We start from the raw sequence: 69952 nt of genomic DNA, 5'->3' as shown, positions 1-69952 counted from the left end.
AATCATTTCATTCTTGTCCCAGATACAGGTCTGTGGTCCCAGTGGAGTGGACCACCTCTTCCGTGATTTCGCTGGAGCTCTCCTGCAGTGCCACCGTGACATTCATGCTGTGTGCTTTCATAACCTGCTTTTTAGAGCCAGTCCTCCCCTTCCTGTTCACACGGGCATCCTGTGTGGGCGTCAGAGCTGCCAACCTGGAGCAGCTCTCCCGCCCAGCATGGGCAGACAGAAGGTCTTCTCCACTTGCTCCTCTCACCTCACCAGTGCCACTGTTTCCTATGACACACTCGTCATTGTCTGTGTGATGCCCAGAAGAGCCCTCCTGAGATCATTTGACAAACCCCTTTTTCTACACCATCCTCAGGCCCCTGCTCAATACGTTCATCTTCAGCCTGTGGACCAGAAAGGTTTGGGGGGAGGGGGACACTAAGGAAAATGCTCAGAAAAGCTGTCAGCTGCACGTTGGAGTTGTGGGCCTGCAGGAAGGACCCGGGCATTCCTCTGGAAGTGGATACAGAGAGGGCTTTGGGTGTGGGAAGGGGCAGAGAGGTGCTGGTGGAGCTGGCCGGCATTATCATGATACCTCTCTCAAACATCTTGGAAAGGCTAGAGCAATCAGGGAGGTTTCAAGGTCCTCAGAAAAGGCAAATATCAAACCCATCTTCAAGGAGGTCTGGGAGAATCACAGGCTGGTCAGCTTCACCTCAGTCCCTGGGAAGGTGATGGGGCAAGTCCTCCTGCAGCCATCTCCAGGTACTTGAAGGCAAAGAAAAAGATTGCAGAACATGTATGGGAGGGGAAAGTTGGCAATGTTGCGTACCTGGACTTTAACAAGGCCTTAGACATGGTCTGCCGTGATCTCTTTATAGCCAGACTGGTCGTACCTGGACTGAAGAAGTAGGTGATGATGTGAGTGGGAGCTATGCAGGACGATTAGGCCCCGATGTCATCAGTGGTACGGAGTCCTCCTGGCAGCCCGTCACTTTTGGCATTCCTCTGTGACCAGCACTTGGGCCAACACTGCTGAATTATCTTTATTATCTCCCTGTGTGGTGGGATGGAGCGCACCTTCAGCTCCTTTGTAGATGAGGGCAAGCGGAAGGAGAGCCTTTGAAATGCTTCATCTAGGTCACCCTGTATCCAGCAGAAGAGCTGGATAAGACAATGTTCAGGTCTCTTCCAACATGAGTTATTCTATGGTGCAAGGAATCGTTCCGTTGAAGAGCTCATTGAAGACAGAATAGGCAGAGGAAGGAGAAACGACAGAGGGGCAGAATTAGAGAGACAAGATATCCCAATATAAATATAGTTCTTCTGAGCAATGTTTGAACCATCGATAAGAACATTTATTTTGATAAAGGGCTGCAGAAGACTATTCACGTAGTGAAAGAGAGCATCATCAGTTTGCTAGTACATACCCTTGGTGCTGTTTAAAAAAAAAAAAAGAAAAATTGAAAAAAATAAAGAAAATTAATTTAAAAACCTAGCAATGCTGGAAATGGAGACATTTTCAGCTCTTCCAAAGAGTTCTTTTCTGCAGAGGTTTCAAGTTTGTCCTAAAATCTACATTCAGGCCTTGCTTCAGTTATCCACACAGAGGTGGTCACTGCCTCCAGCATGCCCTGGGGAAGATGAAGCAGCCGTGTGGGAAATGCATCCCAGGAGATATGGGAGCCCTTCTGGAGCATGAGCTGGGATGCAGGCAGAGTACCTCAGGGGTGGGGGAGGGCATCACCTGCCACCAGCACTGCTGGGGTGGCTGAGCAGGGACCTCTCCAGCACAGCAGCACACTGTGTCCCCTTGGCTGCTGGCTCTGAGGGCACTTCTGACTGGCCAGCAGTGGGCACACAGACATGTGGAGGTCTTGAAAGCCCTTACATTACTGTCCCCAACAAGATGAAAGATTTGGGGAGGTCAGGGGTAGCTGGGACTGGAAGATGGTAGATTTGGGGGAGGGAAGAGGGGCTTGGCCAAAAGAAATGAAAGATTTTGAAGAGGTAAGATGAGTTCGGGTAATGTTGATGCCTCTGCAACACTGACTGTGAAAACATTCATGTTAGGCCTTTACCCTATTTCTAACCAGCAACCTTAAGTCCTAACCCTGCCCCTAAATGCTACCCCTCATCCTGCAAGGAATCCACTACTCCAATCCCTCATCTCAAAGTTTACCTCTAAACCAAAGTCCGAACACAGAACCCCTTACCCCTACTCTTACCCTATTGATCACCCTAATCCCTTGCCCATACCTCCAGCATTAAAATGTTGGCCTTAACCCTAGCCCTCACCCCAGGCCCAAACAAAACCCTCATCCACAAAAGTAGGCCATACTCTAAACACTAACCAGACACGCTCAGCAGAACACCAAACCTACCCCATAAACCTTTGCCTAATCCCTAACCATGCAAGGTGAGCTGTTGTCCCTAAACCCTAACCTCAACACCTAAGCTCCAAAGCCGTTATTTCCCGTGCTCTAATCCCCTCACCTTCAACCCTTTCCTAACCCTAACTTAAGCAGTTTGGCCCCTTGGGGCAGGAGGGGGATCGTGAGGTCCCAGAACAGTCGCATGGCACTGGAAGAGGAATGTGAGGTGACCTGTATCTGATCAGCTCATAGGCCACAAGGAAGGAGATGGGTGGGAATGCTATGGTGAGGTCAGCTGTGCCTCAGGATCTCCTGGGCCAGCAGGAGGCACAAGGCCTTGAAGGTGGCTGTGAGGTCACTTCTGTCTCTGGAGTTGATAGGCCAGTAGCAGGAACATGGCTGGGAAAGGGACTGTCACCCCTGACTCATGGCTGGGATATGTGCTTTTAGGCTCACATCTGCCAGTGTCTCTGACAGAGCAGCAGAAGGCACGGGGTTGGCAAGTTGATTGTGGGAATCCCTAAGTACCTGGTAGGCCCATGCAGGAAGAGGGCTTGGATAGGGGCTGTCATGTCCTTTCCACCTGAGTACCCGATGAGACAGCAGCGCGCACATGATTTGGTTGTGTCTACTGCACAAGCTGAAAGGCCAGCAGCAGGCACGTGGCTTGGACGATCACGGTGAGGTTACTTCTGTCCAGTCAGCTGGTGCAGCAAGTCTTGCAGATCCCATCTGTAGAAGGGTTATCCCATTTTGCTTCTGTCATCACTTTCAGTGTTTTCTTAGAAGAAAAAAAAATCAAGTCATCCTTTCAGTAGAAAGCCCCAAAAGAGGGGGTTCACATGTGAATTCCTTGTTGCAGTGTCAGATAAAAGGAAGGACAAGCAGGTGGCCTAATCACCGGTACCAGGTGGGAGCTTCCTGCAGACTTCTCATTACAGTCAAGTTTATCCTGCAACCCAGCAATATGCTCAGCACAACATGGCCTGAAGGCCAAGCTGTACGCGGAGCACAGCACAGGCCTGGGTCTCCTCAGATTTACCGTTACATGGAAGACTAACTGCTTTATGTACAGTGGTCTTCTAGTCAGGATCCCTGAACTGCCTGAGGAAGGTCAGGAAGAGGATGAGGTGTCCTCTAGGCAGCTGGAGGAAGGGACACATTCTTAGGCCCTAGTAATCACTGGGGATTTTGAAGACCATGGACCTCTGCTAGAAGGCCTTGTTTAGAGGGAAGGTGGAAGGTGATCCCTGACGTGACATGGGGGGATGCTCTCCTGGACTTGTTTTTCACAAGAACACAAGGCAGGACTGGTGGAAGATGTGGAGGGCAGCTTTGGCTGAATGGTGAGTGAGGTGGTAGGGTAGAAAACCCTGAGGGAAGTCAGCAAGACACATTGTAGCAGTGCTGAGCAGAGAGGAAGGATCACCTCCACCAACCCTTTGGCAGTGGTCTTCCTAACGCAGCCCAGGATGCCTGTGTCCTACAAAGGTGCAAAGCCAGGAGAAGAGAAGAGAAAGCTTTGGGGAGACCTAATAACAGCCTTCCCACATCTTCTTGGGTACCAGCAAGAAAATGGAGCCAGGCTCTTCACTGTTGTGCATGATGGGAGGATGAGGGACACTGGGCATCAGCTGAAACAAGAGAGGAAAATCCTTCTCCCCATCAAGACACTCAAGCACTGAAGCAGATTGCCCAGAGAGCTTGTGCCATCTCCATCCTTGCAGCTTTTCAAGCCCCAAATGAATAAGCTCCTGAGCAACCTGCTCTGAGCCCATCGCTGACCCTGCTGAGAGCAGGAGGTTGGCCTAGAGATCTCTTGAGGTCCCTTCCAGCATGAATGATTCTGTGCTTCCATCCACAACAGATCTTTCCTTTAAGATGGGAGGGAAAGCACTCAGGTTCCCAGTGACCATTGAAGTCAGAGAGAGAGGCTTGGTCAGATGATCTGTGGCTTTCTTGTCCCACTCCAGGCATTGTTGCCCAGATGCGGGGCTGCTTGGCAGGTACCCCTCAAAGACCCTCATTATTTCCTTTGCTTCAACTTTTCTTTCCTTTTTCCCTCTTTTCCCGCTCACAATTTCTTCCCCTTCACCATCCCAGTACCCTCCCATGTAAACAGCACATCTCTGTTTTCCCTTTCCGCCCTGGCCCTGCTTTGGCTTCCTGTGTACCCTCGTTTGGTGATTCTGAGCTTGTCATCATGGGAATTCCTGCCTTGGTCAGCAATTCCATTAAACCAGTACCTCCTTCTATTAGCTGCAGTGTCCTGCAGTTCCTCATGCTGTTTTCTTGTCAGAGGCACCACTAAGCTGGTGGGCCATCTGTACGTACACAGCAACAGCTGTGCCAACAGAGCTTCACTCCAGAGGCACCTTGAGAAACTCTGGGATCTGGCAACAGAAACCTCAGGAAGTTTTACAAGGAGAAGATGCCAGGGCTTTTTTCGGGGTAGAATAAGCCCAAACATGAGGTCAGGCTGGGACCTGAACAGCTCCGGAGTGACCCTGAGAAGAAGGGCCTGGGCACTAAGAGGAACGCCATAAGAGCCAGTGGTACCTGCTCACCATGAAGAAAGCCAGCTGCATAGAGGGCTGCCTTGGTTGGAGCATGGGCACCCAGAGAAGGGAGTTATCATCGCCCTTGTCTCAGCACTGGTGTGGCCACATCTGGACTAGTGTGTCTGGGTGTGGGGCTTCCCAGTCTGGAGGAATGGGGAAGGACTGGAGGGGTTCTCAAGGAGATGTGGCAGGATGGGGTTTGGGACCTGTGTGGAGAGGCTGAGGGACCTGGGTTTCTTTAGCGTGGTGAAGTGGAGGCTCAGGGCACTATAGTAGTAGCCTGTAACTGCTTGAAGGGTGGCCTCAGAGATGATGGAGCTTTTCTTGGTAGTGGGAAGAGAAGGAATCCTCCACAAAGAGCAGCTTGGAAGGTTCAGAGTGGATGTGAGAAAAAAGAAATCTCACTGAAAGGGTAGCCTTGTGGTGCAAGAGGTGACCCAGAGGGAGTCTGGATCAGCCCATGGCTTTGTGTTTCAAGAAAAAGCCAGGGATAGGTGGAGAGGTATCAGCAAAGGTATAGAAATGCCAGGCTGAGCACTAGGTGGAAAGCAAGAAGGATGTCAGCAGCCTGAAGGGAAAGAGGTGCAGGCATGGGACAGTGTAGGACAGCCTGCAGCAGAGATGGCTGAAAGGCCCAACAGGACTGGGGTCTTTGTTGTCTTGCCTATAGCAGTTGCCTCTGCCACCAAGGCTGGTGAGATGGAACTTTAATTTGAGGGTCTCGGGATCTGCCTTCCCAGGGCCTGGGGGTCAGGGCTTGGCCTTTCTGCTTCATGAAACAAACCAAAGGGTTGGCTCAGTGTTACAGGCACCTGCACAGTGCCTTTGCCTACCTGCAATCATGGCCTTCAATTATCTGCTCTAACAAGTCCATGGGGAGGCTTTGTCAGTAATGGTCCTCAGTGGGACCCATTAATACTTCAGGGTAATTTAGGTTTTGCTTCTGACTTTGACTTCTTGAGCGGTTTGTTCAGTCTTCTCTCAGTATTTGAGGTTCATGGAATGAGCCCCAAATGCCCTAATGAGCTCTTTATCTTTCTGTAATTTTCTTCAAGTCTTCAAGACTTGTACCGCTAATTGGAGCTGTTTCATAGTGTAGTTAAGGAGGAAGATTTCAAAGTGCACCTAATACAAATTATTTTCTATTTTAAAAGGAATGCTTTATTACTTTTTTAGTTTAGAGAAGAGGTTATAGCAGCATTCTCCAGATGATAATGATCCAGAGTGTCCACTCGGGAGGTCTGGACAGGTAGGAGAATGAGTTCCTTGAGGTCTGACACTGTATGGACAACCTTGCTCCTTCCCTCCCAAAGCTCGACATTTCTGACATTGGCCCCCTGGGACTTGCATCACTGTTCCTTACATCAGACTTCTGCCCTGAAGTCAGCAGCTGGATGTTACAGGTCCTCTGCACCATCTCCCACCTGCTCTCCTTCGAGAACTGGCTGCCCACAGGCACAGAAGAATTTTTCCTATTTGCAAGCAAAGAAATGTAAAGCAGGATAATGTTTCATAAACAGTAAAACACACTCCTCCACCATATGCTAAGTACAAAGTGCCTTTAATGAGGCTGCCTTTCTACAAGGGATAATCTTATGAGCAATATTTTCTCTAGGTAGATACAAAAAGATAGACATAAACACAGTTAACGTGTTGGCTGAGGAGACAATTAGACTGTTGAAAGAGAAGTAAGCTTTTACTCCCTGAAGCTCAAAGCAGCTGCAGAGGTGAGAGGTATCTGAATGAACAAAGAACAAGGGGAGGAGAAAACGGGAGAAAAATGGGAAGGGCCTTTGCCCAGGCAGACTGCATCTGCAAAGGTGACTTTAGTCATTGTATCCTGGACAGGTGCAAATATATGAAAGATTAGAGAAATTACGCATGGGGTATACCAGGCAGAAGAGTGGCAATGGAGTTACAGGGGAAGATCAGTATTTCTTTGGATTATCTCTTTTGAAAGGTCATGGGATTGGCAGAGGGCTCATGTAAGAAAAAACAAGCCAATGTTGCACCCATCTTTGCAAAAGGCCAAAAGTGCAACCCAGGGAACCCCAGGCTGCACAAGCTCACATCGGTGAGGAGTGTGCCAGCAGTTGGAGTCCTCTTGGGTGACATTTCTGGGCACCCCAAAGAGAGTAACTGTCAACACGGACTTCCCAAGGGTAAATCATGCCTCGCCAAACTGACAGCCTGCAGTTGAGCATGAGGAGATAAAAAGTGGATATCATTTCCCTCAGCTTCAGCAGAACTCTTGGCATGGTCTCCCTCAATATTCTTCTACCCATGTTAGGCCATAACAGTCTGGATGGACAGACAAAGAGATGGGCAAAACACCAGTTGGATGCGGAGGCTGAGAGCGCAGTGGTGAAGGGGTCACACCCTACCTGGAGGCCAGTGGGACATACTGGGGCATTGTGGGGCAGCACAGGGGACTCTCCTGAGCCCTGTGCAGTTTAACACTGGACCCATGACCCAGAGGAGGCAACTCTCACCACATTTGTCGATGACACTAAATTGGGAAGCCATTCCTGTGCCTTGGGATTCCATTCAGGGGAAACCTGTGTCGCCAATGACTGGAATGCACTTCCTTCAAAAGAGAGAAGCAGCAATATGTTTTATTGAGGCAAAATAATAATTTGGCAGAGTTCAGTGAATACAATGGAATTTAGCAAAGTTTAACAGGGGTTTGCCAAGGTTCAATAAGTTTGATGGGAAGGTGCACTCTATTCATTTCTACATGGAAGAATCATACAAAGGAAAAGTGAGTTGCAGGGAGAGCTCAAAGAAGGCTCACTTGGGCTGTCATATCTATGGGATAAAGTGATTGGCTTGTAGTCAGATTACATGCCCTAGAGAAGGTGTGCAGGAGACTCCTTGTACCCACAACTTTCTCTGTTCCTCGATAAATGAGTCTTGGAAAAGCCACCCATTGTTATCCATGTGTTAATCGCACGACTGGTGTTCCAAGCTCATGTGCATCAATGCTCGCTGTCACTCTGCTCCTTTGTGGGTTTTCAGAGAGCAGATTGAAGCTAGAGGAGTTCACGGCCTGGCTACGGCTCAGGCCTTTTCCTCCTCCGGAGCCTGCACCAGACCACCGCCAGTCTGGTCAAGGGGTCAAGTGCATCCGTCGCACTCCACCCCATGACAACACTCAATCCACTTTATCGACTCATAGAGCGGCAGTACAGTTACCTCCTGCCTCTATGTTATAAATACGTGGTGTGTTATAGATCAGCGCTAAGAGTCCAATTATCTGAATTTAAAGTGTTCTAATTAATGTTGGTTATATACAGGTTACAGACAGAATCAGTTGATCGTATGTATTTTACCTGCTGGATTGGTGTAATTTGTTTCATTTGTTTCCATACTCTGATCTACAGAATGATTATAAGCAATAAACACAATAAGGTTAAACCCAACAAAACTACAATTGGATGCAGCATCCAATTCAAAATTCCCGTTGCTGTTGGGGACCGTTCAAAAAGAGTTTCCCACCAGTGATGTTTTCCATCTTTCTTCACTCTTTCCAGGACATGGTGTATCTGCTCTGCATCGTGATGGACCGTAATTAGGGGATTTTTGCCTGTTGCTCCGAATTTGTTTTAGCAATTGACTCAGGTCATCATGTTGCAAGAGTGTTCTCACCAATGTGAGTCATTCCAATGGGGGTAGGCAGTAAAACTTGATATGAGGTATAGTTAGATAGTCGCAATTGGTGGGTTGTGACAGGAGCTGAATAGTTAAAGTCACATCCTATGATTTTGGCACAATTACAAACACAGATATTTGAGTGATTGCATATATCTACAGTGGTATTGTCTATAAATACAGAATCACAAAGGGTTCTCATACAAACACATCCATTTCCGACGTATGCAAGTACAGTTCCAGGGGTTTCATCAGGAGGTATTGCAAAATGACAAAGATTTTGTTCAGTGTCAAGGCAAATGTCTTGGGCCTTAATGGTATTACTTTCACAAATAAATCCCTGTTGTTCCCATACAACACAAGCATCAACATCGACAGATTGCCCTTTGTTCCCATTTTGGTGGGCCCATACTCTCTGTTCTAACGGACAGAGGAGGTTCAATTGTGATTTAATCCTAGCGCAATGACTGGGTATTTGGTGTGGACCAAAGCACTGCGTATTGCTAGAATAAAAGCTGTGGCTCTACTGTTGGTAGGTTTCTAGGTAAAATTGACTGGATGCCACCAGGATTGGAATTCCCTTTCAAACTGAGTCACATGATCCCAAATTACCTTTGGAATTTCAGTGGGCAAGGTGCCCTCTTCACCTTCTCTTGTAATTGCTGCTACAGTAGATTGCACCCACAACGGAGAAATGTGTACGGTGCAGAAGTGAGGGTCTCCACCCCGTTCGTTGGGCTTGCTGGCGTATCAGCCAAATTTGGTCCATGCTGACAATGATTGCTCCAGCGAGAAGGACAAGCAATCCTTCAATGGTTAACCCGATCTCCAGGGGAGGTGTGCTGGTGTCATGCCTGGTATCGTTTCTGGAAAGGGAAAACAGCACAAGTCTCGGCGGGGTTTTTCCGGACGGGTTACCCCTTAGTGGCTCAATTTGTTTAACTGCTCAGCCTAAAGACAAAAGTCCCTTTTCCCACTCAGAATATCTCTGTTCTGGCTCTTTAAATGCAGTTGACTTAAACATTAAAGGTCTTCGTGGCCTGCTTGGCCTGGTATGTGATAGATTGCAATAAGGACCATATGCTGCAAAACCCCATTGTGCAGGGTCGTGGCGGTGTACTGGTCTCAGTGCCTGATCTGTCTTTAATTCCTCTGTTAGAGTTTTGACTGCCTCTTCATGTTCTGGGTTCCATTTCCACGGTTTTCCCTTTCGTAAAAGTGAGTACAGTGGGTGAGCAATGCTAGAAAATGCAGGTACAGGTTTCCTCCAGTCCTCTAAAGTACCCATAAGCTGGTGTAACTCTTTCCTGGAGTGGGGCATCTGCAATTGTTCTAGTTTACTTAAGGTGTCCGGTGGAATTGCACCCGTCCCAAGCTGACAGGCAGAAGGCCGGTCCTGTCAGGAACTTCATGAAATAGAAGAAGGACAAAGGCCAAGCCTTGCATCTGGGATAGACGAACACCTTGCAGTGGCAGGGGAAGAGGATTGCCTGGCTGGAGAGCAGCTCTGTGGAAACAGCCCTGGTGGTGTTGGGGAACTGAAGGCAAAACATGATCTGGCAGTGATCTACATGAGCCAGTGTGACCTAGTAGCAAAGAAGGCCAGCAGTGTCCTGGAGTGTTTAAAGAGGAGCCTCGCCAAAAGAGCGAGGGAAGTGACTGTCTCCACCTGCTTGTCACTTGTCAGACGAGCTGTGCACTCCTGTGTCCCTTTCTGGGCCCCCAGTTCAAGTGTACTGGGTCTGGCTGGGATGGAGTTGACTTCACTCGTAGCAGCCCCTATGGCGCTGTTTTGCACTTGCGCCTAAAACAGTGTTGATGACACACCAGTGTTTTGGCTATTGCTAAGCAGTGCTTGCACAGCATCAAGGCCTTCTCTCTTTCCCACTCTGCTCCCTGCAAGCGAGTAGGCTGGGGGTGGACAAGAGGTTGGCAGGGGGGGGACAACCGACACAGCTGACCCCAACTGACCAGAGGGATATTCCATACAATATGATGTCATGCTCAGAAATACAAGCTGGGGCAGAGGAAGAAGGAGGTGGAGGTTTCAGTCATTCAAAGTGACGGTTGCTGGGAGACTGGCTGAGCATCAGTCTGCTTGTGGGAGGTGGTAAGTGATTGCCTTTGCGTTGCCTGTTGGGTTTAGTTTATGTTTGTTCTCATCTTTTTTCTTTCACCTTTTACCCTATTTGTAGCTCAGCCCACAAGCTGCACACTGCCACCACGCAGCAGCATGGGTAGTGACCATACCAGCTGAGCAGTGCCCTGAGGAGAAGGGCCTGGGAACCATGCCGAAGCCATACGAGCCAGCGGGCCTCACATTTCAAAAGGCAAGTGGAGAAACTGGAGAGGGTCCAGAGAAGGTCTGCTGTGTTGGAGTGAGGGGCCTAAGCACAAGCTGTGAGGAGAGTCTGAGGGAACTGGGCCTCTCTAGCCTGCTGAAGGAGGCATGGGGCAACCTAGTAAGAGCCTAAACCTACCTGGAGAGATGATGGAGCCAAGCTCTCTTCTGCAGTGGCTGATGGTATGAGAAAGGCAACAGCCACAAACTGCCTCTTGGCAGCTTTAGGCTGAGCCTTAGGAAAGATAACATGGACTAGGAGGAGTGTTGCTGTGATCTCCACCTTTGGAGCTCTGCTTTGCTCCACAAAGTCACAGCCAGCCTGGAGACTGGACTAGACACCCCCAGCAGTCTTTTTCCCACCAGCCCTTCCAGGAGCCTGTGCCTATCCACACATCATACAAGAAGAGATAAAGCTGGAGGCGAGGGTCTCTACATCATGTGCTCCTAGGACAGGTCAGGGGGGAAGGGAGCTCAGGTGGTCTGTAGTCCAATGCCCAGCTCCAAGCAGGGCCAGCTCTGAGGTCAGCCCAGGTTGCTCAGTAAATGTCCGCATCCAGAGAGAGAGTTTACACATGAAGCTGGCATCTAGGCCACCATTACAGAAATGGAGACGCGATCTTTGGCCAGCTCCCTGAACAGCTCCCATCAGTACACCATGCCTTCTGAGATTCCTGGGAACATCCACCTTCTTGTCCAGAGGAGTGGCTTCCTTAGGCAAGTGTCCTGGCATATCCCCAGACCTTGGGGTGCTTTAGGCTGGAAACAGAATTGAAAGCCTCTGACTTGGGTACTATCAACTTCATTGCTAAAGGAGAGGGAGATGGAGGGATCTCAGAGCTTCCAGGTTCCTGCTGAAGATTGAAAGCCTCCAAGAAAGGAGGTGAAGATAACACTTTTGAACTAGCATAGCCTTTAGATCATTTCCTATAGGAAGGCTCTGCTTCCCCATTTCAAACATTGGAACCCAGAAATCTCACCTGCTTTTCATTTCTCTTCTCCCAAAATCTGACCAAATGACATGACACTGCTGTCCATGACACTGCTGTGTGCCCTAAAGCTGCACACTCGCACACTTGAGCTGTTCACAAGGGTTTTCCTCTCTTGAGCACTTCTCTGGGCATGTTCTCTCGAGCCACTTTGAAAGAAGACCTAAGCCTTCAGGCACTGCCCTGAGAAGATCCTTTTTCATAGAATCATAGAACCATTCAGGTTGGAAAGGACCTCAGAGATCATCGAGTCCAACCTATTAACCTCACTGCCTGGTCCACCTCTAAGCCATGTCCCGAAGCACCACATCCACATGTTTTTTGAATACTTCCAGGGAAATGTGATTGTACCACTTCCCTGGGCAGTCCATTCCAATGCCTACCCACTCTCTCTGGGAAGATTTTTTTTCCTAATATCTAATCTAAATCTCCCCTGGCACAACTCGAACCAATTTCCTCTTCACTTGTTACCTGGAGAAGAGACTGACCCCCACCTCGCTAAAACCTCCTTTCAGGTAGTTGTGGAGAGCAATAAGGTCTCCCCTCAGCCTCTTCTCCACTCTAAACAACCCCAGCTCCCTCAGCTGCTCCTCGTAAGACTTGTGCTCTAGACACTTCAACAGCTTCACCAGCTTCATGTTTTGCTTTTGGGGGGCTTCACATCTGAGGGCCTTTCACCTTCTGAGCCTCCATTCATTCCAAACCCAGGGCACGTGGGGAGTCCCCATCCTCTCCTCTCCCCACCCCTCCAAATTCATTTCCAGGGAGTCTCGTATATGCCATCAGTCCTGTCATACGTGAAGAAACCTGAGGAGAGAATGGGAGCTCATGGGCCATCTGCCCTGCCCCTGGACACCAAGAAGAGAGCTTTTAAATTAAGAACATGTGGTCCAGTGGAACTCAATAGTACCATGATCTTAACTCCCAAAACACTGAGAACACAAGGAGATCAGATTCTTCAAAAAAACACTCCCTTGGACATTTTCTTGGCAGCAGCTTTGGAGGAAGACTCCAGCCTTCAGACACTGGACCTGGGAGATTCCGTTTTATTGAAGAGCTGCTATTGGGCATGCCACATCTGACACAGAAAGTCTCTGGGAAATGTGATGAGAAGGGAAGACAGGTTATTGTGAGTGAAACAGCATCCATTGCATCAGTTTCCATAGGGCATCCCTGAGCTCCTGGTTCCTCATGCTGTAGATGAGCGGGTTCACTGCTGGAGGCACCACCGAATACAGCACTGCCACCACCACATCCAGGAATGGGGAGGAGGTGGCAGGGGGCTTCAGGTAGGCAAATATACCAGTGCTAACAAACAAGGAGACCACAGCCATGTGAGGGAGGCACGTGGAAAAGGCTTTGCGCTGACCCTGCTCAGAGGGGATCCTCAGGACGGCCCTGAAGATCTGCACATAGGACACCACAAGGAAAACAAAACACCCAAAGACTAAACAGGCACTAACCGCAATAAGCCCAACCTCCCTGAGGTAGGCACCTGAGCAGGAGAGCTTGAGGATGTGGGGGATTTCACAGAAGAACTGGTCCACAGAATTGCCTTGGCAGAGGGATTCCCCTTGCTTCAGTCATGGTGTCTGTTACAAATAGGCACCTGCACTCCTTTCCTACAGTCCCGTGGTCATCCCCCTGTCACTCCAGAAATCCAGATGGGTTCTGCCCCTTTATAGCTTGATGGCATTAGGGTACACTGTGTACCGATGTCCACTAGAACCTTATACTCCTGCGGGTCACTGTCTCCCGCAGCATTCTGGAGAAGCTGGGTGCACACGGCTTGGATGGGTGCACTCTACGCTAAGTTAAAAACTGGCTGGACAGCCGAGCCCAGAGAGTGGTGCTAAATGGAGTTAATCCACTTGGTGGCCAGTCACGAGTGGTGTTCCCCAGGGCTCAGTACTGGGGCTGGTCCTGTTCAATATCTTCACTGATGATCTGGATGAGGGGATCGAGTGCACCCTCAGTACGTTTGCAGATGACACCAAGTTGGGTGGAAGTGTCGATCTGCTGGAGGGTAGGAAGGCCCTACAGAGGGACCTGGACAGGCTGGACCGATGGGCCGGGGCCAACTGTATGAGGTTCAACATGGCTAAGTGCCAAGTCCTGCACTTTGGTCACAACAACCCCATGCAACGCTACAGGCTGGGGGAGGAGTGGCTGGAGAGCTGTCTGGCAGAAAAGGACCTGGGGGTGTTGGTTGACAGCTGCCTGAACATGAGCCAGCAGTGTGTCCAGGTGGCCAAGAGGGCCAATGGCATCCTGGCTTGTATCAGGAATAGTGTGACCAGCAGGACCAGGGAGGTGACAGTGCCCCTGTACTCGGCATTGGTGAGGCTGCACCTCGAGTACTGTGTTCACTTTTGGGCCCCTCACTACAAGAAGGACATTGAGGTGCTGGAGCGTGTCCAGAGGAGGGCAACGAAGCTGGTGAAGGGTCTAGAGCACAAGTCTTACGAGGAGCGGCTGAGGGAGCTGGGGTTGTTTAGTCTGGAGAAAAGGAGGCTGAGGGGAGACCTTCTCACTCTCTACAACTACCTGAAAGGAGGTTGTAGTGAGGTGGGGGTCGGCCTCTTCTCCCTAGTAACGAGTGATAGGACGAGAGGAAACAGCCTCAAGCTGCGCCAGGGGAGGTTTAGGTTAGATATTAGGAAAAACTTCTTCACCGAGAGGGTGGTCAAGCATTGGAACAGGCTACCCAGGGAAGTGGTTGAGTCTCCATCCCTAGAGGTATTTAAAGAACAGATAGATGTGGTGCTTAGGGACATGGTATAGATGGACTTGGCAGTGTTAGGTTAACAGTTGGACTCGATGATCTTAAGGGTCTTTTCCAACCTTGACAATTCTATGATTCTATGATTCTGCTGTGCAAGGCCATCGAATCCACACAGTCAAGTAAATCCGGTTGTCCCTTTCCTCCACCTGGCTCGAGGCAGGGCCCCCTCTAGTCTTGGTCATAGCATTCATAGAATCATAGAATGGTTTGGGTGGGAAGGGACCTCTAGTGGTCATCTAGACCAACCCCTCTGCAATGAGCAGGGACATCTTCAATTAGATCAAGTTGCTCACAGCCCCATCCTGCCTGTCCTTGAATGTTTCCAAGGATGGAGCATCTACCACCACTCTGGGCAACCCATTTCAGTGTTTCACCACCCTCATCGTGAATTTTTTTTTCCTTTGTTCAGTCTAAATCTACCCTCCTTTACTTTAAAACCATTACCCCTTATCCTGTCTCCCTTTCCTCTGCCTCCTGGGTTCCCACTGACTCCATCTCCTTTGGGTATTTCTGAGATGGCTGCTGTGATAGTTTCCACCTTGGGTAGCAACTCCATGAAGCGCATAAGTCTGCTTCATTACCTCTAGTGTCCTGCAATTCCCCATATCCTTTTGTTTCAGACACTGGCCCCCAAGCTTTAAATGCTGACACCTTAGAGTTTCAGTGCAGAGGGACCTTGACACTCTTGTGGATTTGGCCAACAGACACGTCCTGGAGCTTTGCAAGGCAAAGGGGCAAGGTCTGCCCTGGGGGCAGAATAACCTGGGGCATCAGGACAGGCTGTGAGGAGAGCAGCTGAGGAGTGTCCTGAGGAGAAGTGCCAGAGGAGCGCCTGTATTGGTTTTGCATGGCAAGGTTTTGATAGCGGGTGGGGCTACAGGGTTGGCTTCTGTGAGAAGGTGCCAGAAGCTTCCCCCACGTCCAACAGAGCCAGTGCCAGCCGGCTCCAAGATGGACCCGCCGCTGGCCAAAGCTGAGCAAATCAGTGGTGGTGGTATAGCCTCTGTGATAACATATTTAAGAAGGGGGGAAATACTGCTGCACAACAGCAGTATCCCTGACCTGTTTTTCCCTGATTCCAAGTATGAGATCCAGGTGAGCATCACCAATGTTGGCCATCAGGCCGCTGGGCTACGAAGCTGGCCCCAAGAACCCACAGAAACATCCGGGTCTGTTTGCAGCCTGCACTGTCCCCTTCCCATCAGTGTCAGGGTGAATGAAGTCCCCAGGGGGGATGTGGGGTCATTGAACTGGAATTGCTTAAATAAGACTTTGTCCTCTTCCTCATCTGATTCCAGGGATTTACATCCTACCAGGATGTCTCCCTAATGGGCCTGTCCTCTGACCCTCACCCAAAAGGCTTTACCCAATCTGCTGCCCATCCCATAGAGGACCTCCATCCATCCAGGCAGCTCCCTCCCACTGAGGGCATCCCCCTCCTGATCTTCCCCACCTCTCTCCTCTGAACAGCCTCTATCCATGCATCACAGAACCTTTAATTTTCTGACCTGTCCCACCACACCTCAGCAGGTATTTACATCAATATCACAGCTCTGTGACAGCACACAGGGCTCCATCCCCTCCTGTCTGTGCCCCAGGCTGAGGCCATTGGTGCGCATTTGGGCTGCAGCCCCTCAGCTTGGTGCCAGCAGGGCCAACCTCAGACTTGTCACAGATCTTGCGCCCAAGATCCTGTGCAAGCAAAGACTTTGCTTCAGAGCAGAGACATGCTGGCGTGGATGGCAGATGGCAATGTGAGGATGAAATGAGGGGCCCACAAGGTGAGCAAACCCTGTGCTCCCCAAGGCAAGAGACAAAGAGGGGTGGACTTTGCAGCCCTGACGGGAGAGGGCTTTGCTGTCTGTGGTGTCTCTGGAGTCCCTGCGAGCCTGTGGTGGAGGCCAAGCTGATCTCCAGGAGGGACAAGGTGCTGCTGAGAAAGTCCTTGGCTATGGACATTGTGTCATCCAGGTAAACTGTGAAAATCATTCACCCGTTCCTTGATTGTATCATCAAGGAGATGAATAAAGGATGGGGGTAAGAAGCATCAGCAGCATTTAACAGTGTTGGCATTCGAGTGTTGTGATGTGCTTCATATTCATGTACTGCCTGCATCTCCTGGATAGACATGGGACAGACCTTGGCTCCCTGCAGCAGTGCCATTCAGTCACGTGCTCATACACACCAAATCTATCTGAGATGCCCTGGGGTGTCTGTTATGTACCAGCCTGGGATGGGGACAGCTGTCCTGTGGGTCCTGCACTGCCCAGCCAGCTGGACGCTCCAGTAGTGCTGGGCAGCTTTGGCATCTGAGGTAGAACTACAGGCCTGCATTTGGCCATTAAGTCGAGCAGCTGCCCGGCATTTGCTCTAGGCAATGTAGGGATGTCCATGGGAAACCTTTGGTTACACTTAGTGGAGATGTAGGAAATACAGCTGATGGAGAAGAGGAAGACAGACTGAGCTCGCCTGGGGCACGTGACTCCATTTGGTCAGATGAATACCTCTGTCGGCTGCCCTAAGCATACTGAGGAGGGACAGGTTGGGTTGTCCTAACTGTCATCGTTTTCTACCATTTCAGTTGGCCAAAGGGATTCCCCACCAGCTGCCAAGGCAATGCCCCCAGATGCCGCCCTGTCTCTCACAACTGCTCCATTAGAGCTTGGAGTTTCCTGCACATGTCCTGAACCACCTCGGGCAGCTCCAATGTCACCGGGCGTTGGCATCGGAAAAGCTCACTCCTGGCCTCTGTCCCCATTATTAACACAGCAGCTTGGAGAAGGAGCTGACAGCTCTTTTGTGCAGCCAAGCTGAGGCAAGAGGAATCCCACCTCCTGTGGGTCTGTGGGGTGCACTGGAGAAGCTGAATGCCCCTCCGGCCTCAGGAATACTGATGAGAGCTGAGATGCTGACATTGACTTGGCTCGATCCCTGCCCTGCACAGGTGGAAATGATCCCCTGCCTGTCACTGCCTACATGCCCTGCCTGACCATGGCACAGGGATGTAAGTGTCCAGAGGGGAACATTGACACCTCCTGTAGCTCCGCACACCCTGGCAGAGCAATTCCCACTGCAGGAATCAGTCTGTGCAGTGTTTAGGGAGGGAGAGTTGGTGGTGACTTCAGTCTGCTTCAAGTTCTGTTCCCCAGGAGAGACCCTGCTGTCTTGCAGGAGCTGTCAGCCCTGGAGGCCCAGGGACACCTGGAGGGAGCCCAGAGGGGCAGGGAAAGTGCTGCCTTGGGCTGGGCCTCTGCTGCTGAGCTGCGCTGGGCTCCTGGGATGGAGGGAGCTGCTGGCAAGTGGGCAGCCCTGCAGAGAGACAGCTCTGCCCAGGAGCAGCTCCTCTGCAAAGCGCAGCAGGGCACTGCCTGCAGGCACCGAGGGGAGAGGAGTGAGGCAGAGAGAGGGTAAAGGCAGTTGGTGGCAGGAGGACGCTGAGAGTTAACAAAGGGAGAAATCTTCACAGCCCTTGACACGGTAAGTCTGTGGCAGCAGGGCAAAGAAGCTGCAGTTCCTGGAGAGATCTCCAAAAGCTGCCACATCCCACAGTCTATGGGATGTTTCAGGAGGACTCTCAGTACTTCTCTGGTGTGGAGGAGGAGGACATGCTCCAAAGCAGGGCTTCTGTGCCACACTGTCAGAGGGACAGGGCATGACAGCTGCCTTCTTCCAGGAATGTCCAAAGGGGTGTGAAGGTGGGTGTGCAGCCAGGGGTGCCCAGGGCCGTCCTTCCGAGCAGGGTCCCTGCACCCCAGGGGGCTGTGTGCTGGGACAGGGACTCTGTCACCTGCCAGGGTCAGCACTCAGCCTGCCTGGAGACCTCCGCATGTAGCTGCGGGGAGAAGCTGTGGGTAGAAAGAGTGGCCCCTGGCAGGGCAGGGTCCTTCTGCTGTTGAGAGGGTGCTGTGTGGGTCAGGTTTGCTCTCAGCTCCAGCTCACCCCAGGCGTTTCTGAGGGAACTTTTCAAGATGGAGTTCCTGTAAAGGAAGGTGTCTGTCTTTTGAGGTTTCTCCTCTTGGTTGGCTGGGTGGGCTACAGATGGCACCAGCAGCACCTTTCCAGTCTCATCAGGGTTTGTGGGACCTGCTCTTTAGCCCCTGCACACATGGAGAGGCTGCAGGGCAGAGCTGGGCACACAGGGGCTGAGATGGGGTCTGTGAGCACTGGCAGGGAAGAGACGTGGGGCCAGAGCAACAGCTCGTGGCAGGGATAGCTGCAGGCAGTAGAGACGGGCAGGAAAGGAAGGACCTGCTGATGGAAGCCCTGTTGCAGGGGAGATCTGGGCACCTCCCGGCCACCCCTGCAATGTAGATGCCTTCCCTGAGCAATCCCTTCATCTCTCCTCTCCCACCCAGCACAGCCCTCGGCCCTCCCAACCATGGGGTCTCGGCTGGGAGTCACCTCTCTGTCCAGTAGACCAGCAGAAGAAGCAAGGGCATATCCCTCCTGCCACATCCCCATTTCCCACTGACTGGCAATTGGGTTGAGGGCAACTGTCCTGCATTATCACTGTCTGGGACGTGGCGTGCACAGCTGGGTAAGGGTAACGCTGTCCTGCGTGTCCGTCTGCCTCCCCCCTTGCCTCTCTCAGCCAGACCCTCACTGTATTTTTCCTTGTTTCTCCACTTGCCCATTTTAAAGTCATCTTTTTATTGCTGTCAGACTCCCTGGGGATGGGAATTTCAGCTGCAGAGTCACACACTGATCTTGTTTGTCCATTCATGCAGGCATGTCGATGGGAACAAGTGTCCCAGCTTTCCTCTAATCTGTGGGGCTGTGGGCAATGCAGCCTGTGGGGCTGGGGAAGGAGTCAATTTTCTCTTCATGAGATGCCAACATTAAGACAATTGGCTATCATCTCCTTAGGGTGTCCTTCCAAGCTGTGAGCTGCCTTCCAGCATGCAAACCTGTCCCATAGCACCTTTGTGTTCTCTGGAAGCCCCACGGAGAAATGCAGAGACTCTATGGCTGAGGAAATGCTGTTGGGTTGGTGAAAGGAGGCATGCGTGTCCTGGGCTAGAAGTGGGGTGCTGAGACCGTGAGAAAGGCTGACATATTTAGTAGTCTGCACTGGATCCCTCTGCTCTCAGCAGTGTCTGGCTGCGTAACATAAGAGTGTGCTTGCCCTCCGTCTCATGAAGGTGCAAGGCCAAGGCAGCTGGGGACAAGACGGAGGGTGTGACCAGATCCTCTCACTGCACTGAGCCACAGGCAGCCGTCTTGCCTCGCAGGGCTCACTCTGTTCTCCGTGAGAGCAGCAGAAATGCTGAGGGTTCCTGACATCCCAGGACAATCCTCAGGGGGGATGTGGGGCGCTGTAGAAAACCTCAAACCTCTCAAACTGCCTTCTGCTATGCCAGTTCCTTGGCACTGGCAGTGAAGACGCTGACAGGCCCTTCTGTGTTAGGTGTGGCTTCATCTGACAAAGCTGAAGACCAGGACTGGCCCCTGCCCCCACCATTCCCATGACCCCACTGCTGCAGAGCAGGACTGACTCCTCAGCAATCAGCGGGCAAGGGCCCTGCTCCTAATGGCACATTCTGCCAGCACCAACCAGAGCTCCAGTCACAAAGCTGAAGGAAGGTCTGCTGGAAAATGAAAAGGGGCTGTGTGTAGCATGAGCAGAGTCTATGGGAAATGGCTTTGATTTTGCCCAGAGAAGTCTCTGCTAACATACTGTGTTTTCTTCCTTGAATAGTCCACATGCCAAAGTGAAAAAATGTCCAACAGCAGCTCCATCACCCAGTTCCTCCTCCTGGCATTCGCAGACACGCGGGAGCTGCAGCTCTTGACCTTCTGGCTCTTCCTGGCCGTCTACCTGGCTGCCCTCCTGGGCAACGGCCTCATCATCACTGTGGTAGCCTGCGACCATCACCTCCACACCCCCATGTACTTCTTCCTCCTCAACCTCTCCCTCCTTGACCTGGGTTCCATCTCCACCACTCTCCCCAAGTCCATGGCCAATGCCCTGTGGGACACCAGGGCCATTTCCTACCAAGGATGTGCTGCCCAGATCTTTATGCTCGCCTTCTTGATTGCAGCAGAGTTTTCTCTCCTCACTGTCATGGCCTATGACCGTTACGTGGCCATCTGCAAACCCCTGCACTACGGGACCCTCCTGGGCAGCAGAGCTTGTGTCCACATGGCAGCAGCTGCCTGGGGCACTGGGTTTCTCTATGCTGTGCTGCACACTGCCAATACATTTTCCCTACCCCTCTGCCAAGGCAATGTCCTGGACCAGTTCTTCTGTGAAATCCCCCACATCCTCAAGCTCTCCTGCTCAGATGCCGACCTCAGAGAGGTACGGCTTCTTGTGGTCAGTGCCTGTTTACTCTTTGGGTGTTTTGTTTTCCTTGTGGTGTCCTATGTACAAATCTTCAGGGCCGTGCTGAGGATCCCCTCTGAGCAGGGACGGCACAAAGCCTTTTCCACGTGCCTCCCTCACATGGCTGTGGTCTCCTTGTTTGTTAGCACTGGTATATTTGCCTACCTGAAGCCCCCTGCCACCTCCTCCCCATTCCTGGATGTGGTGGTGGCAGTGCTGTATTCGGTGGTGCTTCCAGCAGTGAACCTGCTCATCTACAGCATGAGGAACCAGGACCTCAAGGATGCCCTATGGGAACTGGCCCAATGGATGCTGTTTCAGCAACAATAACCTGCCTCCCATTCTCTGCACATTTCTCACAGTTTCTCTTAGGCCACGAGTCTGCTGTTTCCTCTTATGATAATCCTGATTATAGATAATTTGCTGGGTTCATACTTCTTGTCTTGAGGCTTGATCTTATTGTCTCTGACTCTTGCAGAGCACTGTATGATATGTGGCATGCCCAATAGCATCTCTTCAATAAAACAGAATCTCCCAGGTCCAGTGCCTGAAGGCTGGGTTCTTCCTCCAAAGCTGCTGCCAAGAAAATGTCCAACGAATTAGTGTTTTAAGGAGTCTGTTCTCATTCTCTTCTCAATATTTTGGGAGTTAGTCTCATGGTCACATTGGGTTCCACTGGGCCAAGCGCTCTGGATTTAAAAGCTCTCTTCTTGGTGTCCAATGGGAGGGGAGATGGCCCATGAGCTCCCATTCTCTCCTCAGGTTTGTTCATCTATGAAAGGACTGATGGCAAATATGAGACTCTTGGGAAATGAATTTGGAGGGGTGAGGAGAGGAGAGGATGGGGACTCACCACGTGCCCTGGGGTTGGAATGAATGGAGGCTCAGAAGGTGAAACACCCTCAAAGGTGAAGTCCCCCAAAAGCAAAGCACTAAATCATCTTATCCACTAACAAGGACTCTGCAGTGCCATGGGAGTCAGTGGGGACTCAGAAGCCCGAGGGAGGGGAGACTGGAGAGATTCGGGAGCTGCCTGAAGAGGCCCAGGGCCAGGACTGCCATGCTGTTGTGAGGAGTGGGGCTGGTGGAGGCAGAGGAGGTGACAAATTCAGTCAGGTATGGGCACCACCTACAATATGAATCCAGGAGAGCTAGAGAGTGCCTAGCCTGTTTCCTCATGGCCTTGGGGCCAGCACCAGCCTTGGGGTTGACTGGGAGCCTGAATGCCCCTCTTTGCCCCCCAGCAGCTGCTGTGCCCTTCAGAGGGGCTGGGGCTGTGGGGTGAGTACCCAGAGCTCTGCAGCATGCTGCGGTGGCAACTGCCATGGGGCCAACCCAAACTGGGCTGCTCTGCTGGGCAGGGCTGGAGGAGGGGGCAGGGGAGCTGGGGAGAGCTGGGGAGGGGCTGGGCTGGGAAGTGCCCGGGAGAGGAAAGCACCAGTGGAGAGCTAAGCTGTGTGAGTGTGCAGGGTGGGGGCAGCCAGCAGGGTGCTGCCAGTGCAGAGTCAGGCATCATGGTGAAGGAAGCAAGGCACCGAAGGTGCAGAAGAGAGGGGCCAGGTCTGTGCCATGTTCCCTGGACACCCCAGGGAAGCTGCCCTGGGAAAACTGTCCCAGAACAGTGTCACACACTGGCCATTTCCATCTCTGGTCGTACATCCCAGCCTTGAGAAGGGACTTTTGCTGCATGGTCACCTCTGTCCTCCTCCAGGGCTCAGTTGTACCAAACTCCACCACCAATTTTAAGAAAAAGGGAAGCAGTGTCATGCTGACACTTATTACACACAAGCCCCACAGCTCTTGCCACAGCTGGTCTCTCAGCCAAGCCAGTTCTCAGACAGATCCAGCTTGAACAGGTGCTCATGGCCTTGTCTCAACAAATACTGACTATCTCCATTGAGTGAGATCCCTCAACTGGAGTGGGTCCTTCCTTCAGTGTTTGACTCGAGGGATTTCTCAAAAACTCAGCACTCTCAGCCTCTCCTTGTCCATAATGTTCTGCAGGTCCCAGCCACCCTTCTGGCCTCTGCAGGACTTGCTCCATTCTGTCAGGGTCTTTCTTCTGCTGGGAAGCCCCATGCTGCATGCAGCAGTCCTGATGTGGTGGTTCTGTAGTGGGTTAGCCTTGGCCAGCAGCCAGACACCCACCCAGCTGCTCACTCACTCCCCTGCCTCAGCAGGACAAAGGGAGAAAATAAGATGGAATAACTCATGGGTCAAGATAAAGTAAAGGAGTACAGTTACCAATTACCATCATGGGCAAAGAGCCGTTGACTTAGGGAAGATCAAATTCATTTGTTGCCAATTATGTAAAGATTCAGATTGTGAGAAACAATGAGAAAAATATTAAAGACCATTCCCCTCACACTTTCCCCCAGGCTCAAATTACTCCATTGTTCCCAGTTCTTCTACCTACCCCAACACCACGAGGAGTAGGGGGGATGGTGAAGAGGTGGTTAACAGTCACTACAGAGCATCTCTCCTGCTCCTTCCTCCTCACACTTCTCCCCTGCTCCAGCTTAGGTCCTCTCCATGGGATCCCACCATATTTGTTGTCAAGGCTAGGTGTTGTTCCTTTCTTTCTCTCTTACTTTTCTCCTTTATACTCACAGAATCATGGAAATGTTGAGATTGGAAAGGACCTCTGGAGATCATCTAGTTCAACCCCCCAGCTGAGGCAGGGTCAGCTAGAGCAGGTTGCTGAGCACCTTGTCTAGCTGGGTTGGGAATATCTCCATGGATGGAGACTCCACAACCTCTCTGGGCATCCTGTTCCAGTGGTTGACCACCCTCACAGTCAAAAAGTGCTTTCTTGGGTTCAGATGGCATTTCATGTGTTTTTAGCTGTGTTCATCGCCCCTTGTCTTGTCACTGGGAACTACTGAGAAGAGTTTGGCTCCCTGGTCTTCATGCCCTCCCATCAGGTATTTATATGCATGAATAAGATCCCTCCGAGCCTTTTCTTCTCCAGACTGAACAGTCCCACATCTCTCAGCATTTCTTTCTATGAAAGATGCTGCAGTCCCTTAAAACAGCTTTATGGCCCTTTGCTGGACTTGCTTTCGTAGGTCAAGAACTTTATTGTAGTGAGGAGCCCAGCACTGGACACAGCACTCCAGATGGGGCCTCCCCAGTGCTGAGTGGAGGGCAAGGGTCACCTCCCTCCATCTGCCAGCCATGCTTTTCCTAATGCAGCCCAGGAGGCTGTTGGCCTTTGCCATGGGGGTGCATTGCTGGCTCATATTCAGCTGCTTCTCCTCTGCGATGCCAAGATCCTTCTCTGCAGAGCTGCCTTCTGTCCAGTCAGCCCTCAGCATGATGTCCACAGTGTGGCTGGATCACAGGCTGCCCTCCCCCAGGGACTTTCTCAGCAGCACCTTGTCCTTCTTGCAGATCAGCTCCACCTCTGGCACAGGCCCCACGCTGCTGCAGGGTCACCTGGGACAGCAAAGCCCTCTCCTGCCAGGGCTGCACAGCCCAGGCCTCTTTCTCTCTGCCCTTGGGGACTGCAGCTTTTGCTCTCGGTGTGGGAACCTCATCCATCATTATGGCACCACCTGCCACCCACTCCAGCGTGCCTCTGCTGGGAAGCCAAGCCTTTCCACACACGGGGTCCCATCTCTGGGCACCAGGTTTCCATGTGACAAGTCTGCCCTTGGCCCTGGTGCCACATCTGAGGTGCTGCAGCCCAAACGAGCACCAAAGCCCACAGCCTGGGGCACAGAGAGCGGGAGCCCCGTGTGCCATCACAGAGCTGTGACATCAGTGGAATAAGAGCTGAGGTGGGGAAGGACAGCTCCCATGGCTTTTGCGGTGGATGGAGATTCAATGTCTTGAGGAGATACCAACAGGGAAGATGAGAAGTGGGGCATAATCCCAATGGATGTGATCAACAAAATAACAGCTATGTCTCCAACAACCAGCAAAAAGGAAACACAAGCTCTCTTGGGCATTGTGGGTTTTTGGAGAATGCATATTCCTAATGACAGTCTGGTTTTAAGCCTTCTCTATGAAGTGACCTGGAAGAAGAACGATTTCAAATGGGGCCCTGAGCAACAACAAGCCTTTGAACAAATTAAACAGGAGGTAATTCATGCAGTAGCCCTTGGGCCAGTCTGGGCAGGACAAGGTGTAAAAAATGTGCTCTACAGCACAGCCAGGGAGACCAGCCCTTCCTGGAGCCTCAGGCAGAAAACACCGGGGGAGACTCGAGGTCGACCCTTAGGGTTTTGGAGTCAGGGATACAGAGGATCCGAGGCCCACTATACTCCAACTGAAAAAGAGATACTGGCAGCATATGAAGGGGTTTGAGCTGCTCCAGAAGTGGTTGGTACTGAAGCACAGTTCCTCCTGGCACCGCGATTGCCAGTGCTGGGCTGGATGTTCAAAGACAGTGTCCCTTCTAGACATCATGCAACTGATGCTACATGGAGTAAGTGGGTCACACTCATCACACAACGGGCTCGAACAGGAAACCCCAGTTGCCCAGGAATCTTGGAAGTGATCATGGACTGGCCAGAAGGCAAAGATCTTGGAATATCACCAGAGAAGGAGGTGACGTGTGCTGAGGAGGCCCCACTGTATAATAAACTGCCAGAAAATGAGAAGCAATATGCCCTGTTCACTGATGGGTCCTGTCATCTTGTGGGGAAGCATTGGAGGTGGAAAGCTCCTGTATGGAGTCCTATACAAGAAGTCGCAGAAACTGCTGAAGGAGAAGGTGAATCGAGTCAGTTTGCAGAGGTGAAAGCCATCCAGCTGGCTTTAGATATTGCTGACTGAGAAAAGTGGCCAATGCTCCATCTCTGTACTGACTCATGGATGGTGGCAAATGCCCTGTGCGGGTGGTTGCAGCAATGGAAGCAGAGCAACTGGCAGCACAGAGGCAAACCCATCTGGGCTGCCACATTGTGGCAAGATATTGCTGCCTGGGTAGAGGACCTGGCTGTAAAAGTACGTCACGTAGATGCTCACGTACCCAAGAGTCGGGCCACTGAAGAACCTCAAAACAATCAGCTGCTAAGGCTGATCAGGCTGCTAAGACTGAAGTGGCTCAGGTGGACCTGGACTGGCAACAGAAGGGTGAATTATTTCTAGCTCGGTGGGCCCATGACACCTGAGGCCACCAAGGAAGAGATGCAACACATAGATGGGCTCGTGATTGAGGGGTGGACCTGACCATGGACACTATTGCACTGGTTATCCATGAATGCAAAACATGCTCTGCAATCAAGCGAGCCAAGCTTTCAAGCCTCTCTGGGATGGAGGACGATGGCTGAAATATCAATATGGGGAGGCCTGGCAGATTGATGATATCACACTCCCACAAACCCGCCAAGGCAAGTGCCATGTGCTTACAATGGTGGAAGCAACCACCGGATGGCTGGAAACATGTGCTGTGCCCCATGCCACCGCCCCGAACACTATCCTGGGCCTTGAAAAGCAAGTCCTATGGCGACATGGCACCCCAGAAAGAATTGAGTCAGACAATGGGGCTCATTTCTGAAATAACCTCATAGACCCCTGGGCCAAAGGCATGGCACTGAGTGGGTGTATCACATCCCCTATCACGCACCAGCCTCTGGGAAAATTGAATGATACAATGCACTGTTAAAGACTATACTGAGAGCAACGGGTGATGGGACAGTCAAACACTGGGACACACATTTAGCAAAGACCCTGGTTAGTCAACACTAGGGGATCTGCCAATCGAGCTGGCCCTGCCCAACCAAAACTTCTACGTAATGTAAAAGGGAATAAAGTCCATGTAGTGCACATAAAAAATATGGTGGGGCAGACAGTCTGGGTTACTCCCACCTTGGGCAAAGGCAAACCCACTCGTGGGATTGCTTTTGCTCAAGGACGTGGGTGCACTTGGTGGGTGATGTGGAAGGATGGGGAATTCTGATGTGTACCTCATGGGGATTTGATTTTGGGTGAAAATAGCCAATGATGAACTGAATCGTATGATGTTAATTGCTAAATGACAGTGTATGTCATCACTTCTATGGTGCCTATATGCCATATCAATGGTATTACAGTAAGAATCACCCAGATTAATAAAGAATGAACTTTGATGAAACCAAGCGAAGTGCAGCAGTGATGGAACCAGAACTGACTTCAGCATGCAACGATCCAAGACGACACACCATCTCTACTGCCCTGAAAGACTGTTATGACAGGTAAAGCCCAAAGTCATGGACTCAATGAACCCAACGGACATTTTAGAGGCATGGCCCATAGACCAAGGGAATGATGTCTGTGTGTATATATTAAAAGACAGGAAAAGTGGTGGCAATTAATTGAAATGTATTGGAAAGTATGGGACCTGGGCACGACGTAGATGGTATAGAACTCTGTCCTGGTTTTAGCTGGGACAGAGTTCATTTTCTTCCTAATGGCTGGTATAGTGCTGTGGTTTGGATTTAGCATGAGAATAACGTGACAGCACACTGGTGTTTTAGTTGTTGCTAAGTAGTGTTGGACTCGATGATCCGTGTGGGTCCCTTCCAAGTCAGGACATTCTATGATTCTGTGATTCTAGTGCTTATATTAAGACAAGGACTTTTCAGCTTCCCATACTCTGCCAGCCAGGAGGTGCACAAGAGGCTGGGAGGGAGCACAGCCAGGACAGCTGACCCAAGCTAGCCAAAGGGCTATTCCATACCATATGATGTCATGTTCAGTATATAAACTGGAGGGAGTTGGCCAGGGGGCAGTGATGGCTGCTCGGAGACTGGCTGGGCATTGGTCAGTGACTGGTAGGCGGTTGCATCACCTGATTTTCCTGGGTTTTGTTCCCCTCTCTCTCTCTTGTTGTCTTCCTTTTCATTACAGATTTTTTTTTAAGTTAATTTTATTTTATTTCCATTATTAAACCGTTCTTATCCCAACTCACAAGTTTTTTTACCTTTGCTCTTCAGATTCTCTCCCTCATCCCACCAGCTGGGGGAGGGTGAGCGAACGGCTGTGTGGTGCTTGGTTGCCGACTGGGGTTAAACCACGACAATCCTGCTGTGTTCCTCTTCCATTAAATGCCAGGGACATTGCAGTCTCCAGTGAGACCCAGGCTTCTACATCCAGGGACTTCATTTGGATGCTTAGAAAAGACTAGGCCAACTTCCCCACCCTGACTGTGGGTTTCTCATCTCCCACCACGGTGTCACCTTTACTGGCCCCTCCTCTGGCCCTCGCTCACAAGGGCTCACCCAACTTGTCACTTGCCCCACAGAGGAGCTCCATACGTGCAGTTAATTTCTTCACTCTGAGAGAGCCCCACTCCTGATCCTTCCAGCCTATCTCTCCTGAAAAGCCTGTACCCATCCATTGCAGCACCCCAAGCCGTGTGACTTGTCCCATCATGCCTTGGCAGTTACTCCATCGATGTCAAAAAGCACAGGCTCCAGCTCGGCCTGGCTGTGCCCCTGGCTGAGGGCATCAGTGCACATTTGGGCTGTAGCTCCTCAGCTGTGGCTCCAGGCAAAACTCTGACTTGTCTTATGGAAACCTGGTACCCAGCGTCCGAGAAGCCTTGTTTGCAAAGGCTTTGCTTCAGAGCAGAGACGTTCCAGAGTGGACATCAGATGGAAACATAAAGCTGCAATTGGCTGCCACAATAGTGAGCAAACCCTGCTATCCCCAAGGCCAGAGGAAAATGGGGCTGGGAAGTGCAGCCCTGGAAAGAAAGAGGTTTATTTCAGTGGTGCCTCTGCTGCCTCTTAGGGCCTTTGGTGGACGTGAAGGTGATCTCCGTGAATGACAAGGTGCTGCTGTCAGGCCAATGTGAAACCTCTTGGTCCGTTCCTTGATTGTATCATCAAGGGGGTGAGTAAAGGCTGGTGGAGAGATAAAACAGCAGTCTGAGAACATAGGCACACAAGTGGAGACCCCAGTGTGATGTGCCTTGTGTTCCTGGCCTGCCTTACATCTACTGGGTAGAGAAGGGACGGACCTTGCCACACTGCAGTGGTGGCAAACAGTTTCTTGCACAAAGGCACCGAACCTGTCTGCAATGCTGTCTGGGGTGTCCGACACACACTTGTTCTGAATGGGGATGGCTTCCCTGTGCTGTACCTGCCAGCCACACGTAGGTACGGGTGAGAGCCTTGGCATCTCACAGAACACTACAGACATCTATTTGGACATGAAATCGAGTAACAGTCCGCAGTTTGATCAGGCAATGTGAGGATGAAAACCATCATTACAGGCCATGGAGATCTAGTCAACCCAGCTGATGGAAAAGACAGAGCAAAGCTTAGTTCTCCCTATGATAGATGACCTCATTTGCTCAGATGGCAGCATAGGCTGCCAAGAAAGTAGTAAACAGGGACAAGTGCAGTTGCCTTGCACGTGCCTTGGACAACCTCTGGCACCTCAGATGTCAGCAGGTATTTCATCTGAACAGCCGACTCCTGACCTACATCTTCACCAGTGACCACAGGAGCTGAGGCAAGGAGCTCACATGCAGGTGCCTATTTAATGCCCACCTGAACTGAGGCAAGAGGAATCCCACCTCCTGTGCATTTGCGGCAGGCATAGGAATGAGCTGAGTCCCCTTCCAGTGCTTAGCAATAGAAACACAGGATGAGATGCCTCCACTGAGTCTCAGTCTCCAGCTGAATCCTATCCCTCATCAGGATTAAAGAAGATCCCTGCCTGTCATTGTCTGGGTGTCCTACTTCATGGTAAGACAAAAGGGTGATTTTTAGACCTAACTCCATCTCTGATAGGAGAAATGACACTGCTGGAAAGAAGTGTCTCTCCCCAGCTGAAGGAGGGAACATGAGTGATTCCTTCAGCCTGTTTCACAGCAGGTTCCCCTGGAGCCCCAGGGACACCTGGAGGGAGCCCAGAGGGGCAGGGAAAGCGCTGCCTTGGGCTGGGCCTCTGCTGCTGAGCTGGGCTGGGCTCCTGGGCTGGAGGGAGCTGCTGGCAAGTGGGCAGCCCTGCAGAGAGACAGCTCTGCCCAGGAGCAGCTCCTCTGCAAAGCGCAGCAGGGCTGAGGGCACTGCCTGCAGGCACCGAGGGGAGAGGAGTGAGGCAGAGAGAGGTTAAAAGCAGTCTGGGGTGGAAGGAAGAGCTGAGCTTGTTCACAGAGAAATCTTCACAGCATTTGACCCAGTAAGTCTCTGGCAGCAGGGAAATTCAGATGAGTATCGTGGAGGGGTCTTCCAGAGCTGGTACATCCCATGACTGACAGGACCTATCAGGATGTCTTTCTTGGCTTCTCTGGGGTGGAGAAGGAGGACGTGCTCCAGAGCAGGGCTTCCCTGCCGCACCATCTGAAGGAAAGGTCATGATGGCTGCCTTCTCCTGGGGATGGCTGCAAGGGCGTGAAGCTGGGTGTGCACCCAGACGTGCCCAGGGCCATCCTTCAGAGCAGGATCCCTGCACCCCAGGGGGCTGTGTGCCAGGGCAAGGGACTCTGCCGCCTGCCAGGGTCAGCACTCAGCCTGCCCGGGGAGCTGCCCACAACGCTGCAGGGAGAAGCTGTGTGTGCAAAGAGTGACCCCTGGCAGGGTAAGACCGGGTCCCTCTGTTGAGAGGGTACTGCATGGGTCAGGGCTGCCTGCAGCTCCATATTACTCCCAGGGGATTTCCAAGGGGACTTTTCAAGAGGAAGGTCAAGATGAGGATTACCTAAAAGGGAAGGAATCTGTGCTTTCCGTTTTCCACTCTTAGTTGGCTGGGTGGGCAGTGGGAGATGGGAATTTATTCCTCTGCTCTGGAGAAGGCACTGAGACCCTGCTTCTCACTGGGACTTGTCTGAGCTTCTCCTGAGCCCCTGCACATGCAGAGATGCCCCTGGGCAGTGCCCTGCTGCCAGGAGATGTCTGCAGGGCAGAGCTGAGCACACAGTGGGGGGGACTGGCTGTTTGAGCACGGACAGGGAGGAGACTTGGGGACAGAGAACCAGCTCCTGGCAGGGACAGCTCCAGGCAGCAGAGACATGGGCAGGGAGGGAGAGGGAGCTGCTCCCATAAACACCATGGCAGTGGGGATTCAGGCACCTCCCTGCCATCCCTTGCAGCACAGACACCTTCAGGGAGCACCCTCCTGGTCTCCTCTCCCACCCAGCACAGCCTTTGCCCCCAGGGTCATGGGGTTTCAGGCTGCCTTCTTCTTGGCAGCCCAACCCACAGTGAGGAGAAATCCGAGTGCCTGTCTGTCTGTCCCTGTCCTTCCTCCCATGGCAGGAGCATTGGGACATTTCTCTCTTTCCCCTCCTGGCCTTGCTGCCTTTGTCCCCACCTTACCTGGGGGCTCTGGGCACTGCAGTGTGTGGGGCTGGCAATGAGCTGACCCTCACCTAAGGACTCCCTGTCTTCCGGACTTCTGACTCTTTCCCTGGGGGTCCTGCTGGGATGCAGGCTGTCCTCCAGAAGGGCACAGCTCTCCCATAGGCTCTCTGTGTCCCATGGAGAAGACAACTCAGTGCTAAGGCCATGGCAATGTGGCTCATCATCTGTGTGGGCAGCTGCAATGAGCCCTGTGTGTCCGTGGCTGGGAGGGGAGAGCTGAGATCCTGCTCAGGTACGATGAGATGGTGGGGAGGGGTTTGGAGATCTGCACTTGGGAACTGGATTCCTCCGCTCTCAGAAGTTTCCAGTTTCTTCTCAGGGGAACATCTGGTCATCATCCTCCAGCTCAAAGAGCTGCAAGGAAAAGGCAGCTGAGACCAGGGCTGATGGACGGACCAGCTCTCCACACCCTGCACTAAGGGACAGTCCCTTTGCCTGTCAACACCCACAACATGTCACTTGGAGTACAGCAGAAGTGCCAAGGATTTCTGCTTTACAAGCACTTCTCAGTTGTGGTGTGGCAACTAGAACGAGATAAAAAAAACAAAATCCCTTCGGCTCTGCTCTGCAGTGGGGTGAAATGGGAGCAACAATGCTGAAAGCTCATTGATACCCAAAGTGGATTTAATCTGAGATCACCCCATGTTGCTATTACCTATTGCTGTAGGACAGGACTGACACCTCCAGAGCCCACAGCAGAGCCCCCTGCTCCACATGGCACCCTCAGCCAGCACCAACCAGAGCTCATGAAAGGGACTTGCCAAAGGTCTCCCTGAAAGGTGCAAGGCAGTCTGGGGTGTTTCCATGAGAACTGCAATAGGCTTTGCTCAGAGAACTCTACCCTAACTTCTCACTGCCTTTACCTCCTTGGGCAGGTCCCCATGCAGAGAGGCAGATGTCCAACAGCAGTTCCATCATTGAGTTCCTTCTCCTGGCATTTGCAGACATGCGGGAGCTGCATCTCTTGCACTTCTGGCTCTTCGTGGCCATCTACCTGGCTGCCCTCCTGGGCAACGGCCTCATCATCACCGCCGTAGCCTGTGACTACCGCCTCCACACCCCCATGTACTTCTTCCTCCTCAACCTCTCCCTCATCAACCTGGCCTCCATCTCCACTACTCTCCCCAAGTCCATGGCCAATGCCCTGTGGGACACCAGGGCCATTTCCTATGCAGGATGTGCTGCCCAGCTCTTTCTATTTGTCTTTTTCATATCAGCAGAGTATTGTCTTCTCACTGTCATGGCCTACGACCGCTACGTGGCCATCTGCAAACCCCTGCAGTACGGGACCCTGCTGGGCAGCAGAGCTTGTGTCCACATGGCAGCAGCTGCCTGGGGCAGTGGTTTCTTCTATGCTCTTCTGCACACTGCCAATACATTTTCCTTACCCCTCTGCCGAGGCAATACCCTGGAGCAGTTCTTCTGTGAACTTCCCCAGATCCTCAAGCTCTCCTGCTCAGATGCCTACCTCAGGGAAGTTGGGGTCCTTGTGGTTAGTGCCTGTTTAGTCTTTGGGTGTTTTGTTTTCCTTGTGGTGTCCTATGTGCAGATCTTCAGGGCCGTGCTGAGGATCCCCTCTGAGCAGGGACGCCACAAAGCCTTTTCCATGTGCCTCCCTCACCTGGCCGTGGTCTCCCTGTTTCTGAGCACTGCCACATTTGCCTACCTGAAGCCCCCCTCCACCTCCTCCCCATCCCTGAATCGAGTGGTTGCTGCCCTGTACTCGGTGGTGCCTCCAGCAGTGAACCCCCTCATCTACAGCAGGAGGAACCAGGAGCTCAAGGAAGCAGTGTGGAAACTGATGACTGGATGTTCTCCAGGAGCTACAGAGTGTCCATCTTCTTCAACATATGACTCATAATGTAACTCATAACAGGCCCAGCCTTTCTTGATTAATTTTTGTTGTCATTATTGTTGTTGGGTAAGTTTTTCCTTTTCTTGCTTTTTTAACTTGTGATAATGTTGTCCACAAAGAAATGCGGACACCCCACTTCTACTTCATTATCTTCCTCAGTAGTGTGACCCACCGACTGTGTAAATAAGGAGCTATACTCCTTCTCTAATTAAACAAAATAAATGTACTTGCATTGATTTGTCTGTCTGAGACCCAAGCAACTAAAACTGAACCAAATATTCATCCTCATAGGTGAAGAAAGGGCAATGGGGCTGTCATGGTTTAACCCCAGCCAGCAACTGTGAACCACACAGCCGCTCGCTCACTCCCCCAAGGTGGGATGGGGGAGAGAATCAGAAGAGTAAAAGGGACAAAACTCGTGGGTTAAGATAAGGACGGTTTAATAGGGAATGCAAAAGCCACGTGCACAAGCAAAGCAAAGCAAGGAATTCATTCACTACTTCCTATCGGCAGGCAGGTGTTCAGCCATCCCCATGAAAGCAGGGCTCCATCATGCGTAACGGTTACTAGGGAAGACAAATGCCATCACGCCAAACGTCCCCCCCTTCCTTCTTCTTCCCCCAGCTTTATATACTGAGCATGATGTCATATGGTATGGAATAGCCCTTTGGCCAGTCTGGGTCAGCCCCCCTGGCTGTGCCCCCTCCCAGCTTCTTGTGCACCTGGCAGAGCATGGGAAGCTGAAAAGTCCTTGACTGGTGTAAACTCTGCTCAGCAAGAATGAAAACATCAGTGTGTTATCAACATTATTCTCATCCTAAATCCAAAACACAGCACTATACCAGCTACTAAGAAGAAAATTTACTCTATCCCAGCTGAAACCAGGACAGGGGCCATGATGGAGTCCCCCATACCTACGGAATGGGGAACGTTCCCAGCCCTTAGGCAAATCTCTTCCCTCTCTCTCTCATGACCTGCATAGTCTTTGTTCTTGAGAAAACCCTCATCATCATGCACGTGGTGGCAAACTAGCATCTGCACACCCCCATGGCTTCTTCTTGGGCCATTTGTCTTCCCTGGAGATCTTCTACAGACCCACCACCCTGCCCCAGCTGATGGCCAGCTGTGTGACTGGGGACAGCACCATCTCTGCTCATCACGGTGTTGGTATTGTTTCCTGCACCTTTTGCATGTACCGAGTGTTTACTACCCGTGATCACACCCTACGATCAGTACTGGGCTGTGTGCCACGCCCTGCTCTCTACAAGACTCATGAACCGGCAGGTCTGTCTCCAGAGGGCAGCTGCCCCTTCGCTAGGGGCATTTCTGTCATCTACAGTCTTAATTTCAGTCGTGTCCCAGATACAGTTGTGTGGCCCCAGTGGAGTGGGCCACTTCTTCTGTGATTTCACCCCATTGTGGAGCTCTCACGCAATGACACTGCGACACTCGTGCTCTTTGCTGTCATAACCTGCTTTTTAGATCCCATCCTCCCCTTCCTGTTCACATGGTCATCCTGTGTGCATCGGAGATGCCTCCCTGGGGCAGCTCTCCCATCCAGCATGGGCAGGCAGAAAGCCTTCTCCACCTGCTCCTCCCACCTCACTAGTGCCACTCTTTTCTATGACACCCTCATCCTTGGGGGTGTGATGCCCAGAACAGCCCTCCTGAGACAGTTTGACAAAACCCTTTTTGCTACACCATCCTCACATCCCTGTTCAATCCCTTCATCTACCGCCTGTGGACTAGAAAGGTTGGGGGACACTGAGAAAAATGCTCAGGGAAGCTGTGAGCTGCGCAGAGACCCCACTGGAGCTGTGGGCCTGCAGGAAGAAATCACTTCTGGCTCTCTTCTGAGCTAGGCCAGAGGACCTGGACTGGCGTGTGCTGTGTCCTGGGCACTCCGCTGGAAGGGTGGGATATGAAGAAGGCTTCTGGTGTGGGAAGGAGCAGAGAAGTGCTGGTGGAGCTGGCTGGTGTCATCATGAGACCTCTCTAAAACATCCTGGAAGGGGCAGAGAGATCAGGGAGGCTGCAAGGTCCTCAGAAAAGGCAAATATCAAACCCATCCTCAAGAAGGGCAAGAAGGAGGATTGGGAGTGTTACAGGTTGGTCAGCTTCACCTCAGTCCCTGGGAAGGTGGCAGGGCAAATGCTCTTGCAGCTATCTCCATCACTTGAAGGACAAGAAAAGGATTGCTGAACCCATGTGGGAGGGGAAAGAAGGGCATGCTGTGTACCTGGACTTCTGCAACTCTTTGGATGTGGTTTCCCGTGGTCTCCCTAGAGCGGATTGTTGACATCTGGACTGAAGAAGTGGATGCTGCGGTGGGTGGGAAGTTGGCTGGACGATCAGGAACAAATCTGTCAGTGGTACAAAGTCCTCCGAGGAGCCAGATACCAGCAGCATCCCTCAGGGATCAGCAAAATTTCTTAAAAAATCATGAAAAGCTGGAAATGAAGACTTTTTCAGCTATTACCTAGATTTCTTTTTCTGAACTCCTTCCAGTTTGGACTGGGACAAGTCCCAGTACAAACTGGAACCCTTTAACCCCTCTCAGTACAGACTGACCCCCCTCCAAGCAGAAACTGCGTCCATTTAACCACTCCCAGTACAGACTGGGCCCTGTCACATTATAAACTGGATCCTGTTAACCCCTCATAGTACAGAATGGACCCCATCCGAGTCCAAACTGGTTCCTTTAACCCCTCCCAGTACAGACTGGGCCCTGTCACGTTATAAACTGCATCCCCTGACCCCCTCCCAGTACAGACTGGGCCCCGTCCCAGTACAAACCTGATCCCTTTACCTCTCCCAGTACAGACTGGGCCCCCTCCCAATACAAAGTGGATCCTTCAAACACCTCCCAGTACAGAATGGGGCCTCTCCCAGTGCAAACTGGACACATTTAATACCTGCCAGTACAGACTGGGCCCTGTTCCAGTACAAACTGGTTCCTTTTAACGCCTCCCAGCACAGACTTTGCCCTGTCCCAGTATAAACTGGAGCCCTTGGTCCCCTTCCCAGCACAGACTGGGCCTCATCCCAGTACAAACTGGATCCCTTTCACATTGCCCAGCTCAGACTGGTCCCTGTCCCAGGACAAACTGCATCCTTTTATCCTTTTCCATTACAGACTGGGCACGTCCTAGTACAAAATGGATCCCATGATCCCTTCCCAGTACAGGCTGTGTCCCGTCACAGTCCAGCCTGGATCCCTTTAACTCCTGCCAGTACAGCCTGGGCCCCATCCCAGTACAAACTGGATCCCCTGGCCCCATCCCAGTAGAGACTGGGCCCTGTCCCCTGTCCCCGTACAAACTGGATCTCTTTAACCTTATAGACTGGGTCTCATCCCTGTACAGACCCCTAACTGCCCCCCAGATCCCTAAGGGCCCCCATGGACCCCTAAGTGCAACCTTGGCACCCCTAAATGCGTCCATTGTCCATACCCCTCCCTCCCTTCCCTCCACTATGCCATGCCCCATGTGTCCTCTGGCCCCAGCTGCAGCCCCGCTTCTTGACCTTCACCTTGCTGTGGGCCAGCCTCACCTCCCCCAGTGCCTTCAGCCCTTGGCTGAGACTCCCCCTCACCTCATCCAGCCTTCCTTGGAGGGAAGCCTCTGCCCAGGCCTTCACCTGAGCTTGGGTGGGCTCAAGGCTTGTCCTCCTCAGGTGGTGCTGGGTGGCCATTAGATCTTTAGAAGGTCTCAAGCTCAACCTTGGGTGTTGACTGAGAAGACAACCACTCCAGTGGAGACATCAGAAATCCTGCAAAAGCTTCAAGGTCAAATCCAAGAGGAAGAAGAGAGGTTGTAGGTGCTGGAGATCATCTAGTCAAAGCCCACCTTAGAGTGGAGACCACCCCTGGAGATACCCAACGCACAAGTGGTGTCCCTCAGGGGTCCATGCTGGGACCAGTACTGTTGAATATCTTTATCAAGGACATGAATAGTGCAACTGAGTGCAAGTTTTGAGATGCCACCAAGCTGAGTGGGGCAGGTGACACTCCCGAGGGTCAGGGTGCCATCCAGAGGGACCTGGACAAGCTTGAGAAGGAGGCCCATGTGAACCTCGTGAGGTTCAACAAGGCCAAGTGCAAGGTCGTGCACCTGGGTCAGGGCAACCCCTGGTGTCAATACAGGCTGGGGGATGAAGGGATGGAGAGCAGCCCTGAGGAGAAGGACTTGGGGGCACTGGTAGATGAAAAGCTGGACATGAGCGGGCAATGTGCTCTCACAGCCCAGAAAGCCAACTGTATCCTGGGCTGCATGAAAAGAAGCGTGGCCAGCAGGTCGAGGGAGGGCATTCTGCCCCTCTACTCTGCTCTGGTGAGACCCTACATGGAGTACTGCATCCAGCTCTGGAGTCCTCAGTACAGGAAGGACATGGACCTGTTGGACCGGGTCCAGAAGAGGGGCACAAAAATGATCCGAGGGATGGAATACCTCTGCTGTGAGGAAAGGCTGAAAGAGCTGGGGTTGTTCAGCCTGGAGAAGAGAAGGCTGCTGTAGGAGGGTAGATTTAGATTGAACACAAGGAAAAATTTTTCCCAATGAGGGGAGTGAAACACTGGAACGGGTTTCCCAGAGAGGTGGTAGATGCGGCATCCTTGGAAACATTCAAGGACAGGCTAGATGGGGCTCTGAGCAACCTGATCTAGTTGTAGAAGTCCCTGCCCATTGCAGGGGGGTTTAACTAGATGACCACTAAAGGTCCCTTTGCACCCAAACCATTCTATGATTCTTTGATTCTATGATTCTATGAATGCTATGACCAGGATTAGAGGGGATCCTGCCTCCAGCCAGGTGGTTGAAAGGGACAACCGGGTTTACTGGACTGTATGGATTTGATGGCCTGGAACAGGAGACCCGCAGGAGTGTAAGGCTCTAATGCACACCGGTACACAGTGTACCCAAATGCCATCAAGCTATAAAGGGGCAGAACCCATCTGGATTTCTGGAGAGACAGGGGGATGAACATGGGACTGTAGGAAAAGAGTGCAGGTGCCTATTTGTAACAGACGCCATGACTGAAGCAAGAGGAATCCCACCTCCTGGGGGTTTGGGGCAGGCAGGGGAGGGAGCTGAGGTCCCTTCCAGCCCCAGCACTACAAATCCAGCATGAGATGCCTCCATTGACTCAGCTGATTGCCTTCCCTCAGCATGGCTGAAGGAGATGACTCCCTGGCAGTGTCCAGGTGTCCTGCCTCATGATGGGCCAAGGAGAAGGGGGATTCTCAGACCTAACTGTGTCTGGGAGAGGAGAAAGGGCACTGCTGCAAAGAAACCTCTCTGAAGAGGTGAGAGAGGCAACATCGGTGATTCCTTCAGTCTCTTCCCAAGCAGGTTCCTGGGGAGCCGCAGGGACACCTGGAGGGAGCGCCGAGTGGGGTGGGGGGCAGAGAAAGTGACGTCTTGGGCAGGTGCCCTCCTCCGGGGCTGAGACAGGCTCCTGGGGTGGAGGGAGCTCCTGGGAAGCAGGCAGCAGTGCAGAGAGACAGCTCTGCCAAGGAGCAACTCCTCTGCCAAGTGCAGCAGGGCTCTGGGCAAAGGAGTAGGGCAGAGCGAGATTAAAGGCAGGCTGGAGTGGGAGGAGAGAGGAGAGCTGCAAGGGAAGAAACCTTTCCAGCCCTTGACACGGTAAGTCTCTTGGTGCAGGGCAATGCAGCTGCCGCTGCGGGAAGGGTCCCCAAAAGCGTTCATAGCCTCCAGGGTCTGTCAGGAGGCCTCCCAGCCCAGGGGCTCATGTTAGACAAGGGGGAAGGGGTGAAGGCAGGGTGTGCAGCCAGAGCTGCCCAGGGCATTTCAGAGGGGGCTTTTGCAGAGGAAGAACAAGGCAGGGGATACCTTACAGCTAAAGAGCTTTCCTGAGGCCGTGCTTCCAGTTTCCTGCTGTTTCAGGACAAAGGGGAAAAGGTGCTGCTGCGTTTGGCGAGGGAGCCTGAGAGTCCTGAGCTGCCACGCTGAGAGATCAGTAGGTCTGGTAGGAGCCAAGGCAACTGCTTCCATCCACTCCTTTACCTCCAGAGAGCACCAGCATCACCTTTGCTGGCCTCAGCAGGGTTTCTCTGACCTGCTCCTTACTGCCTGCAAGCGGGGAGTACCACCAGAGACTGCTTGAAACAGGGAGGTTTCTTCAGGTCAGAGCTGAGCAGACAGGAGTGGGTGATGGGGTCTGTGATCCCTGACAGGGAAAAACTGGAGGGCAGAGAAACAGTTCCCGGCAGGGATAGCTCCAGGCAGCAGAGACATGGGCAGACAGGTATAGGAAACTCCAACCCCAAATGGCATGGGAGGGAGAATTTGGGAAGCTCCCTGTCATGCCCTCCAATGCAGACACCTTCCTCTGCGCAAGACCCCTGCTCTCGTCTCCCACCCAGCACAGCCTCTGCCCTCAAGGCTGTGTGGTCCAGGGCAGGAGTTGCCTCCTCTGCAGCCAGAGCTCTGGCACAGCAGAGGGCCATCTCTCCTGACACGTGGCCGCTTCCCTCGGCAGAGCAAAGGGGCTGAGAGCGACTGCCCTGCGCTTTTGCTGACTGGGAGGTTCTGTGCTCTGCTGGGAGAGGAGAAGGCTTTCCTGAGTGCCCGGCCGCCTCTCCTCTCCTTGCTTCCCTTAGGAGGAGAGTCACAGCATTCTTCTTTGTTCCTCCACCTGCCTGTACTGCTCTTCTTCCTGCTCGTGGGGTCCCTGGCAGTAACGGTGGTGGTGTGGGGCAAGGGGTGGGGGTGGGGAGTGCCTGCTCTGGCCCTGACCTGGAGGGCGCTGCCCTGGAGGTGTTTCCATGGGACCAAGGTGCCCAAGCCCTCTCTTCATTTTCCAGGCTCCAGACACTGCACTCAGTGCTTGGGCAATGAGGCACTGCTTCCCTTAGCAGACAGCACCGTAAGACACCTGATTATGCTGGGCAGGGAGTCCTGCGGGGCTGTGAGCATCCTTCCAGAAGAGCACAGCTCTCTTGTAGGACCTAGGAGATGTCTGAGAGCACCCAATCTGCCCATGCCAATCAGCATCCTTGCCCTGTCCTCTTCCTCATACTCTGCAGAGCTGTGCTGGAAAGGAGAGGTGTTTTGAACTCTGCACCTGGAACAGGACCCCTCTGCTCCCAGGACACTCCAGTGTCTTTTCCAGAGCAACCTCTGGGTGCAGTCGTCCTGCAGCTGAGAGCGGTGCAAGCCCAGAGCAGCTGGGCACCAGGCTGATGGACAGAGCAGCCCTCCTGCATGGGAGCACTGACGGAGGTTTGCACTGAGAGCAATGGGGAATGTGACCCCTTCCAAGACCATTTCCCAAGTGGGATGGGGGTGTCTGCATACTAAAACACAGTGTACCGACACACGTTTGCTGCACCTCATCTCCCAGCTTCCTCTGGGGAAGAAAGCGTCCTTCTGGGCTTTTTGCCCTCCGCTCTAGTGCAGCACAGGGAACTCCTCCCCAGGAAGCCTCCCTCCAAACACCCTGGGCTGTTGCTGCCTCCATGGGTCCTTGCTGGAAAGCAGGGCTGACCCTTCCGGAGCCCCTGGGGAGAGGGCACGGCTCTGCACAGCACACTCAGCCAGCACAAACCAGAGCTGAAGCCTCGGAGCTGCATAACAACCCGCCCCCCCCGAGGGAAGAAAAGCACGCTTAGGTATTGCACAATGAATGAATGAAATTTTTCTCAGAGAAACTTCTCTGAATTTTCCTCTTTTCTCTCCTTTGGCAGTTTCCCTGCCCAGAAGCAGCAGATGTCCAATGGCAGCTCCACGAACGAGTTCCTCCTCCTGGCATTCACAGACACGCAGGAGCTGCAGCTCTTGCACTTCTGGCTCTTCCTGGCCATCTACCTGGCTGCCCTCCTGGGCAACGGCCTCATCATCACTGCCATAGCTTGGGACCACCGCCTCCACACCCCCATGTACTTCTTCCTCCTCAACCTCTCCCTCCTCGACCTGGGCTCCATCTCCACCACTCTCCCCAAGTCCATGGCCAATGCCCTGTGGGACACCAGGGCCATTTCCTACCAAGGGTGTGCTGCCCAGCTCTTTTTCTTTCTCTTCTTCATTGGAGGAGAATATTGTATTCTCACTGTCATGGCCTATGACCGCTACGTGGCCATCTGTAAACCCCTGCACTACAGGACCCTCCTGGGCAGCAGAGCTTGTGTCCACATGGCAGCAGCTGCCTGGGGCAGTGCGTTTCTCAATGCTGTCTTGCACACTGCCAATACATTCTCACTGCCCCTCTGCCAAGGCAATGCTGTGGACCAATTCTTCTGTGAAATCCCCCAGATCCTCAAGCTCTCCTGCTCAGATGCCTACCTCAGGGAAGTTGGGCTTCTTGTGGTTAGTGTCTGTTTAACATTTGGGTGTTTTGTTTTCCTTGTGGTGTCCTATGTGCAGATCTTCAGGGCTGTGCTGAGGATCCCCTCTGAGCAAGGGCGCCGCAAATCCTTTTCCACGTGCCTCCCTCACCTAGTCGTGGTTTCCCTTTTCCTCAGCACTGTAATGTTTGCCTACTTGAAGCCCCCCTCCATCTCCTCCTCATCCCTGGATCTGGTGGTGGCAGTGCTGTACAGTGTGGTGCCTCCAGCAGCAAACCCTGTCATCTACAGCATGAGGAACAAGGAGATCAAGGAGGCCCTGCGGAAACCGTTTGAACATATACTTCTGCAGCATCAATAAGGTGTCCATCATTCTCAGGAAAACCTCGGATGCTCTTTTGATCTTCTCTGTCCTGTTTTCTCTTTGTTTATTATACTTCATACAGGACTTCCACATAAATAATATTATCCATATGCCTGCCAGTGTTTTCCGACCTAAAAGACATCATGTGCCTATGGAGCCAGCCTCCCTGGGCAGGTAAACACAATAAAGAATCCAGCAGCAAATTATTTGCCTCTCCTCCCATCTCTTACATCTCCTCTGGAGCTGGGGATGCAGCCCTAGCACACAGGAGGGGTCAAGGAGCCACGAGCCCAGCTGCCACATGGAGAAGCAGGCACTTGTGGACCTCAGGGCTGCCCCTTGCTGCCTCAGTGGACAGATCCTTTCTGCCACCTTCACACCACGGCTGCTGCTTCTCTGGAGCCATGGCCATGGACAACATCAGGACCTGCTCTTTTCAGAGTAGCACTGCCAGCTCAGGGCCCTGTGCAGAGCACGGGGTGGGAACCAAGACAGGCTGGCCAGGCCAGCCTGGACATGCCCACCTGGGGAAAGGGATGTCCAGGGAGAAGAGCAAGTGAGCATTTCTGTGCCTGCAGGGAGGAATCCATGAGAAAGAGAAACCAGGACTCTTGTGCTGGCCTGGGGAGAGGGGCTGGCACTGAGCTGGCAGAGGCAGTCTGTGGTGGGGAGCTCCAGGACCCCAGACCAGGAGTTCTTCGGCTTCACTAACCTCCGTTTCCTCATGCCATGGTGAGCCTCCAGCCCTGGGGCTGATGCGGAGCCTGAAGCCCCCCTCTCTGCCCCCCAGCAGCTGCTGTGCCCTTCAGAGGGGTGGGGCTGTGGGGTGAGTGCCCAGAGCTCTGCAGCACCCTGCGGTGGGCACTGCCATGGGACCAGCCCAGGCTGGGCTGCTCTGCTGGGTTGGACTGGGGGGAGGGCAGGGGAGGTGGGGAGAGCTGGGGAGGGACTGGGCTGGGCTGGGTTGGGAAGTGCCCGGGAGAGGACAGCGCCAATGTTAGCTGAGCTGTGTGGCCATGTATCGTGGTATAACCGCAGCTGGCAAGTAAGCACCACGCAGCTGCTCGCTCACTCCCCCCTTGGTGGGATGGGGGAGAGAATCAGGAGGGTAAAAGGGAGAAAACTCCTGGGTTGAGATAAGAACAGTTTAATAATTGAAGTAAAATAAATTAGAACAGTTAAATAGTCAAAGCAAAAGCCTTGCACGCAAACAAAGCAAAACAAGGAATTCATTCACTCCTTCCCATCGGCAGGCAGGTGCTCAGCCATCTCCAGGAAAGCAGGGCTTCATCACATGTGACGATTACTTGGGAAGACAGACACCATCGCGCCCAATGTCCCCCCCTTCCTTCTTCTTCCCCCAGCTTATATACTGAGCATGACGTCATATGGTATGGAATAGCCCTTTGGCCAGTCTGAGCCCCACTGAGGGCCATTACTGACAAAGCCTCCTCATGGACTTGTCAGAGCAGATAACTGGAGGCTGTGATTACAGGTAGGCAAAGGCACTGTGCAGGTGGCTCTGATGTGAGTCAAGCCTTGGTTGACTTGATGCAGCAGAAAGGCCAAGTGCTGACCTCCAGCCTGTGGGAAGGGAGATCCTGTCCCTGACAGAGCTCAGGGCTCTTCCTGGGGCAGGGTGATGTGGGATGTGCAATGCTTAGTGAAGGACAAGAGTATGGCAGTGGCCGGCCTTCCCAGGGGCTGCAAGGAGACAATAAGGCCCCAGTGCCATGAGAGCAACCTGTCTCCTCATAGATGTCGGTAGCACAGACAGCTGCCATGGCCAAGGGGACAAAGACCTCAAGCACATGCAGGCAGGATCCAAGCTTTTTGGGAAGGGAAGGAGAGGGAGCTGCCCTTTACCTGAGAGGTCAGCAGGAATGCATGGAGCTCTGCCTTGGGATGGGTAATGAGCTAGCTAGGAGCTTATGGGTCAGGATTAGCAGGCAGACCAGCATTGCTGATGTTGTGCCTGGTACAGAGCACCTGAGCAGGAAGCACCAGAGGAGGCCTTCTTGAGGCAACAGGCAGAAACCTCACATTCACAGGCCCTGGTCTGCATGAGGACTTGAACCACCCTGATATTTGCTGGAAGGACAACAGGGCAGGACGCATGCAATCCAGGCGGTTTCTGGAGACCATCAACGATAACTTCCCAAGACTGCAGAGAATGGGCTTGGAAAGCCAAAGCCCACCTGAAGTTGCACCTGTGGAGGAATTTGAAGAACAAGAGCAGCTTCTACAGTGACATCAGCAGCAAAAGGCAGGCTGGGAAAAAACACGGGCCTGCTGCTAAATGGGGCTGGGGCTGTAGTGACAGAGGATGCAGAAAGGGCCAACGCACCCAGTGCCTTCTTGGTGAGACCGGCCTTCAGGAATCCCAGGCCCCTGAGACCAGAGGGCAAGTCTGGTGGAGGAGGATCAGGTTAGGGAACCTTTAGACAAACCAGATATAAACAAGGCCATGGGAGCTGACAAGATGTGCTCGTGAGGGCTTAGCAATGTGGCCAATGTCATTGTGAAGCCACTCTTGGTCACCTTTGAAAGGTCCCATGGCTTTTGGGTGAGACTTGTGAGGACTGGAAGAAAGCGTATGTCACTCCTGTCTTCAAGGAGGACGAGCAGGAGGAGCTGTGGAGCTGCTCAGCCAGGCTCCCATAACACCCTCCTAGACCAAGAATGGACTAGAGAAGTGGAAAGTGAGGGGAATGGCAAACTGCCTGACTTGCTGGGCTCACGGCTCTTGTGACCAGCAACACAAACTCCAGCGGGAGGCAAGTCCCTCATGGTGTTCCCCAGGGTCCAATATTAGGGCCAATACTGTTTCATCTCTTACTGGTCTGGAGGATGAGACCGAGGGCACCCTCAGGGAGTTAACAGATGACAGGATACTGGGAGGAGTGGCTGATAAACCAGAGGGTTGCACTGGGATTCTGAGGGACCTCAACAGGCTGGAGAAGTGGTTCAGAGGAGATCCTCATGAAGTTCCACAAAGGGAAGAGCAAGGTCCTTTACAGAATAGGACCTCCAGGTCCTGGTGGACAAGAAGTGCGACATCAGCCAGCAATGTGCCAGCAATGTGTATAGAAGGCAATCAGCATCCTTGGCTGCATTAGGAAGGGCAGCAGGCAGAGGCAGGTGATCCCTCCCCCTCTCCTCAGCACTGGTGAGGCAATACCTGGAGTGCTGGGTCCAGTTCTGAGCTCCTCAGTGCAATGAAATTGAGAACTTGCAGAAACGAGTCTGGCTCTGGGCCATGAAGATGACTGAGGACCAGAGCATCTTTCACATGAAGAGAGGCTGAGAGAGCTGGGACTGTTCAGCCTAGAGAAGAGGAGGCTCGGGGGGAATCTCATTAAAGTGTAAAAAAACCTGATGGGAGGGAGTGAAGAAGAGGGATCCAGACTCTTCTCAGTGGTACCCAGTGACAGAAAAAAAAGATGAAACCCCATGAAATTCCATCTGAACACAAGACAACACTTGTTTAAAATGTGAGGGAGGTCAAACACTGGATCAGGTTTCCCAGAGAGTCTCCATCCTTGGAAATATTCACAACCCAGCTGGACCCAATGGCTTTTGGCAACCTGCCCTAGCTGACCCTGCTTTGAGCAAGGCTGCTGGACTAGGTGACCTCCAGAGATCCTTTCCAACCCCAACTATTCTGTGATTCTCTGGGTCTGTAATGCCTGGCAGGGTTTCTGAGAACTTTTCTGTAGTATCCCCACACCAACGGGACTCCTGGTGTCCCTTGGAGCGGAGCCTCCTCCTGAGGATGATCTCCCTCACCTTGTAACCCTGAGGACAGGGTGAAACAGTGATTATAAATGGCAGCAATGCCTCAACATGCAGCAGTGTCCCCTACCCCTGAGTCCATGTCCAGCCCCTTCTTCCTTCAGGATTTGAGTCGGAAGGGACAACTGAAGGTCTGCTCTGAGCAGGGAGAAGTTTATGGTTAGATCAGGGAGGTCAGTGCTTTCTCCAGCTGAGTTTTGAAAACCTCTGTGCCCCTGATCCACTCTTTATCAACTATCGTGGTGATATATGTGTATATAGATGTTTAAAAAACTCTCTCTATATGTGTGTGTATGAGTATATAGATGTATTTATTTTTTTCTTTCCTTAACCTGATAAGAAATTCCCCTTACTGCTGCTTGTCTTTATGGTCTCTTGTCCCTTCCTTCCCTTCATGATCTCCAGCCAGATCATTGCACCTACTCAGACCAAGGAGAATCACAACCTCCTCTCCAAGCACAGCCTCACTAGGACCCTCTGGAACCATGCAGGCAGGCTGGGGTGGCCAGATCCAAGCAGAGACATGCCCTACAGAAGGACTGTGGTAGTGAATGGGAGCTGGTGCTGGGGCAGAGCAAGGGGCCATGGAGGACATCAGAGATGACCTCCAGCAGCTCCCCTTCAACCAAGGCAGGGAGTAATGCACCCAGTGGTGCTCCTGAGAGGATGGTGACACAGGGAAAGAGGCACCAGGGGCTGCGGTGCAGGGAACTGATGCTTGCCTCTGTGTCTTGGGCCTCCTGGAAGCAGTGACAGGGGCTGCACCCCCAAGGCACCCCCCAAGCCTGCGAGCAGCAGTGAGTGCTCTCCTGACTGTGGGGAGCTGCTCTGGCTTCAGAGAGTCTGCTGGCAGAGCAGGAGCTGTTAGAGCTCACCCTCCCCCTCCAGTACTATGACTGGGGTGACAGCCCTGCCTGTTTGAGGGTCATTGTGAGGGTCATTTGGGGTCCTGGCAGTGTGGGAGCTTCCTGAAGCATCATGGCTCTTGTTCTCATTCCCATCCAATCCCTGCACCAGCGCAGCTCTGCTGCCACACAGCCCAGCTGTGCAGGCATCAATGGGGCAGGGTGCATTCGGGGGTGGGCAAACATCCCCCTGGTACGGTCTGCCCAATAGACCTCAGCGCCACATCCCTCTGCAGCCCTCCTGCTTTGGCAGCCCTCCCCAGCGCTGGTCCCTGCCCAGACTTGGCTGTGTCCCGTGCAGGGGTTCATAGACAGGGGTCTGCCGGGGTCTGGGCATGTGTGAGTTGGGGAAGGGCTGGATGTTCTCCCAGTGTAGGCGGAGCCGGTCACATTTAAATGATCAGCCCACACCTGGACCATGGTGAATGGCCAGGGCTGGAAAACACAAAGGGTCAGGACTGGGGGTGACTTTGGGGCCAGCATATGGGCTGGGGGAGACTGTCTCAAGGGCATGTGCTGGGCACAGGGACTGAGGGACAACAGCAAACTCACGGGGTCATGCTTCCTTCAGCGCAAGCCCCGACAAAGGTTCCCAGCCTCCCTTTCAATGCCACGCTTCAGGAGGAACCATGGCACTAAGGGGTGGGGAGTGAGGGATGCCAATTCTGCTTCATCCACTTCCCAGACCTCATGGAGCACCACGACAGAAAGGACTTCTGGCTCTGCACCGTGAGCATGCTTTAGGGTAACCACAGTCTGGGCACTGCTGCTGATGAGCGCAATGCCAGAATTTGTCTCCTCCAGGCAATTTCCAGCCCACATCAGCTGCCACCCGAATTTTCCCCACCTCTCCTCTGATGCAGCTGGACGTTTCCTGGCCCCCTCCCCATGCTCCCTGCAGGGTCTTGACCTGGATGGGGATTGCTACCGCTAATCTGCCTCCCTGGGGGTCTCTGGATGTGGCAGGTGCTTGAAGGGACTGTGGTGCTTTTCCAAGGACAGTAGGTGTGTTCATTAGGGCCCGAGGGTGACAAGAATCACTCTCCAGTCTTCCTTTTTTGTACCTGCTTGGTGCCCACTGCCTCCCCTGGGACTGCAGAGTCCTCGTTCCCCTACAGATCCCTGGGTTTAGCACTTGCCCTTTGGGCGACTCCATTGTGGGGGACCTCTCACTTTGTGGGGCTCATGTCACTGCCCACCCCAAGCACACGCTGTCCAGGGAGATGCCCCAGGCTCCCCACGCAACTCCAGACTCCCACCCTTAAGGACATCACCTGCCAAATCTGGAAGCCCTGGGATATTTCCCCCACGTGGGACAGCCCTGCATATGTACCTCGGTGACCATTCACCATCTGCACTGTAACTAGAAACTTGAATCCAAACCTTGCTCTCTAACAGGTCGCAACATGACATTGAGCTCTTTGCTCCTGAGTCCAGGGAGCAACAGGCGCTTTTGGGGTGCAGTTGCTCATGACCACTCTTGGCAACAGCTTTGGAAGAGAAGTCGAGGCTTCAGGCACTGCACTGGGGAGAAGCCATTTATTAAAGAGCTGCTATGAGAGATTCAGCACTGACCCAGTGCTAGACATACATAAATACATGCTACAGGCAAGACAGAGAAAGCTCAAAGAAGCAATAATGATAGTGATAACGATAATGATGATAATGACAATGAAAAAGATAATGATAATGACAAATATAGTGATGCTAATGATAATAGAAAACCTCACAAAGGAAAGGCCTGGAATGGTTTACCATGGGAGTTATTTGTGGAGACAGAAGGGAAGTTTATGCCTCCAGAAAAAAGCCCTTGAAATCACTTTCCCCAAGACATCTTTGAGCTCCTGGTTCCTCATGCTGTAGATGAGGGGGTTCACTGCTGGAGGCACCACTGAGTACAGAACTGCCACCACCACATCCAGGGATTGGGAGGAGATGGAGGGGGACTTCAGGTAGGCAAACATTACAGTGCTGACAAAGAGGGAGACCACGGCCAGGTGAGGGAGGCACGTGGAAAAGGCTTTGTGCCGTCCCTGCTCAGAGGGGATCCTCAGCACGGCCCTGAAGATCTGCACATAGGACACCACAAGGAAAACAAAACACCCAAAGGCTGAACAGGCACTAACCAGAATAAGCCCCACTTCCCTGAGGTCGGCATCTGAGCAGGAGAGCTTGAGGATCTGGGGGATTTCACAGAAGAACTGGTCCAGGACATTGCCTTGGCAGAGTGGCAGTGAGAATGTATTGGCAGTGTGCAGGAGAGCATTAAGAAACCCAGTGCCCCAGGCAGCTGCTGCCATGTGGACACAAGCTCTGCTGCCCAGCAGGGTCCCATAGTGCAGGGGTTTGCAGATGGCCACGTAGCGGTCATAGGCCATGACAGTGAGAAGACAATACTCTCCTCCAAACAAGAAGAGAAAGAAGAAGACCTGTGCAGCACATCCCAGGTAGGAGATGGCCCTGGTGTCCCACAGGGAACTGGCCATGGCTTTGGGGAGAGTAGTGGAGATGGAGCCCAGGTCGAGGAGGGAGAGGTTGAGGAGGAAGAAGTACATGGGGGTGTGGAGGCGGTCGTCACAGGCTATGGCAGTGATGATGAGGCCGTTGCCCAGGAGGGCAGCCAGGTAGATGGCCAGGAAGAGCCAGAAGTGCAACAGCTGCAGCTCCCGCGTGTCTGCCAATGCCAGGAGGAGGAACTGAGTGATGGAGCTGCCATTGGACATTTGCTTCCTCTGGGCACTGTCCAAAAAGGAATAGACAGCGACAGGTTAGGAGAATCTTCTCTCGAAAATCCCATGCCATTTCTCATTGAAATCCCCCTCCCTGAGCTGAATGAGTACTGAGTCAGCTCAGTCCCCAACCCTGTCAACTGAATGATATGGCGCCTCACAGCTGTAAATAGACTGTGGGCACCTAGTTCCCATGAAGATACCTCCATTGAAGGACCCCCAGTCATAGTTAGAAGAGAAGCTGACCTGAAGCCCCACCTCAACCCCAGAGAACAAGAGCATCACTGACAGGGAGGGAATCAAGGAAGGATACTGCTACGCTCCAAAAAAAAAAAAAAAAAACAAAGAATGAAGCAAGGAGAGGAAGGCAGAGAGGCATGCAGGGAAGCCTTCTCCATACCCAGCTGTGCTCTCCACCTCACAGACACAAGCACACATCAATATTAATTGTAGGACCCATGTGCTTCTTTTCTGGAGGTCCAGCTGTGCAGGAGGTAACTCCTGCCCTGGACCCTGGGGCCTTGGGGACAGAGGCTCTTCTGGGTGGGAGAGGAGACCAGGGAGTTGCTCCAGGGAAGGCATCTGCAGTGCAGGGGATGGCAGAGAGGTGCCTGAATCCCCACCTTCCCATGGCGCTTCTGGGAGCAGATCCCTTTCACTCCCTGCCCACGTCTCTGGTGCCTGGAGCTGTCCCTGCCAGGGGCTGGTTCTCTGTCCCCACATCTCCTCCCTGTCCGTGCTCAAACAGCCAGTCCCCCCACTGTGTGCTCAGCTCTGCCCTGCAGACCCCTCCTGGCAGCAGGGCACTGTCCAGGGGCATCTCTGTGCCTGCAGGGGCTGAGGAGCAGCTCAGACAAGTGCTAAGGAGAACTGGGGTCTCCATGCCTTTTCCACAAGGCAGAAGGAAATTCCCATCTCCCACTGCCCACCCAGCCACTTCTCCTTCGGGTAAATGCTGCCTCAATGTCCTTCTTCAAAAGGACCCTCTGCAAATGTCCTGGGGGTGATCTGGAGCTGTGAGCAGCCCTGGCCCATGCAGCACCCTCTCAACAGCAGAACCTGACGAGGGTTGCTGCTTCCACCCACAGCTTCTCCCTAGATTGCTGTGGGGAGCTCCCTGGGCAGGCTGAGAGCTGACCCTGGCAGGCAGCAGGGTCCCTGCCCCAGCACAGAATCACTGCTCTGGAGGACACCCCTCTCCACTGCACCAACCATGGGATGTGCCAGCTCTAGGAGATCCCTCCAGGATACTCAAGTGCATTGCCCTGCAGCCAGAGCCTTACCATGTCAAGGGCTGTGGAGATTTCTGCTCCCATGAGCTCTGTGCACCTTCCCACTCACGTCTGCCTTTAACCTCTCTCTAGCTGGCTCCTCACCCCTCGGTGCCTGCAGGCAGTGCCCTCAGCCCTGCTGCGCTTTGCAGAGGAGCTGCTCCTGGGCAGAGCTGTCTCTCTGCAGGGCTGCCCACTTGCCAGGAGCTCCCTCCAGCCCAGGAGCCCAGCCCAGCTCAGCAGCAGAGGCCCAGCCCAAGGCAGCGCTTTCTCTGCCCCTCTGGGCTCCCTCCAGGTGTCCCTGGGGCTCCAGGGGAACCTGCTGTGAAACAGAATGAAGGAATCACTCATGTTCCCCCTCTCAGCTGGGGAGAGACACTCCTTTCCAGCTGTGTCATTTCTGTCAGAGTTAGGTCTAAGAATCGCCTTCTTTTGTTCGGGTATGAGACCAGTCACCCAGACAGGGACAGGGCAGCTGCTCACTTTAATGGCCAAATACCGGCCTGTGGTGCTACCCCAGATGCCAAAGCTGCCCAGCACAAGGGCATCTGACAAGGGCGTCTTAGGACCTATCGGACAGCAATCCCCGTTCAGAGCTGGTCACTAACAGACACCTCTAATGGCATCTCAGACAGATTTGGGGCTTAGGAGCAAGCTACTGAATGCCACCACTGCAGGGAAGCAGTGCCTGTCCCACGTCTAGCCATTAGATGCATGGGGCAGTGCATGAGTACGAGGCACACCACAGCAGGGTCTCCACTCATGTGCCAACACTTTCAAATGCTGCTGAATCTTCTTACCCCCATCCTTTGTTCACCTCCTTGATGGTACAATCAAGGAACAGGTGAATGATTTTCACAGCGTGCCTGGATAACAGGATGTCCACAGTCAAGGATATTTTCAGCAGCAACCTGTCCTTCTTGGCGATCAGCTTCACCTCCACCACAGCCTCTCTGGGCTGCAGTGACATTGCAGACAGCAAAGCCCTCTCCTGCCAGGGCCGCACAGTCCAAACCTGTTTCTCTCTGGCATTGGGGAGCACAGGGTTTGCTCACCTTGTGGGTCCCTCATTTCATCCTCACATTGCCATCTGCCATCCACGCCAGCATGTCTCTGCTCTGAAGCAAAGCCTTGGCTTGCACAGGATCTTGGGCACAAGAACTGTGACAAGTCTGAGGTTGGCCCTGGTGGCACCAAGCTGAGGGGCTGCAGCCCAGATGTGCACCGATGGCCTCATCCTGGGGCACAGACAGGAGGAGCTGGAGCGCTGTGTGCTGTCACAGAGCTGTGACATTGATGTAAATACCTGCTGAGGTGTGGTGGGGCAGGTCAGAAACCTTAAGGTTCTGTGATGCATGGATAGAGGCTGTTCAGAGGAGAGAGGTGGGGAAGATCAGGAGGGGGATGCCCTCAGTGGGAGGGAGCTGCCTGGATGGATGGAGGTCCCCTATGGGATGGGCAGCAGATTGGGTGAGCTCTTGTGGGTGGGGGTCACAGGAGAGACCAGTTAGGGAGACATTGTGGTAGAAGCTAAATAGCTGGAAGCAGGTAAGGAAGAGGACAAAGCCTTATTTAAGCAATGGGAGGAAGTCCATTGACCCCACATCACCCCTAGGGACGCTCATGAGAAGGGGAAACCGCAGGGTACAAACAGTCCCAGAGGTTTCTTCTGGTTCCTGGGGCCAGCTTCTTAGCCCAGCTGCCAGATGGGCCAACAGAGGTGATGCTCACCTGGATCTGGTACTTGCAAACAGGGAAAAGTGGCTCAGGGATGTGAAATCCAGTGTCAGTCTGACCTGAGCTACGCTGTGGGCATACTGGTCTCCAGCCACAGCCATGGGCACAGCCATGCCTGGCCATGGACCTCATTGGGTCTGACTCGCGGACTCACTTCCCAGCTTGAGCCATTATGGATGCACAATGGCACAACACCCTGTCCCTCCAAGTGCCAGGCTCCGGCTGATACACTAAGGCCCAGCACAGCCATGGCACCGCAGTGCTTGTAGAACCAGGCCCTGGAGGTGCTCACCAGGCCAGGGCCAAAGGTGGGCGGCTGGAGGGGAGTCCCTTGAACGCTTTCAAACAATCAAGGTTTGTAGCAAAATTAACCTGAATTATATCTGTGAAATTCAGCTGTATACGGACTGAAAAAGACCTCCTCTCTCCTTCTTCTTCTTTTCTTCCCATCACTTGGCTATATTTCAGAGGAGAGCAAATTGAAGAAGGTGATGCTTCTGGGTGCCAATGAGTGAAAGCGGGGAAGTGAGGCAACACATGCACAATGATGGAAAAGTTTACTAGTTCAAAGCTCTTCTCTTCAGATCTTATCTCTGAAGCCTGAAATCCGCAGCAGAGAACCTTCCTTTCCGCAATTAAGTTGAGATTCCCCCAGCTGTCTTGGCTGTGTCCCCTCCCAACTTCTTGCCCACTCCCAGCCTACTCACTGGCAGGGCAGCCTGGGAAACAGAAAAGGCCTTGACCCAGTGTCAGCACAGTTCAGCAATCGCTAAACCATCGTTGTGTTATCAATCTGTTTTCATCACAAATCCAAACCATAAAACCATACGAGCTACTATGATTAAAATCAACTCTATCCCAACCAAAACCAGTGGAGGACCAAAAGGGGAGGTGTTCCCAATACCTGTCTTCAGGGAGCTGGTCAAATGTCTTGTCTCTGATTCTCTAACCGTGGCTTAGATGCCTGGCTCCTCTTTAGAGCCTTTTCATGAATACCAACATTTAGGGAGCAACCTGGTCTGACCTCAGAGCTGGCCTTGCTGGGAGCTGCACAATGGACTAGAGATCGCTTGAGCTGCTTTCTTCTCTGAATCTTCCCCTGAGCCTGATAGAGACACCCTCACCTTCAACTGAATCCCTTCATCTAGGGCATACTGCAAGGCACAGGCTGCTGGTGGAAGCGTGGGTAGGAAAGGGAGTGCTGGGGGTCTCCAGCCTGGCCTCCTGCCCAAAGGGTAACTACCACCAACCCTGTGGTCAGGCTGGTGGCACTTTTGGGAGCTGAGACCTGAAAACCTCCCAGGGTGGGGATCACAGAGGCACTCTGGGTGTCCTGCTGCAGTGCAGCACCACACTCCTAGGTTTTTTATTACTTTTCCTGTTGCCCTGTGTGAATCTCCCAAGAGGCAGTTTGGGGCTGTTGCCCATGCCATACCATTTCTGACAGCACAAGAGAGGTTTTTTCCGTCATCTCTCCATGCAGACGTAGGATGCCGTTGGGTTTTCCTCGGCACGCCCTTCAGCAGCAGGCTCAAGAGGCTCCGTTCCCTCACTGTCTCCACACAGCTCATGTAATTAGGCCCCTAACACCATCCCTGCTGCCCTTGTCTCGATCCTCTCCAGCTTCTGCCCATTCCTCCAGAACTGGGAGACCACTGGCTTGCATGGCATCCATGGTCATCCACTGGCCCTTTTGCTCAGGGCCACTCCTCACCCAGTCAGGTTGCAGCCCACACTGCTGCAGGGTTATTCTGTCCTTGGTGCACAGCTTGTCCCTTCTCCTTGATCTTCGGGAGGGTGTGGGGTTTTTTTGGCCAAATCCCCAAGTGTGCCTGGGTCCCTCTGGACTGGAGCTCTCTTGTGCCAGCATTTATGGTATGTTTGCAGATGGCTCATCCTCATTTGTGCTTCTACCAGGATAACAGCACGAGGCATTGCAGGACACTACAGGTAAAGAAAAAGCAGGACTTGTTTACTGGAATGGCTGCCCAAGGTAGAAAGCATTACAAAACCCACATCAGAAACAACAAAGGAGGGCACAAACCCAGAAGAGGCTAGCCAGTGCAGAAAGGGCTAACAGGGTAGGCGGTTCTTTACAGGGAGTATGAGGATGGTAAAAGATGAACTTGAGAGGAGGGCAAGAGGCAACCAGGACATGAAAGGTGAAGCAAAGGATGGGATCAGGGCTGTCTGGGGGTACCTGTGAGGCAGCCCTGTCCCGGATGGGAATGACTTCCACAGTCAGGGAGACCCTGAGTGCATTCCTTAACATTGACAACATGAAGGAGAAGGAACAACAGCATCGTTCAGGCTGGAAGGGAATTTGGGTGGTGTCTAGACTAACTTGCTGCTCCAAGCAGGGTCACACCAGGTTACTGAGGGGTTTGGTCCATTTGGGTGTTGAGAAGTTGCAGGGATGGAGCCAGAGCACAGCCTGGGAAACAACTTCCAGTGCTTGACTGTCCTCCTGTTGCAAAAGTTGCTCCCCCTAGCTAACCTGACTCTCTCTTGTCTCAGCCCATTGCCTCTTGTCCTCCTGTCTTGTCACATCCCTGTATTATCAACACTGTTGCCAGCACAAACCCAAAACATTGCCCCAACCCAGCTACTGCGAAGAAAATTAACTCAGCCCCAGCCAAAACCAGCACACTGACCTGAATCCCTGCCCCACACAGGTGGAAATGATCCCCTGCCTGTCACTGCCAGCCTCTCCTGCCTGACAATGGGACAGGGATATAAGTGTCCAGAGGGGAACATTGACACCTCCCATAGACCCGGGCACTCCGGTAGAGCAATTCCCACTGCAGGAATTGGTCTGCCCAGTGTTTGGAGAGGTGATTACTTCCATCTGCTTTGAACTGTGTTCCCCATGCAGGACCCTGCTGTCTTGCAGGAGCTGTCAGCCCTGGAGGCCCAGGGACACCTGGAGGGAGCCCAGAGGGGCAGAGAAAGTGCTGCCTTGGGCTGGGCCTCTGCTGCTGAGCTGGGCTGGGCTCCTGGGCTGGAGGGAGCTCCTGGCAAGTGGGCAGCCCTGCAGAGAGACAGCTCTGCCCAGGAGCAGCTCCTCTGCAAAGCGCAGCAGGGCTGAGGGCACTGCCTGCAGGCACTGATGGGGAGAGGAGCGAGGCAGAGAGAGGGTAAAGACAGCCAGGAGTGGGAAATTGCATAGAGTGAAGGAGGAGAAATCTTCACAGCCCTTAACACAGTCAGTCTTTGGCTACAGGGCACAGCCTGGAGGGATCTCCTAGAAGTGGCACATCAGCATGGCAGGAATGGAGGAGAAAGTTGTGCTCCAGAGCAGGGCTTCCTTGCTGCACCATCAGAGGGACAGGGCATGATGGCTGCCTTCTCCCAGGGACAACTGCAGGGTGTGAAGGTGGGTGTGCAGCCAGGGGTGCCCAGGGCTGTCCTTCAGAGCAGGGTCCCTGCACTCCAGGGGCTGTGTGCTGGGGCAGGGACTCTGCTGCCTGGCAGGGTCAACACTCAGCCTGCCCAGGGAGCTGCCCATGGCGCTGTGGGGAGAAGCTGTGGGTGGAAGGAGCAGCCATTGGCAAGGTAGGTCAGGATCTTCCTGCTGTCAACAGGCTGCTGTGTGGCTGAGGGCTGCTCACAGCTCCAGATCACCCCCAGGACATTTGCAGAGGGTCCTTTTGAAGAAGGACATCGAGGCAGCATTTACCTGAAAGGGAAGGAGTCTGTGTTTTGAGTTTTCTCCTCATGGTTGACTGGGTGGGCAGTGGGAGATGGGAATTTCTCTCTCCCTTGTGGAAAAGGCATGGAGACCCCAGTTCTCATTAGCACTTGTCTGAGCTGCTCCTTAGCTGCTGCCGACACAGAGATGCCCCTGGGCAGTGCCCTGCTGCCAGGAGGGGTCTGCGGGTCAGAGCTGAGCACACAGCGGGTGGGATGGGGTCTGTGAGCTATTACATGAAAGAGACCTGGGGACAGAGAACCAGCTCCTGGCAGGGACAGCTTCTGGCACCAGAAACAGAGGCTTGGGCAGGGAGTGAGCAGGAGCTGCTCCCAGAAATGCCATGGGAGGGGGGATTTGGGCGCCTCCCTGCCACCCCCTGCAGTGCAGACACCCTCTCTGGAGCAACCCCCCTGGTCTCCTCTCCCACCCAGCAAAGCCTGTTCCCCCAAGGCCATGGGATCCAGGGCATGAGTCACATCCTTGGCAGCTGGACCTCCAGTCGAGGAGAAGTGCATGTGTCCTACAGTTAACACAGAACAACACAGACAAAAGCGACTGCCCTCCAGTGTCACTGTCAGTGAGGTGGAGAGCAAAACAGGGTAAGGAGAAGGCTCCACAGCATGCCCATCTGCCTTTCTCTTCTTGCTTTGTTTTTTTTTGGAGCATTGCAGTTTTCTTCCCTCTTTCCCCACATTTCTATTGTGCTTTTGCTCTCTCTGTTGAGGTGGGGCTGCAGGTCAGCTTCTGTTCTGACACCAGCGCTCAGGGTCCTGCCCTGGAGGTGTCTTCATGGGAACTAGGTGCCCAAGCTGTGAGGCACCATGTCATTCAGTTGGTAGCGTTGAAAAATATTCTGAAACATTCCTCATTCATCTCAGGGAGGGGGATTGCGATGAGAAATGGCGTGGGCTTTACCTCTAAGAAGTCTCCCCGAACTTGTCATTGTGTTTCCCTTCTTGGACAGGTCCCCATGCCCACAGAGAACAAACAGCAGCTCCATCACCCAGTTCCTCCTCCTGGCATTCACAGACACATGGGAGCTGCAGCTCTTGCACTTCTGCCTCTTCCTGGCCATCTACCTGGCTGCCCTCCTGGGCAACGGCCTCATCATCACCGCCATAGCCTGCGACCACCGCCTCCACACCCCCATGTACTTCTTCCTCCTCAACCTCTCCCTCCTTGTCCTGGGCTCCATCTCCACCACTGTCCCAAAGACCATGGCCAATGCCCTGTGGGACACCATGGCCATCTCCTACCTGGGATGTGCTGCACAGCTCTTTTTCTTTCTCTTCTTGGTTGTAGGGGAGTATTGTCTTCTCACTGTCATGGCCTATGACCGCTACATTGCCATCTGCAAACCCCTGCACTACGGGACCCTCCTGGGCAGCAGAGCTTGTGTCCACATGGCAGCAGCTGCCTGGGGCACTGGGTTTCTCAGTGCTCTCCTGCACACTGCCAATACATTTTCCCTACCCCTCTGCCAAGGCAATGTCCTGGACCAGTTCTTCTGTGAAATCCCCCAGATCCTCAAGCTCTCCTGCTCAGATGCTGACCTCAGGGAAGCTGGGGTCCTTTTGGTTAGTGCCTGTTCAGCCTTTGGGTGTTTTGTTTTCCTTGTGGTGTCCTATGTGCAGATCTTCAGGGCCGTGCTGAGGATCCCCTCTGAGCAGGGACGGCACAGAGCCTTTTCCACGTGCCTCCCTCACCTGGCCGCGGTCTCCCTGTTTCTCAGCATGGCAGTGTTTGCCTACCTGAAGCCACACTCCTTCTCCTCTCCATCCCTGGATATGGTGGTGGCAGTTCTGTACGCAGTGGTGCCTCCAGCAGTGAACCCCCTCATCTAAAGCATGAGGAACCAGGAGCTCAAGGATGCAGTGTGGAAGCTGATGACTGGATGGTTTTAAGCAGCAATAAACTGCCCATCTTCTTCTGTATATCACTCACAATGTAAAGCACTATAGGACCAGCCTGACTTTGGTAGTTGCTCTGGTTCAGTTTTTAACTTTTCTTAGTTGTAATAATGTTGTCCACAATCAAATGCCATTACTCATACCATTCCTGAGTCAGTATCTACCTGTCCTGTGTGACCCAGAGACTGTGTAATGACGAGCCGTACTCTTTGTGTTTTAAAACAAAATAAACGACCCCTCAGTGACTTGTTTGTCCAAGGTCCTTTGTTGAGACCTTCTCTGGAGCTGCAGGGGCAGTGCCTGTGTGCAGAGGTGGAGGGGAAAAGAGTCCTGGCACAGCAGCACTGCCAGGCAGCACCAGCACTTGGTCTTTCCGAGCTGCTCACTTTCCACTTCCACTCTCTCCTTCTGAGCCCTTCTGTTGGTGTAAGGCCTGAGAGCACTGGCAGCTTGATATAGTCCTGGTGGGTGGCAGTTTGTGCCAGCAGGCAGGGACAAGCAATGGGTGCTTCTGTGGCAGAGCTGACATCCATAAAAGCATTGCCTTCATGAAAGGGCAGTTGCTGAAGGCTTAGGTCTCACCCACTGTGGCCAGCTTCATTGCAAATGCTCCATCACGCTTCCTTGGCTTTCTGGCCTGTCCCTTTCATTACATGCTATCAAAGGAGGTGGCCTGCAGAGCATCTCAGCTGTGCAGTCAGAAGGGGTTCTGCAAGCAGCAGTGACATTGCCCTCGAGAAGAAGGCGGCAGTTTTCACCTTTCACAAGGCACAGAGCACATCTCGGGAACATGAATGCACTTGGTGGCACACACACCTCCAAGTTTCTTCTTTCTGAACTTCCTTCACAATCACCACTGCTCTCTCAGCCTCAGCATCCAACTGGCCTTTTGCCCATCTGTTTGTCTGTCCACCCAGGCTGTAATGGCCTAACTTGAGTAGAAGACTATTGAGGGAGACCACGCCAAGAGCCCTGCTGCAGCTGAGGTAAACAACATCCACTCTTCTTCCCTCATGCACCAACACAGTTACTTCACTACGAAGGCAATCAGTCTGGCGAGGCATGATTTACCCTTGGGGAGTCCACGCTGACTGCTTTTGGACATGTTCTTCTCTTTTAGCTGTCCAGACATGTCAGCCTTGAGGAGGCATTCAGTGGCTCCCTACTCACCAAAGTGAGCTTGTACAGCCTGCGGTGCCCTGGCTTGCACTTCTGGCTGCCTTCAAAGATGGGTGCAGCACTTGCTTGTCCTCACTCACATAAGACCTTCGCCAGTCCCGTGACCTCTCAAAAGGGATACTCCAAGAAATGCCAGTCTTCCCCTCTAACTTCCTTACCACTATTCTGCCTCTTATACAGTGGATTTAGTTTCACTAGTCTTTCATATACTTTCACCTATCCTGATACAGTGGCCATTTCTAAAATCATCTTTGTGGATGCAGACTGCCTAGGCAAAGGCCCTTGCCATTTTTCTCCAGTTTTCTCCTCCCCTTAATCTTTGTTCATTCAGATACCTCTCACCTCTGCAGCTGCCTTAAGCCTCAGGGAGTTCAAAGCTTGCCTGTCTCTCGGTAGTCTAATTGTCTCTTTAACCAACACTTTAGTTGTTTTCCTATCTATCTGTTTGCACTTATCTATCTAAAACATTTCTCATAAGATTATCTCTTGTGGAAGGGCAACCTCCTTAGAGGCAGCTTGTACTTAGCATATGGATACAGAGTGTGTTTTACTGTTTGTGAAACTTTATCATATTTTTCTTTTCTTTACTTGCAAATAGGAAAAATTCTCCTGTGCCTGTGTGCAGCCAGTTCTCGAAGGAGAGCAGGTGGGAGATGGTGCAGAGGACCTGTAGCATCCAGCTACGGAGATCAGTGCAGAAGTCTGATGCAAGGAACAGTGATGCAAGTCCCAGGTGGCCAATGACAGAAAAGGGGACCTTTGGGAGGTGAGGAGCAAAGTTGTCCATACAGTGTCAGACCTCAAGGGACTGCTTTTCCTACCTGTCCAGACCTCCCGAGCGGACTCTCACCTCTTCTTTAACCTCAGAATTAATAAAAAATATCCTTTAAAACAAAATTCATTTTTATTAGATGCACTTTGAAATCTTTCGCCTTAACTACCCTAGGAAACCTCTCTAATGAGCTGTACAAGTCGTGAAGACTTGGAGAAAATCACAGGAAGAGACAGGGCTCGTTAGGGCTTTTTAATGAGCCCCATGGTGTATTTGGGGCTGAGGCCTTGAACCTCAGATACCGAGAGGAGATTGAACAAACTGCTCAAGAAGTCCAAGTCAGAAGCTGAACCCAAAGTATCTGGAAGCATTAATGGGTCCCATGAGGACCATTACTGACAAAGCCTCCCCAGGGACTCTTTAGAGCAGGTAATTGGAGGCCATGATTGCAGGTAGGCAAAGGCTCTGTGCAGGCAGCTGTAATGCTGAGCAAACCCTTTGGTTTCTTCTGTGAAGCAGAAAGGCCAAGCCCTTATCCGCAGGCCCTGGGAAGGCAGATCCTGTCCCTCCCGCATGGCTCAGGGCTCTTCCTGGGGGCAGTGGGGTGTGAGGGTGAGCAATGCCAAGTGTAGGAAAACTGTACACCACCTCCCGACCTCCCCAGGCAGGGCTGAGGAAGAAACAAAGGCCAGAGCCTCAAAACAAGTTTTGCCTGGTAGGCCTCGGTGCCAGAGGCAGCTGCCAGAGCCAAGAGGACAAAGACCTCGGTCCTGTTGGGCCTTTCAGCCTTGCTAGAGCCCTTGGCCATCTCTGCTGCAGGCTGTCCTACGCTGTCCCATGCCTGCACCTCTTTCCCTTCAGGCTCTTGACATCCATCTTGCCTTCCCACCTAGCTCTCAGCCCAGCATTTCTATAGCTTCACTGATGGCTCTCCACCCTTGCTGGCTTCCCCTTGAAACACAAAGCCATGGGCTGATCCAGACTCCCTCTGGGTCACCTCTTGCACCACAAGGCTACCCTTTCAGTGACATTTCTTTTTCCTCACATCCAGTCTGAACCTTCCAAGCTGCACTTTGTGGAGGCTTCCTTCTCTTCCCACTACCAGGAAAAGCTCCGTCACCTCTGAAGCCGCCCTTCAAGCAGCTGCACGCTACTACTATAGTGCCCTGAGCCTCCACTTCACCAGGAGAAAGAAGTCCAGGTCCTTCAGCCTCTCCACAGAGACCCAGACCCCCATCCTGAGATGCTGGTGGGCAGAGGTGGTTGGGGGGTTACCCGGAGGGCAGGAGCACCAGGAGGAGCGTCAGCCTGCTGCTGTACCTGCCATGGCAGTTGGGCAGTGTGGGGCTGGTTTGGGGCAAACAGCATTCTGAGGGGTCCGTCCCTATGGCGATCATTCTGCCAGCACCTGCTTCAGCCAGCCTTGCGATGCTTTGATTTTTCATACCACAACAACTTCCCACCTCCATGATTTTCCATCCTGCTGATGAGTTCCTGCCCTCAGTGTTGGTTTCCCAGCCCCACGATGGTTCCCCGTCCCAGTGATGATTTCCCATCCCAATGGTGGTTTGCTATCCCAGTGGTCTCCCATCCCAAGCATGATGTTTTGGGGGAGGCGAATTTCCTGTCCACGGGGAAGGGATGGGGCCAGCACCAGTGGCCCTGTGATGCCAACATGCCTGTGCTGTCCCATCCTGCCCTGGTGGTTGGGATTGGGGCGTGGGGGGTTAGGGCACTTTTGGGTTGTTTTTGTCCTCCCCTCTGTGCCCTGGGGGGCAACTGCTGCTCCCAACTGTGGTGGAACCGGTGCCGGTACCGTTACCGTTCAGCCATGATGGGGAGCTGTCACGAGAATTTGGCAAGTGGGCTATGCTGACGAGGAGAGAAGCTGGGACGCAGAGTATAGCATTACAAGAGGAATTCTTGCATTCGTGCGCATGAGCCGTCCCATTCAAACTGGGGCACCACAAATGCGGTTTTACAGATGCTTCTTATGCTTTTCAAGCGTTCCGGTCCAATGCAATTTGACCGACCTCTGCTTAACACACACACAGGCTGCTGTTCTGCAAAGCAACTCCAATTCTGTGGCGTCATCATCCATCTGCTTCTTTCTTGATCTTGACGTCCCTGGAGTTGGTCTGGCTGCAGATCCTGATCTCTGATGGCAGATAAGGGGAGGGTTTCACAGAGGTGTCGGAGGGGCTGGGATGCTGGCGTGAGCTGGGTCATCCAGGGGCATCCTTTCTTCTTCAGGGTGGGGGCTGTCCTTCTCCTCCTTGCTGGGGGCCTTTAGTCCTGCTGACTGAACCATGACTGTGCAGTATACAACGTCAACTAGATGTATATCTGTCTATCTTCAGGAGCTTGATCCAATTTCATACTCTCATGACTAATTGCTGCAATAGTTAGGGCATGAGATTTTCCTAAGAGAGCCCTGGGGTGTCCCCCTGTGGGGGTCCCTGGGAGGTACTTGTGGGGGTTGCTCGTAGTGTGGTGGGAGATGCAGGTACTGGGGGCGATGGTAGCAGCGTGGGGTGGGGATGCTGTTCCTGGGGCCATTGGCTCCAGCCTGCGGTGGGGATGCCAGCAGTGGGGCTGTCAGGAGCAGGACAGGGCAGAGATACCAGGGGTGTTGGTGCCAGGCCGGGGTGGGGATGCCGGTTCCGGGGCGGTGGTTCCCGTTGGGAACCGCAAGGTGGTGCCGCCTTTCATAGGGGTGGCCGCCTTTCACCAGGGAACAAAACGGAGGGACAAGGAGCACCAGTTCAGAGTCAACCTGTGGCTGTATCTTGGGGGGAAGATAAAATTCATTGGAAATGAACCTATAAGAGACCAGGTGCTTTGGTCCACGAGCCTCATGGACACAGTCCTGTACCTGGGAAGAGCGGAAGAGAAACCCTCAGCAACCCAAATGTGCCAGCCAAAGCTGGGAACAGGCACACGTACAGCCCTGGGCAGGTTTTTCTTCATCCAGCTGGTGCAGCTCAGGGAGGAGGTGGGAGCTCTGCCAGCAGATGAGCAGCCCTTCGTCAGCAGTGCACGGGGAAGCCCAGGGGCTGATGGCTACAGGAGGTGCCCGGGCCGTGGCAGCTGTGTGGCCTCCAGGGGACACATTCCCATGTGGGCCCATGTCACAAAGGGGCAGTGATGCAGCACCCACCCGGCGCTTGTGACCTCACCTGGCCGGGGCTTGAAATCCTGAAGAGCAGGCCAGCGAAAGCTAGTTGGGCTGAGCTGGCCTTCGGGATAACTCAGCTCCTTCCATTGCTACTTGCGTGCCTATTTTTTTCCAAGCATTTATCATTTACTGCTCACTTCTCCTCAACTTCCATCCTCGTTCAAAGGTAATTATGATTTGACTTTCAGGACACAGCATAGGGTAGGTAGATAGAGGAGAAAAGTATAGGCTGGTCTGTGCCTTCCGAGCTCTAGGCTGAGCTATTACACCTTTCTAGGCTGGCCAGATATGGGCTATGGGTAGAGTTCCTCTTTGCTAATTCTTATATTTCTTTGCCATATCCCAGGAGAGGTAAGTAGGGGGGTGGCAGTGTAGTCTGAGGCGTTGGGCTCAGCCTGGAATGACAAGAAGCCCACCCTGACTGATGGGGTAGGAAGGGAGACAGAAAAGGAGGACGGCAAAGGCAGCCGTTAAAGTAGCGGCCGAAAGCCGGTCACTGCTGTGTACAAGGTGGGAAAGTGTGGGCTGGAGAGCCAGAGGGCTCTGCTGCTAACGCTGGCCACAGGTAAGCAGCAGGACCCCTTTAGAGAAGGTGACACGCAATGCAGTGTGTCAAAAGGGCCTTGGTAATTGCTGTCAATTGGAGTCCTGTGACAGGGACAGCAGGGCCATCAGCCTGCAGCTCTGCAGCACTTACAAGTACCACTGAAACACTTCTGATGGCAGACGTTGATCTGTGCATTTCATTTGGAATTGTTTTCAATCATTTTCTTGAACTCCACTTATTTCTTTGCAATCAGGTGACAGGACTGGCGCTGATCTTCTCTTTCTGGAGCACGTCCTGACATCCTTTGTCATCCAAAGCTTTCCGCTCTGTTCCTGAGAGGAGCAATGGCCGCAAAGGGGAATGACTCCTGTGAGTAACGGCTTCACCATTGGACTTTGTGAATGCCCAAAGGCGACGGACGTGGCTGCTGCTCCATCCCTGACTGTGGATGTGCTGACAACCTAGAGTGAATTCTGGGGCGTTTCCTGGTAGCAGCCAGGCTCACCCAGGTGTTTTTGATTAGACACAGGAAAATGAGTTTTGTCTGTCATCTGCCACGATGTACAAGACTTTGAAAGATGACATTGCTCGTACTGACATCAGTAGGGTTACCTTCTGGGCTAGGGACTTGCTTGTTTTCATCAAGTTACCATCAGGAAAAGGGAAGACTTGACCTAAGAATCCAATTCAAGGCTCTAGAGGGAAAGGAAGGTAGCCCGAAGCACAGAAATCAGAGTGTAGCTTTCTTGGAGTTTTGGCAAAGGAAGCAGGGCAACAGACTCTTTTCCAAAACTGCTTCTTGACCAGTCATTGTCAATGGCAGTGTTAGGCTTCCCCCAGTGTTTCTGTGTTGGAGGTTAGAGCTGCTTGTCCTGGGGGCTCCTGTACAGAGCTTGACTTTTAAACGATGCTTTTGTGCAACAACGTCATCTCCTCTCTTTTCAAATGTCATTTCCCTGCAGCCACTGCCGAGGGAATGGCTCTGCCACAAAGGATCCTCTTTCCCCCGGAGAAGCTTTGCATGGATTGGCAGCAAAGACAGAGAGCTGGAGCAGGACTCCACAACCTGGGCAATACGTGCTACCTCAACTCCGTCCTGCAGTGCCTGACGTACACACCCCCTCTCGCCAACTACCTGCTCTCTCGGGAGCACAGCTGCTCGTGTCAGTACTTTTATCAACAGCTCCTTGCAAATCTGGTGGGCTCTTCCCAAGGATTCCCAGCATCTGGAATTTGATTGAGGAGAAAAGCAGCCCTCCTCTCTCAATCCCCCCAGTTCGTGTTCTTTGAACACGCAAGCCTAGAAGCCCCTTGTCCTATCTCAGTGTATTCATCTTCAAAGGCACCTCTTTCTAGCCCCTGCTCTCGGTCCCCATTCCTGCAAGTTAAACTCTCTTTGCTTCTTGCACAGAAAACTTTTGTCAGTTCAGCATCCCTCTGAAGAAAGTTTTCTATGCACTACAATGTCCCAGTGGGCCATTGGCACCTTGGGAGAAGAGGAGTGGGGGCTGTTCTTGTAACTTCAGGATCTCCATTAGGTTTCCCACCGCTCTGGAGATCTTGCTAACCCGAGACGCTTCCCTCCCTCCCTTCCTCTTCAGGTCGCCAGCAAGGCTTCTGCATGATGTGCAGAATGGAAGCACACGTTAACAAGGTCCTGCATTCCTCAGCCAGTGCCATCCAGCCTTGGAGTGTTGTCAATGTCCTCACACGTGAGTCATTTCAGGTGCTTTTACAGGTTTCCTTCCCTTCCTGTGGGGGACAACTCCTAACTTCTTCTTTCTTAGGAATAGGAGAACATTTCCAGCATGGCATGCAGGAAGACGCCCACGAGTTCTTACGCTGCACTGTCGATGCCATGCAGAGAGCTTGTCTGAGTGGAAGCAACGAGTAAGCACAAGCAAATTACCTCTTCCATGCTCCTGAGGCCTTTGGACTCCTTGATGCACTCCCGTCAAGGAAACCCTACAGCCAGGGTTTTCAGACAAAGCAAAACTCCTGGAGGAGATAACTCTCTGCCCTACTTCTGAGCTCCCTGCCTTACCCTTTCTTTCCAGCTTGGATGTCTCTTCTCAAGCAACTACCATCGTCCACCAAATATTTGGGGGCATGCTGAGATCCAGAGGTACTTTTCCATGACTATCGCTCTGCTTGGAATTGTCTGTGTCCTTCTGTCTGCCTGTGATAAACAGCTGATCGTGTGACTGGCGTAGCAGGTATGGAGGCCGTAAACCGGCACAGTCAGTCGACTTCCCCTGTCGCTGAGCATTTTGATTTGCCTTCCAGTCACGTGCTTGAGCTGCAAAGCCGTTTCCGATTCCTACGAGGCCTTCCTGGATCTTCCTTTGGATATAAATGTAAGAGGGTTTGTAACTGGGATTCAAGACATCCCAAGGCCCCCGTAGCTTTCCAGAATAAACGCAGGTGGTGTAAAACCATATACTGCAAAGCCAAGAGAAGAGAGCTTGGTGGTGGGTGGGGAGTGGAATGGACTGTGTCCTTCTGGGGAGGCCATGGCAGTGGTCTCCCTGTAGGTGCTGGCTTTAAGCGGGACAAGCACACATTATCCTCCCTGCACCCTTGATGGACTCTCCTCCTTCTTCCCTTTGCCCTCCCTCAACACCCCTCTGGCTCCCAGGCTGATGGGTTGTGTTGTTTTCATTCTGATGACCCTGCACCCCATCAGTAGCTGAACTGAGTGGTGCCACAGAGAGGTCGCTTTGATAGCCCTGGGCATTCCTGGGAAATGAGGAAATGTTCAGCATAATACCCTCTTTCTGCCTCCTTCTGGACACTGCTTGTGGGTTCACAGTGGGTCTCCTCAGCCTCAGCTACCTGCGCCTTCTTGGCAGCTCTTAGCCAAGTGTTTGGGCGAGGGCGTTTCCCCGAGCTCAGTGCTCTCCTTTCTCCCTCCTCCAGGCAGCCTCCTCTGTCACCGCAGCTCTGGAGGACTTTGTGAAACCCGAGCAGCTGGATGGGGAAAACTGCTTTAAATGTAGCAAGTAAGATGATTACTAACGCCATATTAATGCTAGATCCTTCCTGAAGGTGCTGCATGTCATCGTGCAGAAGTCCTCTTTTCATGGAGGTTTAATGCACAGTAATGGGCAGCAGCTGTTGTTTAATCTGGCACTTATGGTTCTGAATAGCCTTAAAACAGCGTCAGGATGTGTGAGACAGGAAAGCTTGTCTTGCCTTCTGGCGGGGAAAAAGGGTGCCCTTCAGCATCTGGCTCTGTGCTTGGTTTCAAGGTGTGACAAGATGGTTGCTGCCTCCAAGAGGTTTACAATCCATCGTGTGCCCAAGGTTCTCACCGTGTGTCTGAAAAGGTTTGAACATCTCACCGGCAGGAAGATCAGCAAGGTGTGTACGCAATTGGAGTGCAACTTTCTCTTCCTGGAGCGGGAGGTGTCCCAAAGCAGTATGCTCTTTCACAAGCCGTTCATGTTGGGTTCTTCGTGTTCCCTTCTGGGGAGACGAGAGTTCCCGTGGGAAGACAAGCATGGACTCTGCTCTGTCAGAGCTGCTTTGGCCAAGAACAGTTTCCTGCCACCCAAACCATGACATGTTGAAGGCTAGTCCATGTACTAGCTCAGGATCATTTCTGAGCCCTCTTGGTCTCTCTGTAGGTGGTGGAGTATCCCGAGTACTTGGATCTTTGGCCATACACATCTCGGACAGCAGGAGAACCGCTCCTCTACGCCTTATATGCTGTCCTGGTACATAGCGGTGGCAGCTGTCATGCAGGACACTATTTCTGCTACACCAAGGTCAAGAGCAACTTCCTTCCTAGCAGGGGAAAAATGTGTGCTGGGGAAGGCAACCTTTCACAGCAGTGTTACTGGCAGCCAAGGTTCTGGGGGAGAAGGTCTCCTTACCGGCTGCGTTGGAGTTGTTTTGGTGTGCTCTTGGTTCGGTAGTTTTCTGCCTGTGTTATCACTGAGAAACCAGGCAGTTCCTCTCCAGCTATCGATGCCTTTCTTTGCAGGCCAGCGATGGACTGTGGTACAAGATGAACGATGCATCTGTGGAGGGTTCTGACATCAACACAGTTCTCAGGCAGCAAGCCTATCTACTGTTTTATGTCAGGTAATAACCAGTATTAAAATGTGTTCCGAATACGTTTCCTTCTCCTGGCTTTGCTCTTTTTCTTCTCATCCTCCTGAGTGTTTCTCTTTCGGTCCTAGGAGACAGTTCCTACCTGCATCATTCAGTGCTGTCAAGTCTGAACTACCTCACCTCCGTCCTTACCTTTCCTTGCCGGGCTTTCGGCTCCTGCCCTGCTGTAAACTGCTCTCTGAAGCTGGCTAATGTAGAGAAGAGTACTTAAAGGGGGCCTCCAGGAAAGATGGGGAGGGACTCTTTGCCTGCCCATGGCAGGGGACTTGCAACTAGATCATCTTTAAGGTCCCTTCCAACCCCAACCGTTCTGTGATTCTATGAAATGGAGGCCGTAGGGGGGATAAAGACGAGGACTTGCTCTGACAGGTGTAGACCTGGTGGGAAGACCCCAATCGAATTTCTCATTTCTAGTCTCGCTTATATCTTCTCTCTGTTGTGGAAACCGCTCCAAGAAAATGACTGAACCCCAGAGGAGGCTGCAAGAACAGACCTAAATGGAGATCACTCTTTGTTTCTCCAGGTGCACTGATTTGAAAACTGGAGAAAGGGCTTCTTCCTCACCAGCACCATCATATGCCCGTCCCTTCCTCAGTCAGTGGGGGGCTGACAGCAAACAGGCGTGCTCTGTGGGACCACAGGATCTGCCTCGTCGGACTAAGGTAACTCTGGGGAGGTGGGTCAGGGCAGCAGGTGGACAGTGGATTTCTTTCTGGGATCTTGGCATTGCTCTCTTTTCCCTCCCACACTGCAGCTTTCTTCACAGCCCCAACACTGCTCCCTCTCAAAGCATCCCACTTGTCTGCCTTTGGCCCTTCTGCCTTTGCAGCCCTCCAGGAGAGCCTTTGGGAGGCCCTTAGCTGTCCCCTCCCACAGCTTCTGGGCTTGCCTCACTCTTCTGCTCCTTTCAGGACGAAAGGGCAGGACCTTTTCACAGCTCTCTTTGCAGGACGTGGCGCTGGGCATGGAGGACTCTGCAGAGGACAGCAGCTCCTCTGCAACAGCCAGCAAGAGCCAGCTCACCTGGGCAGGTGCACGGGAGGCATCTGCAGGCTGGACGGGCTTCATCTGGCCAGGCAGGCTCAACATTGCCTCCTACATTGGCTCCTGCTTGCATCGCTTCTTCTGTGGCTGCATAAGGCTGGTGTCCAGAAGGAAAGCTGCGTGCCCGCTCTGCTCTCAACCATGTGAGCGTGTGCTGCACACCGTGCGAGAAGACAGCAACAAAGAGGAGCATGGATTCAGCCCTTCTTCCCGCTGCCAGAAGAGTGGTGCCAAGGAGAGGGCCCGGAGCAGATCCCCGCAGTGGGGAAAAGATCTCCGCAGCTGGTGCGTGGACACCACCGACTATGACCACTCAGCAGGGAGGAGGAGGAGGACAACCGGTCCTCCAAGGTGTGACTGCACTCCCAGGGACGACACAGCTGCAGGGCCCTCCAACAGCAGCTCCCAGTCGGCTCCTGCACCCAGTGCTGCTCGGGAGCAAACCCTGCCAGTGCAGAGAGAGCAGAGCAGATCCCTGCAGCAGGGCTATGATCTCCGCAGCCAGTTTGTAGAGATCACGGACTATGACAGCTCAGAAAGGGGGAGGAGGAGGTGGAGAACAAGTCCTCCCCGATGTGACCGAGACCCAAGGGATGAGACAGCTCCAGGGCCCTCCAACGCCAGCTCCAAGTGGGATCCTGCACGCAGGGCTGCTCGGGAGCAAACCCTGCTGAGGCAGAGAGAGCGGAGCAGATCCCCGCAGCGGGGCTATGATGTCTGCAGCCAGTTTCTGGACACCACAGATTATGATGCCTCAGCAGGGAAGAGGAGGAGGGGGATTTCAGCGCCTCAGCGATACACGCCAGACAAAGACTTGGGGCGCTGTGGCAGTGACGGGGAGAGATTGTGACCCTGGCTGAAGAAGGAGCACAGCATCTTTCTTCTGCTGTGCCAGAGAAGAGGAGCAGCAGAAGAAAAAGGAGGAAGAGGAGAAAATGAGGAAGCACCAAAACTGCCCCCAGCAGGGACCAAGCTGCACAAAGGGCACCAGCAGCCCACCCTGTCCCCCCTCCCAGTGCTGCCTCTGGCCAGCAAGAGCTCAGAGAGACCTTCCAGAGACTCGGACAGCTCTGCCGGCTAGCCCGCCTGCCCACAGGTCCCTCGAGGAAGAGCTTTAAGCCCTGGTCAGCTCTTGGGATCGCCTTGCAAAAACAACACTCACTTGGTACCCACAGTCAGAAAAGCCAAAGCCAGAATTAAAAACACTCCTTGGCCTTGCATATGTAATTCCTGGG

At 52.8% G+C, this 69952-nt stretch overlaps 4 protein-coding genes across 4 annotated transcripts; 3 read left to right on the top strand and 1 right to left on the bottom strand.

The window, feature by feature from the left end:
- Positions 1–13029: 13029 nt before the first annotated feature.
- LOC148051266 (olfactory receptor 14A16-like) lies at positions 13030–49260 on the bottom strand. Its single transcript, XM_087738207.1, has 3 exons — positions 48514–49260; positions 23724–23728; positions 13030–13213 (listed from the first exon to the last, which is right to left on the bottom strand). The coding sequence occupies exons 1-3, from the start codon at positions 49258–49260 to the stop codon at positions 13030–13032; spliced, it is 936 nt and encodes a 311-aa protein (XP_087594333.1).
- LOC148051269 (olfactory receptor 14A16-like) lies at positions 20410–21345 on the top strand. The gene has a single exon (XM_087738193.1). It carries the CDS (start codon positions 20410–20412, stop codon positions 21343–21345), a length of 936 nt encoding a protein of 311 aa, XP_087594319.1.
- Positions 32212–33177, top strand: LOC148051268 (olfactory receptor 14C36-like). The gene has a single exon (XM_087738201.1). The coding sequence runs from the start codon at positions 32212–32214 to the stop codon at positions 33175–33177; it is 966 nt and encodes a 321-aa protein (XP_087594327.1).
- Positions 40899–41834, top strand: LOC148051267 (olfactory receptor 14J1-like). The gene has a single exon (XM_087738202.1). The coding sequence runs from the start codon at positions 40899–40901 to the stop codon at positions 41832–41834; it is 936 nt and encodes a 311-aa protein (XP_087594328.1).
- Positions 49261–69952: the final 20692 nt, after the last annotated feature.

This window comes from Nipponia nippon, unplaced genomic scaffold (genome assembly GCF_047370975.1).
Source record: "Nipponia nippon isolate SJK-2023a ecotype South Korea unplaced genomic scaffold, ASM4737097v1 scaffold_61, whole genome shotgun sequence".
Lineage (NCBI taxonomy): Eukaryota > Metazoa > Chordata > Aves > Pelecaniformes > Threskiornithidae > Nipponia > Nipponia nippon.
This window is presented reverse-complemented; position numbering and strand designations above follow the sequence as displayed.

Excerpts from the sequence above, each read along its gene's own strand:
- LOC148051269 (XM_087738193.1), top strand. The coding sequence starts at position 20,410 with ATGTCCAACAGCAGCTCCATCACCCAGTTCCTCCTCCTGGCATTCGCA.
- LOC148051268 (XM_087738201.1), top strand. The coding sequence starts at position 32,212 with ATGTCCAACAGCAGTTCCATCATTGAGTTCCTTCTCCTGGCATTTGCA.
- LOC148051267 (XM_087738202.1), top strand. The coding sequence starts at position 40,899 with ATGTCCAATGGCAGCTCCACGAACGAGTTCCTCCTCCTGGCATTCACA.
- LOC148051266 (XM_087738207.1), bottom strand. The coding sequence starts at position 49,260 with ATGTCCAATGGCAGCTCCATCACTCAGTTCCTCCTCCTGGCATTGGCA.